This window comes from Phoca vitulina, unplaced genomic scaffold (assembly GCF_004348235.1).
Source record: "Phoca vitulina isolate PV1807 unplaced genomic scaffold, GSC_HSeal_1.0 scaffold46, whole genome shotgun sequence".
Taxonomy (NCBI): Eukaryota; Metazoa; Chordata; class Mammalia; order Carnivora; family Phocidae; genus Phoca; species Phoca vitulina.
In genome coordinates this window covers 495,714-565,739 of record NW_022589749.1, presented here as the reverse complement: position 1 = coordinate 565,739, position 70,026 = coordinate 495,714, and the positions used below count along the sequence as shown (strand labels likewise).

Here is a 70,026-nt window from a genome sequence, read left to right as displayed (position 1 = left end):
AAGCAGGCTTCCCGCAGAGCAGGGAGCCCGATGTAGGGCTCGATCCCAGGGCCCTGGGACCACGACCTGAGCCGAAGGCAGATGCTTAACGACTGAGCCACCCAGGCGCCCCTATTATAAACATATTCTGATACATAAATTATTCTGAAACTTGCTTTGTTATTCAATGCAGTATAAATTTGGGGGCTATCTTTACATGTATGGTATTCTCTTATAATGACTACAAAACATTCTACTCTAATGTCACATGATAATTTATTTAATTAATCCCCTATTGATGACCATCAAGGTTGATGGTGAACATCAACCTTGTTGCTAGCTTATGCTTTTATAAACACTGCTACAATGAACATATTTGTTTATACTATTTACCTTTTCCCACCCCTGTGAATATATCTGTAGAATAGTACAGATGTGGAATTGTTGGGGCCCAAGGGTTTGTGTATTTTTAAATTTCAAGATATTGTCATCCATTAACATAAATATACATAAGACACATGAAAAGACAAATGGGAAAAAACCTCAACGTGTTAAGTTGTGCCAAAAGTGGGCAGTGTAAGTGTGCAAAACAAACACACAAAAATAAAACCGAAAAGCCTGGAGTAGAAATAAATCATCAAAGGCCTTATACTTAAATATTAAAGGTGACTTTCTCTGGGTGCGATCAGAGGTGGTTTTTACACTTCATTTTCTCAGTGTTTTACACTGATTATGAATTTCCTTCCTCATCAGAAAACTGTATCGCAGATATTATGAAAAGTATCTTTTTTAATTACGAAAGGCAACACACAGTCGTTGTAACAAGCCAAAAATAAAGAAATGTGTTATAAGAAAACGTTCATAATGTCCTTCTCCTCATCTCCAGATTGGTTCCCTGAGGTAAGCGACATTCAGGGCCCGGTGAGAATACTTCCAGACTTTTTTTTCTATTGCATGTTATTTTTACACGGGAAAAGAAAGAATGAATAAAAGACCTTTGGGGGAAAAAAATTTTTTTTTTTTAAATGTAAGGCCTCCCCTGGCCCTTTCGCAGACCATCGCTCCCTACCTCCTACTCTGCCAAAGCTGTTTGCCCTCTTTCCGCGTCCAAACGTCTTGGCGTCAAAGAAACCCACTTGGGGCCCTGCTCCCCGGAGGCACCTGCGCCTCTGCCTTGGCCGGGGGTCAGCAGAAATGAAGGCCAGGCCCGGGAAGCGCCCGGCCCCGGCCCCGGCGAGCAGGCGCTCCCCAGCCCGCGGAGCGAGGGGCCCCGGCCGGGCAGGCGCGGGACTCCCGGCGAGGCCTCCCTCGGACGAGGGTGGAGTCTGCTGCGCCGGGGCCCCGCTCCCGCCCGCTTTCTCCAGGAGTAATTAAGAGTGAAATCCTCCTCCCGGTGACCCCGGTGCTCCTGGCCCGGGCTGATTTACACATGAAAGGTCTACGGAGGGCCTGGGCTTTCTCCTTTTCACATTCACAATGAGGCGCGGCCTATAAATAAAACCTCTCTGAGAAACAAGAGGCTTCAAAAATGTCTTTGTGTGTGTGTGTGTGTGTGTGTGTGTGTGCGCACACACGAGCGCGCGCGTTTTAGAGACAGAGACAGAGAGACCCAGAGCGAGGGAGAGCTTGAGAGAGCTAGAGCGGGGACGAAGGAGGACATCCCAGTAACAACGGGTGTTTATTGAGTGCTTACTGTGTGCCCGGCGTCTTCACATCATCCCTGTGGGAGAGACCTGATGATTCCTATTTTACAGATGGTGAAACTGAGGTTCGGGGAGGGGAGGACCTGCCCCGGGTTCCGCGGTGAATCAGGCGGTGATCTTGGACGCAGGAAGTCGGATGAGCGGCGAACGATGTTCTCTTTCTTCATCACGATAGTCGTCCCAGCACCGTCTGTATTTGTTAAAACTCACAAAACAACAGCAACAAAAAAAAAAAAAAGAAAGAAAGAAAGAAAGAAAAACAACTTCACGGGACTCTACAACTGAAAGGGGAGAATTTTACTCTATGTGAAGCATACTGCAATAACCTGACTTTTAAATGATAGAATTAAAAAAAAAAAAAAAAAGAACGAGGGGGCGCTTGGGTGGCTCAGTTGGTTAAGCAACTGTCTTCGGTTCAGGTCATGATCCTGGAGTCCCGGAATCGAGTCCCGCATCGGGCTCCCTGCAGGGAGTCTGCTTCTCCCTCTCCCGCTCCCCCCTCTTGTGCTCTCTCTCTCTCAAATAAATAAATAAAATCTTTAAAAAAAAAAACAAAAAAACGAGTATAAAACCCCCCAAAGACGTTAATGGGCTTTCAGTGGGTGAGGTCCCCTGGGTGTTTGGGGCCTCAAGCAGGGCTGTTTCCTCATTCGCCTCTGTATCTTCGGGCTCAGGGCCTGATACGTGGGAAATATTTGCTTGCTTTAATGAATGAATGAGCCAAATAATTCTCTCTGGACTCATTTCTCCATCTACACAATGAGAAATTGATGAAACACTAAGACGAACACCTCTCAACCAACTCAGAGGTCGCCTCCTCCAGGAAGCCTTCTAGGATTCCCCTCCCACTCCTGAACTGGATCGGGTGCCTGTACTGGGCTCTCACAGAGCCAGGTTGTTTTCCTATGCCTGCAGTGACCCTACTGTATAGTATTTGTCTGCTTCTGTGTGTCCTTCACTTGAATATTCAGGTTCTCTGACGTAGGGCCCATGTCTGTTTTGCTCATCTCTGTACTCCCAGTGCCTGGCACACCGCAGGTGGAATATTTGATGAACTAATGATTGGATGCATTTAGTAGTTCTGGTCTGAGGTCCAAAATGGGATCCTGCTGGTGTTGGCTGAAGCTGGAGGAGGGTCCAAAGCAGCAGAAGTGGGCCAGGTTACTGAACCAGGAAATCCTGGTGCAGCAGAGATTAGTTGAAAGTCCTGACTTCTAGAGCACCTTAGAAAGCAATCCTGCCATGACTCCTGCAGGAAATTCAAGTCTTCTCCTGCATGGGGCAGGGGGGTTGGGAGAGCAGCCAGACTCTAGAGGGCAGGTGGTTTGGGCGTGGGGGGAGGCAGGCCCTGGGAGCCGCCAGTCTGCCTGCATCTGTTTGGGGCAGAGGGTGGGTTGGGACACATGGGGCACATGGATCTGGTCAACTTCCAGCTCTTCTTCTTAGCTGTCATTCAGCCTCACCAAGACCCAGTCTCCACATCTGGGTAGGGGGGAGAGTATAATTATACCTACCTCAACACGTTTATTAGATAAGGCAAAGGGACATAATGAGGTCAAAGTGCTTGCTATCGTGTAGCTGCTCAGAAATATTTAAAAACATCTCACATCTTTTCCCATTTCTCTCAAATGTTTTTAGCCCTAATTAGAGCCGCCACTTGTGAGTCTCTAATATCGACCCTTCCTAACGTTTATTGGGTCCCTGCCGTGGGTCAGGCACTGTACTATGCATTTTACATGTATTATCTCACTTAACCTTCACAATCTCCCTGTAAGGTAGGTTTGTGATCATTCCTATTTTCCAGAGAGGAGACAAGCTCAGAGAGGTGCAGTGACTTGTCTGAGTGAGCCTCTAAGTGATAAACCTGGGATAGGAAACATCTGTTCATTTGAGGGAGCACCATAATCCCCTGGAGGACTTGTTCAAACACAGATTGCTGGGTCCCACCCCTAAATTTCTGATGCAGCAGGTCTGGGGTGGAGCTCGAGAATTTGCATTTCTAACAAGTTCCCAGGTGATATTGCTGTTGCCGGTCCTGGAGTGCACTTTGAGAACCACTGCCTAATACCAGGATCTCTCCACTGTCATTATCCCACTTAGGCATGTTATGTCACGTCCAACCTATCCTATTACAATGGGCTCAATTCAAAGAATTTGAAGTCTAGTATATTCATCTAGCACTTGGCATATGTTACTGTATATTCTTAATTAACTAAAAAAAAAAAAACCTTTCACCCATTTTTAAAGGTGCAGAAAAATAACTAAAAAATATAAGAAGGAAGGACAGAATCTGCTTTGGTCTTGCAAATCACTCAGGGAATGACTTTTTGTTATACGAGGTGGTATAGTAGAAGCTTTCTGGATTAACTAACTCACTGGATTAAGAACTCACTGAAGCTGGTTCACCGGATCAACCAACACTCATCTTGCCTACTGCAAAACCCGGAACGATGCCATGCCCACAGCAGCTGCAGGACTCATTCCCAGTATGACCAGCCACTAACTCCTCCTGATGACTTAACGATGTGACTGTGTGCCTCCCGAGAGTCAGCTGGGTTGGTTCTTCAATCAGTTATTCTTGTTTTTAAATCATGTCATTGTGACAAATTGATAACACAGAAGTTGGAAAAGAAAACTGATGTTTCTATAAACCCAGCTGAGTGCTCTGGAAAGATTCTTTAAAAGTTAGTTGGTACGTGTCATTATACAATTGTCCAAACCTATAGAATGCACTACCTTAAGAATTAAGCCTAATGTAAACTCTGGACTTTGGGTGATGATGATGTGTCAATGTGGGTTCATCAATTCTAACAAATGTACTACTCTGGTGGGGGATGTTGATAGTGGGAGAGGCTATGCATGGGCTGGGGCAGGGAGTATCTGTAACTTTTGCTAATAATTGCTGTGAATCTAAAACTTCTCTCAAAACCAAAATCAACAAGAAAGAAGAGAAAAAAGAAAAGAAAGAAGCAAAGCCCAGGCTTGACCCACTATGGTCATATAGGATGAGCAAAAAATAAACTTTTGTCATAAGCCACTGATTGTGGGGGAAGTGCGTTGCGTTAGGTGTGGTCTAGACAAGGAAAGACTCTCGGATGGGGATGGAGGTGGAATTCTAAAAATCTGGACAACAAGGGCCTTCAGATCTACATCAACTTTTAAGAAGCTCAGGGGAGTGGTTCCTGTAAGAAGGATGTGGGAAAACTCCAACCAGCTGGCTCAGATCAGGCCCAAAGACAAAGCTTTGGCCCTACATCAAAAGATTGGCAAATGAATATATAGCAACAGGTTTTTAATTAAAATAGAATATTTAAGGGTTGTAAGTATTATTTTTACCATTTCCTGTTTCAGTAGGCTTTTCCAATAAACTTACCAACTATTCATCTGATCAGATTACATAAGAGCTCCTACTACAGAATATTTTATTTAAAAAAAAAGAGGGAAGGGGTTGTACAGTTCCTAATTATTTATTGATTTCTATTTCATCTCTCTCCAGCCAGTAATATCTAATATTGGCACAGCGCTTTACAGTTTATAAAACACTTTCAAGTCTATTTATCTCTCACAACTACTCTGGGCAGCAGGCCTTATTACCCTCTTTCTACAGGCTGGGAAAATGAGGTTTAGAGAAGGGAAATAAAGGCTTGGAGTAAAGAAGGGCATTCAAACTGGGGCAAGAACTTAGACTTAATCCAAGTGCCTAACTTACCCCCAGGGCATTGTGTTAACAAAGAAATCAGAATACAAGCACTGAGCTTTTATCAATTGAGGCCAAGAGGCCTTGGGGTGTGAGGTAGGGATTAAGGACTAGAGACTGTGTCTGGTTCACCTCTGGATCCTGGCACATAGTAGGCCCTCGGGAAATATTCAATGCTTGGTTGAAGAAATGAAGGGTGACTAAACGAATGAATGAACGAGTGAATGAAGAAACTTAGAGCAAGGCCCCTTCTCTCTCTGGTCTCAGTCTCTCCATCTTTAACTTGAAAGCTAGGGTTCTCTTAGGAAATATGAACAGACATACACAATTGTGTCCTCTATTTCTGGATGTTCGTAGAACACCCTCCTGAACCCCCACTATAGATTCCCTGGGAAAGGGGGGGATCTATGGAACCTTGAGTAGGAAGCTCTTGAATTTGAGGATCTGAGATCCCTTCTAGCTCTGATGTTAATGGTTGTACTGATGGGGCGCCTGTGTGGCGGGGTCGGTTGAGCAGCTGACTCCTGGTTTTGGCTCAGGTCATGATCTCAGGGTCGTGAGATCCAGCCCTGCATAGGGCTCTGCACTTAGTACGAGAGTCTGCTTGTCCCTCGCCCTCCCCCTTTGCCCCCACCCCATGCATTTTCTCTCTCTCTCTCAAATAAATAAATAAAATATATTTTAAAAAGATTTTATCTATTTATTTGACACACAGAGAGAGACAGCAAGAGAGGGAACACAAGCAGGGGGAGTGGGAGAGGGAGAAGCAGGCTTCCCGCAGAGCAGGGCACCCAATGCGGGGCTCAAACCCAGGACCCTGGGATTATGACCTGAGCTGAAGCAGACGCTTAACCACTGAGCCACCCAGGCGCCCCAATAAATAAAATATTTTTAAAAATAGTTGTAATGATAACAACAACCATAATAATAGGATCCGGAAGTTTTTGGACACTGACTTTGGGCCAGGCACTGTGCTAAGAGCTTTACCTCATTTCATCTCTCCAAAGCCCTATGATGCAGGCATTATTATTATTATTATTATTATTATTATTATTATTATTATCATTATTATGTATTCTGATTCCTTTGTTAACACAATGCCCTGGGAGTAAGTTAGGCACTTGGATTAAGTCTAAGTTCTTGCCCCAGTTTGAATGCCGTTCTTTACTCGAAGCCTTTATTTCCCTTCTCCAAACCTCATTTTCCCTGATATACCAGGCTCAGACTGGCTAATGGGGGTTCACAAAGATGATGGTCCCTGCCCTCAAGCATGCAATTGTTTATTGCATCATTCCTCTGATGCCCCTCATACCAGAATCACCATGTGAGCAGTTACAAGGCAGATTCTCAGACCCTACTCCAGTCTCTGGAATCACTCTCTGAGGTTGGAGCCTGGGAATCTGCATCTTACAAGCTCCCCCAGGTAAGTCATAGGCACTGAGGTGTGGGAACCCCAGCGTGGAGGGAGGGGCAACCTAGATAAGCAAACAAGCAATCATTGCACAGAGAAGTTTTCTATACGGATTGTGGGGGTTGCCAGGGAAGGCTTCTTGGAGGAGGTGACCTTTAAGATGAAATCTGAGGAGCGAGCAAGAGTGAACAAGGCAAGAGGAAAGAGGAACAGCAATGAAGAAGCTGGTCTCTGCCCTCAGGGAGGTCACAGCCAGGGGAACTGGGAGAGAAAGGTACAAGCTAGCGGAATGATGAGGCCAGGAGCCTAGGGGAAGAGGTGCCTGGCTTAGCCTGCACTATCAGGAAGACTTTGCAGAGGAAGGGACTGCCCAATGCTTTCTCAGATAGAAGCATCTGCTTCATCCCATCTTGGGTGAAGAAAATGGGCGTGGAAGAGAATTCGGGCTGGCCGGAGGTGTGGTCTCCCAGGACGTTAGAGGCTTCTCTTATCAGCCTAATGGTGGGCGGAAGCCGATCATCCTCTAATCTGGATGCTGTTTTCACCTCCATTGTCAATGCTAAGCCTTTGTTTGTTTGAACTAAGGCCTTCTATCTAGAGTCCTTAGCATCTAGCAGCAAATGGTGACATTTGAATAAGTGGAGAATTCCTTTGTAAAGGGCCCCGGAGAACACCTGCTCCTTAGATCCACTCTATTACAGAACAATTGCAGGATCTCTTCCCAGTTGGAATGACCCTCCTGGTAACTCATGGAATGAACAATGGAATGACCCATTGATAACTCATACTGAGGTGGGTAGCAGGATTCTGGCCCTGGCTAGCCTGGATTCAAATCTGCCCTTGGCCACTTTCTAGTTACCTGTCCTTGGACACATGTTACTTGACTTTCCAATGCTTCAATTTCCTCCACTGGCAAAGGAGGCTAATAATAATACCTACAATCTCCAAAGAGGTTTGTTTTTCTTTTTTTGTGTGGGTTTCTTTAGGTTTTGTTTTGCTTTGTTTTTAAAGAATAGACTGAATTTTTCTATGAAATGCTTGGAAGAGTGCTTAGCAGACAGTAGGACCACAGAAAATGTTGGGTGTTAGCATTCAGGTGCCAGGAACAGTGCAAAGTGTTGGGCGATACAACAACTAAAGACAAATTAAATGCCTTCATAGAACACACACTCTAGGGGCGCCTGGGTGGCTCAGTCGTTAAGCGTCTGCCTTCGGCTCAGGTCATGATCCCAGGGTCCTGGGATCGAGCCCCACATCTGGCTCCCTGCTCTGCGGGAAGCCTGCTTCTCCCTCTCCCACTCCCCCTGCTTGTGTTCCCTCTCTCGCTGTGTCTCTCTCTGTCAAATAAATAAATAAAATCTTAAAAAAAAAAAAGAAAAGAAAAAAGAACTCACACTCTAGGGGCACCTGGGTGGCTCAGTTGGTTAAGCTCTGCCTTGGGGTCAGGTCATGATCCCAGGGTCCTGGGATTGAGCCCCGACTGGGGCTCCCTGCTCAGCGGGAAGTCTGCTTCTCCCTCTGCCCCTCCCCTCTGCTCATGCTCTCTCTCTCAAATAAATAAATAAAATCTTAAAAAAAAAAAAAAAGAACACTCTAATGGAAGAGATGAAGAGCAAACCAAACTGAAAAACAAAACAGAACAAAAACAGGTTACGATTTGTGCTATTAAAAAAATGATACTTGGGACACCTGGGAGGCGCAGTTGGTTAAGCCTCCAACTCTTGGTTTCAGCTGAAGTCATGATATCAGGATAGTGATATTAATCCCTGTGTCAGGCTCCTCACTCAGCACACAATCTGCTTGAGACTTTCTCTCCCTCTCCCTCTGCCTCTTCCCCCTCAAATAAATAAATAAATCTTTTTAAAAAATGATACTTGCGTGGCACCTGGCTGGCCCAGTCAGAAAAGCTTGTGGCTCTTGACCTCGGGATCGTGACTTTGAGACCCATGTTGGGTGTAGAGATTTTTTTTTTTTTTTAAAGATTTTATTTATTTATTCGAAAGAGAAAGCGTGCATATGTGAGCACAAGCAGGGGGAGCTGCAGAGGGAGATGGAGAAGCAGGCTCCCCACCCGATGCGGGGATAGATCCCAGGACCCCGGGATCATGACCTGAGCTGAAAGCAGACGCTTAATGGACTGAGCCACCCAGATACTCTGGGTGTAGAGATTATTTAATAAATAAACTTAAAAAAATTCTTTTAAAAAATGATACTTGTGATAAAGACAATTATCACCTTTTCACCTTTGGAGAAAGTGACCAAGCAAGGCCTCTTCTGGAAGGCTGATATTTAAGGGGAGGCACACCACAGGACAAGGGGGGGAAGAGGGTTCCAGACAGAGGGCCCAGCAATTGCAAAGGCCCTGAGGTGGGAATGAGGTTGGCTTGTTCAAGGAACAAAGAGGCAAACAGCTAGAGTGCGACACAGGAAGTGATGAAGACAAGATATGAACCTGGGTTCAGTTTGACCAGGAATTTCATCACGTGTTTTAATTGCATCAGTTTGCTGCAGGGTTCCAAGTTCATTCGATGTTCTCAAACTTGAATGGAGACCTAGAGTCTGATTGAAGTGTGAGAGTGGCCTTCATCACAGGTGAGGTTTATCCTTTTATTTTTTATTTTTTAATATTTTATTTATTTATTTGATAGAGAGAGATAGCAAGAGCAGGAACACAAGCAGGGGGAGTGGGAGAGGGAGAAGCAGGCTTCCCGCCAAGCAGGGAGCCTGATGCGGGGCTCGATCCCAGGACCCTGGGATCATGACCTGAGCTGAAGGCAGACACTTAACGACTGAGCCACCATAACCAGGGAGCAGATAGGGCCTAGAAATTAAGGAGAGGAACTGACCATGGGCAGCCCAAGCTCCCTTCTCTTCCTCCGCTGCAAAGTCTACAAATAGAAACAAGGTTAGAGGTGCCATTTAAATCAAACAATAGCTCTATAGGGTGGGCCCACAGAGGACTTTTACCTTCTAATTTATTTCGGTCTCAAGTTTTTACAACAAGCATATTTCCTTTCGTCATTAGAAGAACAACAGGAGCAAAATAATAATAATAAAAATCTTCAAGGTAAAAAAAAAATTTTTTTTTAGGACAATTAGTATTTGTTACTGTGCTGCCTGTCATGGGAAATGCAGACATAGGGGTGTGGTGGTTACCTGGCTGGAGTTTAGGCTCTAGCCATAGAGTGCATGATGCTGTCAGATGAAAACAGATAATATGACGTTATATTGCTTGGTAGAGTCTAAAAGTTGTGTCAAAATTTAAAGAAGAATTTTGGGGCGCTGGGTGGCTCAGTCAGTTGAGCGTCTGACTCTTGATTTTGGCTCAGGTCATGATCTCAGGGTCCTGGGATTGAGCCCCGCATGGGGCTCCCCACTCAGCGGGGAGTCCGTTTCTCCCTCTGCCTCTCCCCCTGCTCATGTTCTTTCTCTCTCTCAAGTAAATAAATAAAATCCTTTAAAAAATAAAGAAGCAGAATCACCTTGTTTAAAAAAATATTGACTAAGCACTGTGTTTGGTGTTGGGATACGAGTAAGCAAGACAGACAAGGTCCCTGCTGTCATGGAGCTGCCAGGCTACTTAGACGTTAGGGGGATGAGGAGCAGAAAGAGCACTCCTGGCAGAGGAAACAGCATGAGCAAAGCCCCTGAGGTTGGAAATAAAAATGGAAACAGAAACAGAAAGAAGGCTAGCTCAGAGGATGCGTCCTTAGTGAAAATAGTGGAGATAGACAGCGATTGTATCCTTCAGGGCGGTGGAGGTCAGAATAAGGGTTTTTTTCCTAAGGGAACAGGAAGCCATTGAAGGGTTGCAAAGTGGAGTGGCGGCATAGTCAGAATTGTGCTTTAGAAGGGTCACCCTGGCTGCTAAATGGAGAATAGACTGGAGGCAGTGAGCTGTAAGGAGAGAGACCAGCCTGGAGACTACTTGCAATAGTCCAGGGGAGACAGAACAGTGGCCATAACTAAAGCAGGGATGGAGAAGATGAGAGAGACATTTCCTTCTTTTCTTTTTTTATGTAGATGGAGCCCAATGTGGGGCTTGAACTCACGACCCTGAGATCGAGACCTGAGCTGAGATCAAGAGTCGGTTGCTTAACGGAATGAACCACCCAGGTGCCCCAAGAGAGACATTTCTAAGGTAAAATCCAGTTGGTGGTTGACTGGATGTAAGAATGAAGGAGGAGGAGACAATGAGAAAGACCGATCCCCAGTTTGTTAGTGTGGGGACTACATGGATGGTGATGCTGTTCTCAGGCCACCTAACCACTGACAAGAGATGCCTAAAATTAATAATCTAGTAGGAGAGCCAGGCAGGGAGACAATCATCCATCACACACAGGAAAATGAAATGTGCAAGAAGAGTGATGCTGGCAGGGCCTCTGGGGGCAAAGAGGGAGGGGGATGGGTTCTGGCTGGGGAGCCTCAAAGGGCAAAGAGATCATAGTAGATGGAACAGTTGGAGAGAAGCTGGAGAAAAGAGGCTGGGAAGATGACACATGATATAGGGCTTGGAGAAGACCTATGTGGTTGAGACATAAAGTGGGTGGAGGTGCTCCCAGGAGGCCCTGCCTGGCTGTCCGAGGAGTCAGTGAAGAGAACTCACACTCAGTTCTAGAAGAGGACTTGGTCTTTCCTGTGTTTTAGAAAATCAGTGGTGAGTGTGTAAGAGGCAGTAAAATAGGTGCTTGTCTATGCACAGAATATCCCTAGAAGATTCGTTAGAAATCTCTAGTATGGTGACCTTCTTTGTAATAAAACTGTGGTTGGAGGGGCGCCTGGGTGGCTCAGCCGTTGGGCATCTGCCTTCGGCTCGGGTCGTGATCCCAGGGTCCTGGGATCGGGCTTCCTGCTCTGCGGGAGGCCTGCTTCTCCCTCTCCCACTCCCCCTGCTTGCGTTCCCTCTCTCACTGTGTCTCTCTCTGTCAAATAGATAAATAAAAAATCTTTAAGAAAAACAAAACAAACAAACAAACAAAAAACAAAACTGTGGTTGGAGGACAGGGATGGGAGGTGACTTTCCCTTTTTTATTTTTAGTTTTTTATTTTTGGTAATTTGAACCATGTAGATGTATTACCTATTCGATACTCCAATACTTAAATAATTATTAAGAAAAAAGTATGTACTGGGGGCACCTGGCTGGCTCAGTCAGTGGGGTGTGCAACTCTTGATCTTGGAGTCATGAGTTCAAGCCCCACATTGGACGTAGAGCCTACTTAAAAAAAAAAAAAAAGCATGTACTGGTTGAATGCAGAGACTGGGGTCAGACAGCTGTGCATTTGATCTTGCCTCAGTCAAGCTTGTCTCTAGTTGTGTCAATTTTTCTTCTCTAAGGCCCAGTTTCCTCATCTGTAAAATGGGGATAATAGTACTTCTTACTTCATGGGTTGTTGGAAGAATTAAATGGGATAATCTATGTCAAGTGCCCGCACTGCAGTGAGGATAGGCTAAATAGATGCTATTAGTAGCAGTAATTTAATGGTAAGTTAGACGGGCGCACACCCGCTCCAAGGGTAATCTCAGTTTGACACACAGGGTCGGGTCGAGGCAAGGCATTTGGAATCAAACACAGCTGAGGTCTCTGTAAGTGAGGACTACCTCTCTAAGCTACAATGGCCCTCCTCTGCAAATGGGGATGCTAACACACCTCCCTCTTAAGATCAAAGAGCTACTGGGTGGGGACAGTTAGTCAATGCCAAGTGCAGGGCCCTGTGAATTATGTTATGAAGATGAAGATTTTCAGGATGATCTCTCTTTCTCTCTCTCTCTCCCTCCCCCAACATCCCTATCCCCAACCCAGGGGGCCCTTCGGTCTCTCCTGTCTAACTCCCACTAAGGGGTGAGTTGGGGGGGTGGGGACATTCTCTAAGAATTGAAGTTTTCTCTTTTTGTTCCAATCTAGGGAAGATGCAGGAAAAATTTCAGAGGCAAGGCCTTAAAGAGTCCTGAGGCAAAGGCCGGGCTCCCTCTATCCCTCTCGCAGGTTCCACCTCCGTCCCTCCTTCAAGGATCCTGAGATGGGACAGCCACGTTGAAGGTCGCAGGCACTATTCATCTCCGTCCAGACTCGTGGGCGGTACCCGCACATGCGGAGCCTGCCACCTACAGGGAGAGAGCGGTACTGCAGGCGCGGGTGCCAGAGACGCCCCATCCAGTCACCCTTGTGTCAATGTTTGTTCAGTGCCTTCTCTGCACCAGTCGAAGGGGTCCCTGTCCTCGTGGGGTTTACAGTCTGATGGGAAGAATACCAGCAACAGAAGTGCTGGTAGCAACTTCATAATCTGCTTTTTGGTGAAAGCTTTTTTTTTTTTTTTTTTAAGATTTGTTTAGTTTAGAGAGATAGGCCGAGCTGGAGGGGCAGATGGAGAGGGAGAGAAAGAATCTCAAGCAGACTCGACGCTGAGCTCGGAGCCCGACGTGGGGGCTCGATCTCATGACTATGAGATCAGGACCTGAGCCTAAACGAAGAGTCGGGCTCTTAACCCACTGCACCACCCAGGTGCGCCTGAAAGCCTTTGTTCTTATAACACAAGTAATATATATTCATTGTAGTAAATTTTAAAAGAAAATTAATACCCAGACATTACTTCTGTTAACATGTGAGTATAATCCTTACAGTATTTCTTTGTGCATTTTACAAAAAGTGGAAACATACATTTCATAACATTTTGTAGCCTGCTTTGTTGTGTTTAACAGCTTTATTGAGATATATTTCACATAATATATGCCAGCTTTCCTCTTAACTTAACAGTGGGAGGTTAATAATAATTTAATGCAAATTGCTATTTGTTGAGCAAGGTGCTGAGATTTTTCACACACATCATCACATTCAGTCCTCCCCAAAACCATAGTAGGTAGGTACTAATATCGTCTTCATTCTGAGATGAAGAAGCTGAGACACAGAAAAGGAAAGTTAGAGGCACCTGGCTGGCTCAATTGGTGGAGCATGCAACTCTTGATCTCGAGGTTGTGAGTTTGAGCCCCATGTTGGACATAGAAATTACATGAATAAAAAAGGTGTGTGTGGGGGGGAGTGATTTGTCCAGTAAAAGTAGCAGAGCCGGGATTTTAATTCAGCCTTGTCTGAGAACATAAGTGTTTTGTTTTTGTTTTTGTTTTTAAGTAATCTCTATACCCAACGTGGGGCTCAAACTCACGACCCTGAGATCGAGTTGCATGCTCTTCTGCCTGAGCCAGCCAGATGCCCTGAGAACATGAGTTCTTTTTTTTTTTTTTTAAGATTTTATTTATTTAGGGGCGACTGGGTGGCTCAATCAGATAAGCGGCTGCCTTTGGCTCAGGTCATGATTCCAGGGTCCTGGGATCGAGCCCCGCATCATCGGGCTTCCTGCTCCATGGGGAGCCTGCTTCTCCCTCTCCCACTCCCCCTGCTTGTGTTTCCTCTCTCGCTGTGTCTCTCTCTGTCAAATAAATAAATAAAATCTATTTATTTATTTGAAAAAGAGAAAGCGCACACACAAGTAGGGGGGCGGGGCAGAGAGAGAGTGAGAAGCGGACTCCCTGCTGAACAGGGAGTCCGACGCGGGATGCAATCCCAGGACCCCAGGATCATGATCTGAGCCAAAGACAGATGCTTAACTGACTGAACCTCCCAGGTGCCCCGAGAACATGAGTTCTTAACCATTTTGTTATGCCTGCTCAGTGCCAAGCTGTATGGAATTCAGAAGAATCAGGAAAGAAAAAGGGGAGAGGCTCTCATGGAGCTCAGAGTGGAAACGAAGACAGAATGGTCTTCATACATGGTACAGTGAGCTTAAACATCACTGGGGGACCAGAGCAAGGAGTCGATGTAATCAGGAAAGGCTGCCTGTAGGAGAGAGGACTCGGTGGGGTGTGTGTAGACATAGATGGGCAACAGAGTGGGAAGGGCACTTCCAGCCAGGAGGGGCCAGCCTCAGCAAAGTTTCAGGTGCAGATATGTGTATAAGCACAAACAGGGACAAGTAAGGGAAAATAATTGAGCACCAAGTTCTATGGGAATAAAGAAATGGATGACACCTGCAGTCCGCCCTCCAAAAACTACGCAGAGGGTTGGGGGAACCATAGAAATAAATAATAGTTACCCTTCACTGTGCACAACCCACATTCCAGGTTCTCTACCTACACTATCACATTTAAGTTCACAATAGCTCTGGAAGATTGGCAGTTGTTGGCCCCATTTATAAATGAAGAAAAGGAGGCTCAGAAAAATAAATGCCTTGCTGTAGGTCCCTGAGTAGGGAGGACTAGGGCCAAGAGAGTCAACCAAGGAGGCTCAGGGTCTGAATCCAGTGCTCTAACCTGCAAGCTACGCTATTCTGCCTGCCCTAACTTTCACAGCCAGCCCCCTGTGCAAACCTCCAGGTGCATTACAGTCAGGGATCTTTGTAAATTGCAAGGCTGATGATCATCTCTCTCCTAGCTTAAAACCAAGCCTTCTCAGTACCCTTCAGATAAAATCTTAACTCAGCACGACCTGCAGGACCCTTTAAGTTCTTGCTCCCTCCCTGCCTTCACACCTCCAGCTTTAAGGCACTGTTTGGAATTCCAGATACAGTACCCTTATCTTTTCTCTGTGGTGATGTCTGCCTGGAAAATTCTTCTTATCTCCCTCCCAATCCAAATTTGTCCCTGACTCATTCATATTTATTTGGGAAGGAGCCATGACTTAGATGTCACCTCCTACAGAAAGACTTCCCAGATTGCCCCACTATAATCCAGGCCCTTCTGCTCTGCTTCCATGACCCTATACCCCTTCTCCTAATCATGGCAATAATAATAGTTAACAATTTTTGAGCATTCACTTTGTGCTAAGGTTACTTGAGTTATTGAAGCAGTATCACACAGTAATTAAACGTGCAAGCTTTAAGACCAGACTTTCTGGATTTGAATCCTGGCTCAATCACTTAAAGGGCTGTAAAACTTAGGCAAATGGCTTGACCTCCCTTTGTACCTCAGATTCCTCATCTGTAAAATGGGGATAAGAATAGCACCTATCTCATAGGACTGTTGTACCTGTGAAGGACCCAGGACATGGTAAGTGGTTTTTTTTAAATATTTTTTAAGATTTTATTTATTTATCTGACACAGGGAGAGAGAGAGAGCACAAGCAGGGGGAGTGGGAGAGGGAGAAGCAGGCTCCCCGTTGAGCAAGGAGCCTGATGCGGGGCTCAATCCCAGGACCTGAGCCGAAGGCAGACTCTTAACCGACTGAGCCACCCAGGCAACCTGATGGTAAGTGCTTAATAAATGTCAGCTAATAACTTTTATTCTGTTAAGTCCTTGTAATGACTCTAATTCACAGGTGGAGAATCTAAGAGGTAACTTGACTTCCCCTTGATTACATAGGTAAGTAGCTCACCTGGGACATGAACTTGACACCAAAGTGCACGCTGCACTGCCTCCCACTGTAGAACCCATCACACTGGTTGTAATAACTGTTTACCTGTCAGTCTCTCCCTCTAGACTGGGTGTTCCATGAGGGTCACTTCTGTCACCCCAGTCCAGGGACACAGTTGAGACCCTAATTAAAGGAACTAATGATGCTGAACAGCTCAGACAAGTTATTCAGAAGATGGAGGTGGTGGTCATAACACCCTGGCTTCCCCTGCAGTGTGCTTTGGAAAAAGTTTCAGTGCCTTCTAGGATTAGTCTGTTAGCAGACAAATATTTATTGGCCCAGGAACTGGAGGTGCTCTTATTAGGAAAAGCCACATTAGGAATAGCAGGCAGGATACCCCCAGATAAGCTTTCCCCTAAGCAAGCCCTGTCCTTGGCTAGGCAGCCTCCCCCAGTCTTACAATACCTCCCCTCATCAGCTGCCCCTGGTATTGGGATGTCCACCTGCCAGCTCCCTGTTTCAAGGAAATAGAGCATCAGAGACCTTAGTGGCTTCAGCATGAGCATAAACATCACCAGCTGCCAGAGAGGATGACGTCAAATCCAGGCCTGGCTGGCCATGGCCTTGGGGAGGCTCCCTGCACAGAGAGGCCTGGTGCCCTGGGGGGTCACTCTGAGAGGCAGCGCAAGCTGGGAACTGCCAGTTCAGTACCCTGAGGATACATCTGATGGTTCTGTCCATTCTCAAGGACCCCACGACTTGAAATATTTTTCTTTCCAAACCCACTGATGTCAGAAATCAAATAGCTATTCCTTTTCTTTTCAGAGCCTCAGATCAGCATGAATGTGACAGGGTGACCTCTTGGGCTTGATATTATTCTACCTAAAGCAAAGCCTGTATGGATTTGAGGTTTAAAAGAACTAGCTTGAGTTCCACACTGCCCGGGTCTAAAGCACTTGTCTAAAGATTTCTGACTTTGGGCAATTTCCTACACCTCCCAGAGTCTCAGTTTCCTTATATGAAAAGTGGGTAGAATAGTATCTGATTCACGGGATCTTGGTTGGGATTAATGTATATTCAGTGAGTGCCTATCATGTGCCAAGTGCGGGGGGTCATACTGGTGAACAAAACATAGTCCGTGCCCCCTGGTGTTTGGTGAAGGAAAGCAGACAATAAACCAATAAATATTTAATCCAGCAGATGGTGGTAAGTGCCATGAAGATAGATAAGGCACAGTAAGGAGGATAGAGTGTCAGGGTGGGGAGGAGTTATTTCACTTCTGGGTGGTCTGGGAAGGCCTTTCTGATAAGAGGACTTCTGAGCCGACCCCTGAGTGAAATGAGGAAGCAATTCATGGAGCCATCTGGGAGAAAACTCTCCCAGGCAGAGAAATGAGCATGTGCAACAGGCAGGAGCATGGGTGGCTCGTCCAAGGAAAGGCAAGAAGGACAATGTAGCTGGAGTGAAATGGGCAAGGGGGCAAGGAGAAATGATGTGAGAGAGGTGGCTAGGGGCAGGGGGTGGAGAACTCGGTAGCCTACTCTAAGGAGTTTGGTATTTACTCTGAGTAAGATGGGAGCCATGGGAGGATTTTGAGCCAAGGAGGAAGATGATTTGACAGATTTTAAAGGATCCTTCTGACTGCCATGTAGAGAATAGACGGTAGGGGGACCAGGTAGCAGGAAGACCAGTCAGGAGACTGTTCCAGTTGTTCAGGTGAGACATGAGAACACCTTTGATCAAATTGGTAGCAGTGGGCAGTAGGAAATGGTCAGATTCTGGATGTGCCTGAAGGAAGAGCTAGCAGGATTTGTTGATGGATTGGATATAAAGTGTGTGTGTGTGTGTGTGTGTGTGAGAGAGAGAGATAGAGAGAGAAGAAGAAAGGAGAGAGAGAGAGAGAGTAGAGTCAAAGATGACTCCAAAGTGTTTAACTTGAGGAATGGAGTAGTCACTTAGTGAGGTGGGGAAGACAATTTGTGTAAAGTGCTTACCATGGATATGGGCACAAAATAAATGCCCAATAAATATTAGCTATTCTTTGTATTGTTGATTTTGGTTTAATGGGCTGTCCAAACTCAGTCACCCAAGGCTTTGGAAACGGTGAGCATACCTGACAATAACATCATAAGCATCATGCCTAAGTATGGGTGCTGTGAGCCAAGCACATGATAGAATCTTTACTTAGCAGTACCACCCTGCAAAGTGTACAAAAGCCCTATGAGAAAATGAATATTTGTTGAATTTTTAATATATTTCAGACATTTTTTCATTTAATCCTTTCTCCAACACTAGAATGTAGGTTACATGAGAGAACTCTTACACCTGATGTACACCACCACACATGCCGGGCACAGAGCGGGCAACTTAATTAATATTTATTAAATGAAATCTCATTATTATAGATGGAGGCTGAGTAAAATCTGAAGGTGGAGCTGGGTTCTGATAAATATTTATTGCATAAAGGGATGAATAAATGGGTATTACATTACCATTTTAGAGAAGAGGAAACAGCTGGTGGCAGACCAAAGAATTGAACCCAGGATATCCTGATCCTTGAGCATGGACCCTTTCTATGGCCACACTATGGAGCCTCGTAGTGTGGCCGTTTCGCTGTGTTTGAGGATGCCTAGGGATTTGATGATCCTGATGTATCATATGGTGTACCATAATATGTAAAAACCCTGACTACTCAGAGAGAGAAAGATCTAATGCGAGATCAGATTGTGATGCTCTAGTAACACAATCCTAAAGTTTTGTCTTCATGAAACTGCATAGCCTTATTGTATCATATTTGCCCAAGGTCACACAGGGTGTAAGGGATGGAAACAAAATGTGAATCCAGTCTTCCCACAACAGCGTCCCTATTTGTTCCCCTACACAGGGGTTTTTAACCTGGGGCACAAGGACTCTTAGAGGGTCTCTGGATATACTTTATGGTACGTTCTTCCCCCAACATTGTGTGCTTAAGAGCAGGTGCATTTTGGGGGGAAGGGGTTCATAGCTTTCATTATACTCTCAAAAGGACCTATGATCCAAAAGTTTCCTTTCATTTTCTCTTATGAACCTTTTTTTTTTTTTTTTTTTTTTTTTTTTTGGCCTAAAAAATCCCAAATTTATTCTCTTACAGTTCTGGAGGCTAGAAATCCAAAATCAAGGTGTTAGTAGGGCCATGCTTTGTGCGAATGGCCTCTAGGGAGAAACCCATCCCATGTCTCTTCTAGCTTCTTTGTCTTGTGGCCATATCACTCCAATCTCTGTCTCAGTCTTCACATTGCCTTCCCCTCTATTATTATTATTTTAATTTTTAAAAAATTTTAGAAGATTTTACTTACTTATTCGAGACAGAGCACAAGCAACAGGGAGGGGCAGAGAGAGAGGGAGAAGCAGACTCCCTACTGAGCAGGAAGCCTGATGGCGGGGCTGGGTACCAGGACGCTGGGATCATGACCTGCGCCGGAGGCATATGCTTAACCGGCTGAGCCACCCAGGCGCCCCTAATTTTTATTTTTAAAACTGTTTTTAGATGAGTAGAAGGAAGAAAAAGGAAGAACTGGGGGAAGGAGATTGAAGAGACAAAACATGCTAATTTTTGTTTACAGAATTTTAATGGAGAGAAGGCTAACGTGACGAAAAAAGCCAAAAGTTAAGGATGTTGAGGCAGGATTAAAATCCAGATCTTCTGGCACCAATTCCGGGGCTCCTTCTGGTTCCCGTTCCTACTCATTCATTCATTCACTCACTCATTCATTTGTACTGAGTACCTGTTACGTGCCAGGGACAATTCCAGGCTCTGGCAATGGTGCCCTGGAAAACTCTGGCATCATAGAGTTTATATTCTAGTAGGGGAGACAGACATAATAATGATGACGACGATTATGTCAAGTGCAAAGAAAAGTGACGTCACAGAACGGGGAGGAACAGGAATGGCATTTCAGATGAGGTGTTCTGAGTTCAGAACCTCCAGTTGCTGTCCGCGCACTCCAACGAAGACAGCGCTTCCGGACGCCAGCGTGCCCTCCATAAACCTCTCTTTCGCGCTTAGCCTCGCCGGGTCTCACCAAGGTGCGGACTGTAAGGAGAGGGGCGTGCACACGGGAGGTGCAGAGCGCATGCTCCTTCAAGATCTGTGGCTCCGGGGATTTTAACTAGACTCCGACGGCCAAGAGCAGAGTACGCAGGCTCGTCGCGTTAAGACAAGTGGGAAGGCTCCGCCCAATAGGAGCTTGCTTTTGAGGTTGTGGTCCCGCCCCCAGCCCATTTTCTACTTCCGCTTCCGGCGCTGAGGTTGTCCAGGTCGAAAATGGCGGCGGCGGGGGCATCTGTGTCCCGGCTGTCTGGGCTGCTAGGTCGTTCCGGGGCACAGCTGGGGCGTTCCATGTCGAGTGGCGCCCACGGCGAGGAGGGCTCAGGTACTGGAGCTGCGGTTGGCGGGGCGGGCCTCAGCCCCACTCGAGCGAGGCGGAACAGGAATGTGACCTTGGCTTGAGGACTTGGGGTTGGGGGGGTGAGACCCGGGCGGGGTCCCCACACCAGGCCTGAGCGGTCGTGCCTCCTTTGCAGCTCGCATGTGGAAGGCTCTCACCTACTTCGTAGCGCTCCCTGGCGTGGGTGTGAGCATGCTGAATGTCTTCCTGAAGTCGCGTCATGGAGAGCACGAGAGACCCGAGTTCGTCGCCTACCCCCATCTCCGCATCAGGTCCAAGGTAGGCCTTTGTAGGCTCTTCGAGCATCCGTTCTCCTTTTATTACAAATGCCTAGTCTGAGTTCTTCATTCTCTAAAATCGTGTAGAATTTGTCATTTAATTCTTACAGATTTTTATTTTCTCCGGTTTCATGGAAATGTAACAGACTTGGGGGGGGGCACATCTGTTTTTCTTTTTCAAGGTCATACAATAAGTGCCCTTCAGTTTTCCTTTTTTTCCTGATCCATCCCACCTCTGCCTTCTGATACTGTTCTGAAACAGTTGTCCGTTGTATGAGACTTGGAGGTGTGGGAATCTCCCTTAGAGTGGCAAAATCGGAAGGTGGTTCGCACTTCTAGGACCTGGGCATCTGGCAGGTACTAGCTGCATGATGAAGAGACTAACAGCTTCTCTTATTCCTACCTCTGCTGGTTATTTTCTCAGCTGTTTTATCCTTTGCTATTGATGTAGATGTAATCATTTGTTTTCCATTGCTTGTTGTAAGTATTCTTAACAAGAGGCCCTGCTGGCTCTTTAATAACTATTATATCACTTAGCCAAGATAGGACTGGCCTTATAGAAACTTAAGCTAGAGTCTTAGATTCAGAAAGAATTTTTGAGTCTGAGCCCCATTCCTGCCCTTGTACAAAGATGTAAAAGCCATATACCATAGTTTTCAACCTCAATACTATTGACATTTGGGGTTGGATAATTCTTGTTGGGGCAAGGGGCTATCCTCTGAGTCCTAGGATATTTAACAGCATCCTTGACCTCTACCCACTAGATGTCCTCTCCCAGATGTCTCCAGATGTTGCCCAGTGTCTTGGGCAAAATCATCCAGGTTTGGAAACCACTGCCCTAGAGCAATGTTTTTCAAAGGCAGCATGCAAAAAATTGAGGAGGGTAGGTTGGTTTCCAATCCAGAGGTTTGTTTTAGATCTGGAATGAAGCCCAAAGTCTGCATTTAAATAAGCATCTTCTCTCATTTACCCACCTCTACCATTCTGATACAGATGATGTGAGGATTACACTTTCATAAACATTGCCCTCATAGACTAGTTGCCAGGGCGAGGCTTATGAATAATGAACTTGAGCTTGCTTTTCCTACTGCCTACTTTAAAGGCTCTCCTGGAAGTTAAAAGAGCTCCTTTAAATTATCGGAAGGCTGAAATACGCCAGTAGTTAAAGGACTAATTACCATTTTGTTTTTATGTATGGTCTGTCACCCTTTGTCTGAAGCAGTTCATGGCAGTGCTGTTTCTGAATTCTCTTCTGGAATTGCCTAACTGACATCTTCACTCCACAGCCCTTTCCCTGGGGAGATGGTAATCATACTCTATTCCATAACTCTCACGTGAATCCACTTCCAACCGGCTATGAAGATGAATAAAGAGAACCTGGACCACCACCCAGTGGGGACCACAGCACTGGTTTGGACCATGACTGCACACGGACCAGAAAAATCTATGGGACCTTAAGCTCACCTTCTTTACTTGTATCAAATGATGACCAGTATACTGATCTTCCATCCCTTTGCTTACGGCAGGAGATGGCTTAAATAAATAACTTAAGATTGGTCCATGATCTGAGAGTTGCATTCTTTGGTGTTTTTCCCTCCAAAATCAGCATTGTTATTTTCGTTTCTATAATGAAGGTTTATGGCTGCCCTGTACAGGCCTCTGGATAACAGTGTTTATAATAGGCTTGTTCTTGGTTTCTTATACCTGGAGTGGGTAAAGCAAAGGGACCGTAAATGGAGCTAATTTAAGTATCAAGATTGAGTCCTGACAGACTTTGGGTGGTAAAGATACTGAGTAGAATACCTGCAATTTACATCTGAAAGAGGTATCTTTGACTCTCCAGAAGAAGTGCTTACTCTGTGTCCTAGCTTTCTCTTGTCCCATTCCACCAGCATTTGCTGAAGAATATTCCCTGTGGTCAGGTAATTGGCTCCAAAGTGTCAAGTTCTCACCTTGTCATCTCTCAGGACCATGAAGGTTAGAAGGGTCAGAAACTTTTGGAGAAATAAAGGCAGTGTGACACATTTCTGCATATAGCAATTAACTTTATTTGTTTCTGGAATTAAAACCTTCCTGTAGCATTAAGAGTTAGAGAGAAACAATAGTAATAGTAACAAAGTCACCCTTACAGAGCATTTAATTTCTCTTCAAAATTTAAAATCTTTGAAGTAGCTGAGATAGTTGGAATCACTTTATGAGCAGGATGAAGTCAAAATAGAATGAAGAACAATTGGGCACCTGGGTGGCTCAGTTGGTTAAGTGTCTGACTCTTGATTGCAGCTCAGGTCATGATCTCAGGGTTGTGAGATCGAGCCCTACATCGGGCTCCACGCTGTGTGGAGCCTGCCTAAGATTCTCTTCTCTCCCTCTCTTAAAAAAAAAATAAAAATAAAGAACAATCAGAAGAAATTATTCCCTCAGTAGCAGTTACAATGAAAGAACATGGTTGGCTTGGAGTGGTTTCATTCTCAAGGCTCAACCAGACAGTTTTGTAGTAAGATTCAAGAAGCTACCAGGTTTTGGTATTGCATAGTAACATACTAGTACTGCAAAGGTGAGGCATATGGACACACAGGGTATAAAAGCCTTTCACAGTAAGGGAGAAAAGGATCCCTGCTCCCTTTTCCATTTTGTGATCTAACCGCAGCCTGTGCTTGTACTTCCAAGTCCCCAAAGAACCATTGTACTTGTGGTCAGTCTGAGTTCAGGACAGATGTACTTTTACTTTGGCTTGCTGCCTGGCCTCCCTCAGCTGGATTTCAAGTATCCAATTTTTAATCCATGTATATAATGGAACGTAACCAGTCAAAATGTAAATGTAGAATGTATTGAAATGACATTAAGGACTGGTCATGTTAAATATGAAGTGGTCACTGGTAAATTGGAGAGAGGCTAATAAAATTTCCATCTTCTGTAAATTGTTTCTTACTACATTGGTATATATAATTGAACCAAATTACTCAAGACATGCAATTTGGTGACTACCTGACATTCCAAAGTGTGTAAGTGCTCACCTGATCCTGACATTTTTTTTGCAGGTATAGAAGCATATTAAGTTATTTGTGTAGCTTACTGTGGGAATAAACTTTAGAAATCAGTGAGGTTTCTAGTTGTTTTAGCACACTATTTACCTTAGATAAATTTTCACTTTTTCTTCACCTTTAAATTATAAAACAAAACTTTCCCCAGTGTACATATGGGATATGTGGGGTTACAGTGTAATACTTGTTCTGTAAAGTGTACTGAGTTCTCCAGGGGCAAATAATGAAACTAAATGTTACAATTTATTCCATCTTCATGATTACAAACATTACAGGCAGGACAGGTACACAAGGCAAATAAAACAAACTTCTCCCATTTAACTAAATGCAGCATTTTGGCAGTTTAATGATAATACAGGTTGGCTTGCTTAATTTGGGCTGAAAGCTGGCAACAGCAAATCTTTGCAATTTAGGATCTTCTTCCATTGTTACTCCAAGGATCTTCATTCCTAAACTACACTATGAGCTCAGAAATGGTGTGTACTGCAACATTCTTCAAGCTTTCACATCTTAATCAGAAATCTGACACCTCTTCTTAAGGCAGAGAACTCTTAAAGCTGTCTTCCTCTTGGCTAACCCAGTCCACCAGCAATCTTAAAAGTTGTTATTATAAAAATAAAACCGTGCTCCCAAGCATTGATTAAAACTGTTGTGCTGGGATCCCTTTTCAGAGCCTTAGCTCCCTGAGAGAAAAGAGAGATCGTAACCAATTGTTTCCATGAATAATAACCCTAGTACAATGTACCTAATGTCCTTTGCAGCAAAGCTCAAGAGGTCAGGCAACCCTGATCATCCTGACAAGTTTATCAGTATTTACATACAAAGGATATTTAAAGCTGATCCCAGACCAAGTATTGCAACCATAATCCCAAGAAGTCATTCAGTTTAAGCACATGGAGTTCCTGCAAGATGCCAGAGCAAGTGAGAAATCATCTCATAGCAAAGAGTGATGGTTCATCATCTTTTACAAGTGAGAGGAAATCAAGGAGGAAAGAAAACTCCTCCCTCCTAAACTCATCAAATCGATGGCTATTTTCACAGCCTTAATTGACGAAATCCAGTGTCCTCAATTTCCTGATTGGAGGAGTCTATTTTCAAGGTGACTGTCAAGGTCAAGAAGAACTTTCAGGCTTTTCTTTGCCATGGCCCATGAATTCCAGTCCTTCAATGGGAATCTCTTTCTCCTTTATTGCTTTCTGATGGAGAAGAAAACACATGACACAGGTCTATGTGAAGCTTAAGGACCAAACTTTGTAACTATGATGGTACAAAAGTAAATCAGATCAGACCAAGGGAACACCCAACCATGACTGGGTTGTACTTTTTTTACTGTACTGTACTTGACTTTTTTTTTAACCTGAGTACCATTACAGAGAAATTAAATGTAAGGCCAGAGAGAGAGATTGGAAAGGAGTTGTGAGGAATTGTCAGTGTTTCAGATGTGGAATTTAAACAGTATCTCCACTCTGTTATGACAGACACAAATTCAAATCTGAGTTCCAGGACTTAGTGGCTATGTGACCTTGAGCAAGCCTCACTTTCCTATCTATAAATGGGATAAAGATAGCAACTTGGAATTACCCTGAGGATGTTTTAACTTAACTAATTGGGAGTGTTGTGTCCAGTGCGGTTCTTACAATCCAAAGCAGTTTCACATTCATTGAACTAGAATGAAAATTTCCTAGCGGGTTGAGAGCTACAGCAAGCCAAAGAAGGAATTATAACAACAAAATGAGACCCTCATGTCTAACACGCCAGAGAGACTAACACCCCTCTTCGCCCCCCAACAATAATAGTGGAATAGTGCACCACCGCAAAAATCATGGAAACTATTCTGGTGAACTTGAACTAATCACTTCCTATTTGGGGAACGTTCCATGTATAAAATACCAACAACTAAGCCCACTTTACGAGTTTAGGAGGGGCACCAAATGAACCAAAGGATGTTTCCGTGCTCGGTAAAATGTAAAGCACTGTAAAAATATTTAACTTTGTCATTCAGAGAGATACCGGGCGGCCTTGGTGGTGATGGTGGGGGGAGAGCTCCGGCCACTGTCCTCACTGAGGCTTTTCTTCACCCTCCCCATCCCAACCTCCGCGAAATACTACGCGTGTGGCGGGGACACCGCAGAGAGAAGCAGGGGCGGGGGGTAGAGACGAAAGGGCCCTGGCCACCTAAGGGCTCACCTGAACACACTGCTGATAGCGCTTGAAGAGGTCGGTGCACGGGTCTCCGGAGCCGTCCCCCTTGAGGAACTTCTCGGCAAACCAGCGATTGAAGCACTGGTCGTACTCGCGCTTCATGTCGGTGCAGGCCTCCCCTACGCTATTCATGGCGGCGGCGGCAGTAGCGGCGCGCTCTGCTGTCGTCACTCTTAAGTGCGTCGTCGGCTTTACGCGAGGACGCACTACGGCGGCTGAAGAGAGAAATGCGGGCGCGGGCGGTGAAGCTGGGCCTTCGGGCCTGGGTAGGCTGGCGCCGGGGCTTCACCTCCAAGGCGGATCCTCAGGTAAAGTCCGGGGGCGTCTAAGCGGGTGGTGAAGCAGGTCAGGAGGCGGAGCAGGCCCCACCCGTGACCCCTCTTCTCCGCCTCATCCCCCCAGCGTAGTGGCAGGGTCACGGCCGAGGTGATCGAACACCTGGAGCGTCTAGCGCTTGTGGACTTCGGCAGCCAAGAGGCCGTGGCACGGTTGGAGAAAGCCATCGCCTTTGCCGACCGGCTCCGCGCCGTGGACACGGATGGGGTGGAGCCCATGGAATCAGTACTGGAGGACAGGTAAACACTCGCGGCTGCGCACCCCCAAGCCTTGCCTGTGGCGCTTTCGCAGCCATTTGAGGTGGCGATGATTAGTGTGTCCTTTCACAGAAGGGAAAAGAGCTTTAGCGAGATACAAGAACTTGCCCACGGTCACCCCGCGGGTAAGTGTTTTCATGCTTTCCTTTGTTCATTATGGATCCTGTCACTCCGTTTAAAGTCCCCTTGGCCTCCCAGTGTAACTAGGAACCGTGTCCGAACTGCTAATCATCGCCTTTGAGGCCCTGCTTCACAGAGTCCCTGCCTACCACTCGGGCATACTGCTCTTTTTGCTCCAGCTACATTAGCTTCCTTACTGTTTCTCCAACATGACAAATTGTTTCTTGTCTAGGATCTTTGCGTTTGCTATTTCCCTTTCCTTGGACAGCCTGTTTCCTTGGCAGGTGTTAGTTTATCTCCTCGGTAAGGCCTCTCCTCCAAATATCTTCTCCCTTAACAGTCACCTACTCCTGATCTTGTTGGATTTTCTTCTATTTCTTGGTTATCTTATTTCTGGTGATTTGTCTCTTGTTAATAGAATGTGAGCTCATGTTTGACTTGCCTACTTGTTGGATTCCTGTCGCAAAATATGGCCTGTACATATCTTATGACCTAGTGGTTCCCTGTGGAAACATCTGTAAAAGTGCATCAAGATGTATGCACGAGTGTTCACGGTATCCAAACCTGTTTATAATACAAAACAAAAAACAACAACAACAAACTCCTAACAAGGGGCGCCTGGCTGGCTCAGTCCATAAAGCATGCTGTGATCTCCAGGTCATGAGTTCCAGCCCCAGTTGGAGGTAGAGTTTACTTAAATTAAAAAAAATTTTTTTGAACCCCAAGAAACAAAAAACAGAAACAGTCTAAGTGTCCTTCATGGCTAAATACATCATCATACAATGGAATATTTGACAGTTGTTTAAAAATAATGAAACAACTGGGGCGCCTGGGTGGCTCAGTTGTTAGGCGTTTGCCTTCATCTCAGGTTGTGATCCCAGGGTCCTGGGATCGAGCCCCGCATCAGACTCCCTGCTCCGTGGGAAGCCTGTTCTCCCTCTCCCACTCCCCCTGCTTGTGTTCCCTCTCTTGCCGTGTCTGTCAAAAAAAAACAAGAAAAACTTAGGATACATTATATCCCCCCCCATTAAAATAAATAAATAAATGTAATGAAACAACTATGCTGATATGAAAAGATATATTTAATAAAAAAGGCAAAGTTCAGAACATTGTGTATGGGATCATCAATACTTTAATGTGTTACTTATTTGACATATTCTGGTATATGCATTAAGTTTTGTTTTGTTCCCTCAGAGCATGCAAGAAACTAACAATAATTAGTTTTAAAAGAAAGTGGAAATGCAGACAGAGGGAAGTTCTAACTTTTCATCTTATACTGAGGGCCAAAACACAAATGCCTAAAGGAGCAGAGTAGTAACACAAGAAGTGACGTAGTGTAGTGCAATAGGGAGGAGCAGGTCTTTGACAAAGCAGTTTGTGAATATTATACTAAAAGGATGCACAGCCTCTCCCCACTTCTACCAATTCTTGCCAAATCTTAATACATTTTAAATTTTTTAAAGATTTTATTTGTCGGAGAGAGAGCGGGCACAAGCAGGGGAAGAGGCAGGCAGAGGGAGAAGCAGGCTCCCCGCTAAGCAGGGAGCCCAATGCGGGTCTCAAACCCAGGACCCTGGGATCATGACCTGAGCCGAAGGCAGATGATTAACCAACTGAGCCACCCAGGCGTCCCGAAATCTTAATACATTTTTATTTTTTATTTATATATATATATTTTTAAAGATTTTATTTATTTATTTGAGAGAGAGAATGAGAGAGAGAGAGAGCACAAGATGGGGGAGGGTCAGAGGGAGAAGCAGACTCCCTGCTAAGCAGGGAGCCCGATGTGGGACTCGATCCTGGGACTCCAGGATCATGACCTGAGCCGAAGGCAGCCGCTTAACCAACTGAGCCACCCAGGCGCCCTCTTAATACATTTTTAAAGAAAATGCTCTTTTTGAAAAGCAGACTTGTTTGCTGGTTAGGACTACAGTTTCTTGGGAAGGATGGGTATGTAGCTCTTAAAGACAGAGGCAGTCTACAACTCTGTCCTACCCTTTTCTTGATGGGGTTTTTTTTAAAAGATTTTTTAGTTTGAGAGAGAGTGCAGCACGGTGTGCAGGGGAAGGATCAGAGAGAGAGGGAGAGGATCTGAGAGAGGGAGACAAGCAGACTCCTCGCTGAGTGGGGAGCCCAATTCTCCGCTCGATCCCAGGACCTGAGATCGTGACCTGAGCCGAAACCAAGAGTCGAACATTCAACTGAGTCACCCAGGTGCCCCCTTGATGGGATTAAAAAAAAAATACACTCTTAGGATGCCTGGGTGGCTCAGTCAGTTAGGTGTCCAACTTTTGACTTTGGCTCAGGTCTTGATCTCAGGGTTGTGAGTTTGAGCCCCACACTGGGCTCCATGCTGGGCGTGGAGCCTACTTAAAAAAAAAAAAACAACTTAAAAACAAAATACTCTTAATATAGATGGGAGCAAAAAAGATTAGCTGCCACTTGCACCAATTAGGAGAACCAGACCTATCTGTGACCATAACCTCTGTGTAAAGTGCTTGCTAGCCTCCCATTCTCACCTCCAGTCTTTGATTCCTTCACATCCTTTCTCTATTTTGTAATCTGATGCTCAAATCTACATAAGTCAATGTTTCCCCAAAATTACGTAGCACTTCAAAATAGAAATTTTTTTAAACGATTTTTTTTTTTTTTTAAGATTTTATTTATTTGACAGAGACACAGCGAGAGAGGGAACACAAGCAGGGGGAGTGGGAGAGGGAGAAGCAGGCTTCCCGCAGAGCAGGGAGCCCGATGTGGGGCTCGATCCCAGGACCCTGGGATCATGACCCGAGCTGAAGGCAGACGCTTAACGACTGAGCCACCCAGGCGCCCCTAAAAGATTTATTTATTTATTCATTTGACAGAGACAGACAGCGAGAAAGGGAACACAAGCAGGGGGAGTGGGAGAGGGAGAAGCATACTCCCCACTGAGCAGGAGCCTGATGTGGGGCTCAATCCCAGGACCCTGGGATCATGACCTGAGCCGAAGACAGACACTTAATGACTGAGCCACCCAGGCACCCCCAAAATAGAAATTTGAGGTTATTCTCCTACCCAGGCTCTTCAGGTGGCTCTCCAGTGTTCTTTAGGATAAAGACAAAAGCTCTACCATAACCTACAAAGCATCATTTAACCTAGCCCCTGCCCACCTCCAGGATAGGGCTGTAACTTTCAATTCCTTGAGCTCTCCATTCTATTTCCTTCTTAGAATCCCCTACCTCATCCCACCCACTACTCTTTTTTGCCTACTTTTTCTTTCTTCAGATTTCAACTGCCTCTTCCTCAGATTCTTCTCTATCAAGTCAGGCTCCGTTTCAGGACCTGTGGCTCTCTCATGGTATTCAATAGAGCTGTAATTTTACATGTGTTTATACATCTATTTGAGTACTATTTATTTATATATTTATTTATTTTCCTAGGTAATCTGTACACCCAATGTAGGGCTTGAATTCATGACCCCAAGATCAAAAGTTGGATGCTCTACTGAGTGAGCCAGCCAGGCATCCCGTATTTGAGTAATATTTAAATAACTCTGTCCCTCTCCTACTGTTCATCCATGTTCCAGGGAGCATATCTGTTATTATTCATCATATGCTCAGTATCTTAACACCTAGCACTCAGTAAATGTTTGTTGAATGTTCTTTAAAGATTTTATTTATTTATTTGAGAGAGAGAAGGGGGGCAGAGCAAGAGGGAGCAAGAGTCTCAAGCAGACTCCGCATTGAACATAGAGCCCAATGGGGGCCTCGATCTCACGAGCCTGAGATTACGACCTGAGCTAAAGCCAATAGTCACTTAGCCAACTGCACTACCCAGGCACCCCACTGAAATGTTCTTCATTAATATCTTTGGGAAAGGAAGGAATACAAGCACAAAGAGGAGACAGAATTTCCCAGATCGTGTGGAGGGAAACTGTAAAGAAATGCAACTATTACTCAGGGAAGAGTTTGTGAAAAAGATGAAGAGGGATTTGGATCTGGTAGCTGGAATAGTGACTTCATATTCAGTGATCTGCAGTCTTGCCATAAACTTGGAAACCAGTTTAATTATTCCATTTTAGAGATGTAGCACTTGTAGGACTTTGTTTTTTGAACATATTGCCTCACTGAATCATGTTTGAAATGGAACCCAGTTAAGACAAGTGTTAAACCGTTTTAGCCCACACTAGGTGTAAAAGCACTGACTGGCTATTAGAAAGCTCTTGGCACATTAATACCCTATCCTTTGGTTTTAGCTAAAAAGCATTTAGTGCCTTTGTCAGGCGCTAAGATTTTATATGCATTGTCTGATTATCACATACAATCCTGGGAGGTAAATACTAGTATCTCCTTTATAGATGAAGAAACTGAGGCACAGAAAGCTTATGTAACATGCCCCAGAGTTTCACATGTGTAGTAAGAGAATCCAGAACTTGAAATTCAGAGCCTCAGTTCTCAAATATACTTCTAGATATGCCGTCCAAGGGACGCCTGGTGGCTCAGTCAGTTAAGTGTCTGCCTTCAGCTCAGGTCATGATCCCAGGGTCCTGGGGTCTAGTTCCACATCGGGCTCCTTGCTCAGCAGAGAGCCTGCTTCTCCCTTTGCCTGCTGCTCCCCCTGCTTGTGTGCGCGTGCTCTCGCTCTCTCTGACAAATAAAAAATAAATTTTAGATACGCCGTCTAAAAGCCAACCCCTAGGGGCGCCTGGGTGGCTCAGTTAAGTGTCTGCCTTAGGCTCAGGTCATGATCCCGGGGTCCTGGGATTGAGCCACGCATTGGGCTCCTTGCTTGGCAGGGAACCCGCTTCTCCCTCTTTGTGCTCTTTCTGTCTCTGTCAGATAAATAAAATCTTTAAAAATAAATAAATAAATGTCAACCCCTAGAACCTTTATTTTCTCCCATCTCCAGAGACTGACTCAGATGATGACATCTCTGACTGCAGCCAAATACTTCTTCAGTGCTTAGGATGTCCCTCAGAATCTTATTTGAACCAAAAATTCTTAGCCGAATTGATTCTCATTCCAGTCTGCATCAAACTAGAAATTAATTAGGAAGGAGGGAAAAGGCTTGTAGATGGAAATAGAGTGGTGCCCAGAGAAATGACTCCTGGCAGCCTGACACCAGCAGCAGAGTGGTCCTATCCGGTCAGTCTAAGGGCCAATAAAGAAAGGCATTTCTTTTCCGGTGCTGCCATAGTGCTTTCCATTAAATTGCTTTTTATTAGCATTTCCCACAGTTACTGGTTAAAGTGCTTTGTGAGCCTTTCTCAACCAGGATTTCATCTGAACCAGAACACATAAAGATTCAAATGATTTTTTTCAGTGCTTCCCAGGATAGTATATAATTAATATTAGCCCATATTTTGTTATCTATCCCATAGTTATATTAGTCCATAGTTGATTTTATTTTTAAGATTTTACTTATTTGAGAGAGAGAGCACGAGAGGGGGGAGGTCAGAGGGAGAAGCAGACTCCTTGCCGAGCAGGGAGCCCGATGCGGGACTCAATCCAGGGACTCTAGGATCATGACCTGAGCCGAAGGCAGTTGCTTAACCAACTGAGCCACCCAGGCGCCCGTCCATAGTTGATTTATTATCAAAATGGGTGTCCTATAGTACTTGGGCTAAATTCTCTTGTAGAACCCTGAGAAAGAGGAAGTGAGATAGACATTTAGTCAATCAGCAACTGATAGGCACCTGGTCCAGTTTGGAGTTTTATGCATGATTCTGAGGTCAAGAAAAGTTAAGCAACTTGCCAAGTGAACCACTGATGTGCCACGCTCACAGAGACGCTGGGTTCAGTAGCCTACGATTATGAAAATAGGAAGGTGTGGGTTTCTTCTGCAAACAACTCCATCATAAACAGTATAACTAGGTGAAAATGTGTGGCATTTAAGGGAGTGAATTTTTTCTGGAAACATTACTTACATAGGAAACCTGATTATCAAATGAGTGAATAAATCATCTGCTATTACATCTGTGGAGAAGCAGTAGCTTTTAACCACCTGTTGGTGGTAGTAGAGTCTCACTTCATCAAACTCTCCAAGCGCCCAGGAACAATCAGCCTCCGGTATGTAGGGGCTAGGCAGGTACTGTGTGCTCACGGCAGGTTAAGCGTGGAGGTATACTCTGAATGAGGAGAGGTGACTGAGGTGTGCCCAGGTGCACTAACTCTTTCTGAAAGGAGCAGGTGCTATTCAGCACCCACCTCTTACTGCAGTGAGAATGCAGGTCCTGAGAATTATCAGATCTTCTTTAACATTTACTCTTCCCAGCAGTTTTAGGAAGCATTCCACAAATAAGGAAACAGGTACATGGAGAGGGTAAGTAACTCGCACACGTGCCATGTGTGGTACTAAGATTTGAATTTATCTGTGACTCAGGAGCCCAAGCTCTTAGCCATTTCATTATACCACCCAACAGAAATACAAACTCCAGAAGGTCCAATGGTCACCTTTACAGAGGATTTTTATTTTGTTCTCCAAGTTCTCATAGGCCCCCATATGGTTAAAAAAAAGAAAAGAAAAAAAAGTGCAACCTTTACTTTTTTGGCAAGAAAGTTAAGGTCTGGGAAGATCCATACTTGTCCAAGGCCACAGAGTTAAGAGTGCCAGATCCTGGAATAGACCGCAGCTCTCTACAGTGCGTACCATGAGTGCTTTTGTGTCTAGCCCTAGGGTGGGTGCCACAAAAGAAACAGAACAAGTCCTTTCCTAAAAGGATCTTATCATGACAGCTTCACCCTCTGCAGCCTTTGCCTGGATGTTCATGTCACATCCTTGCCCTTTTGTCCCATTAGGTTTAGCCCTCAGTCTGTCTGGCTCAAAGCAGAAAGAGCTTGGCTGCTCCCCTATCAGTGATTGAGCAGACTGCTTATTTTTCAGCCCAAGTATCTGGAAGCAGGCTCAGATATCTTGCCATGCACTTTTAAACCTTGAAACAGCAGTGAAGCCCCATAGATATGTTCAACCTCTGTTTGGTTTCACTAGTTTGCCATCTGGACATTTTAATGAAGCCACTAGGCCCCGAGAATAGTGGAATATTCTTCAGCTATGCAAGGGCAGGCACCTCCATGTCCCTGAAGGTGGCTGCTGTGAAAAAACAGCTCATGTTAGGGGCACAAGAACTGTGCCAATTCCAGTCCCGTCACTTGGGACCTACTGTCTAAGTCACTTATCCACTCTTGAGCAAGTTTCTTTCACCTGCCTGGAAGTCCATTTCCCATCCCACCAATCCATCGGTTTCTTGCTCATCCTTTAGCAGTGACATCACCTATTCTGAGTACCTGTTCCTCACCCAGGCTGGTTTAGGTGCCCCTTTCTACTCCCTTGGCAAGCTTTGCTTACCTATTAAACACATCATATTGTAATTGCCTTACCTGTCTCCATCAAAAGCAACTTACCCATAGTAATCATGCAGAAATATTTATTGAACATACCAGTCCTCAGGAATAATTACCACTTACCTCATTGAGTGGTTGAGAATCTATAAACTGTAGATTGTTATTTGGTCGACTATTGACAATAGCTCCTCCATCTTTGAGTAGTGACCATAACTCCAGAATGGAGTTCTGAATATGCCGCTCCATTTTCTCCCATTCTTGACCCTCTCCACCCATGCTATAGAAGCCTGTTCTCTGAGAAGGTAACCTTCAGCTTCTGGTTTTGTAGATGTCTATACTTGAGATCTGACAATGTGGTAGAAGGCAACTGTGCTGAAGAACTACTACAAAATGCCCATCGAGTTGTGGAGGAGTATTTTGTGGCCCCCCCAGGTATGTGTTCCCCAAAGTGGCTTATTAACATATTGTCCCTCAGGTGCACTAAGAATATAGTAGGAGCTGTATGGTCCGAATTTGCTACGTGAAAGTACTTTAAGAAGTATAAAGTGGGAATTAGGTGAAGGTGGTCAAAAGGTACAAACTTCAGCATACAGCAGAATGACTGTAGTTAACAATACTGTATTCTGTATTTGAAAGTTGCTACGAGAGATCTTAAAAGTTCTTATCACAAGGAAAAAGTTGTAACTGTGTGAGATGATGGATGTTAACTAATCTTGTTCTGGTAATCATTTTGCTATAATACATATATATCAAATCATTGGGTTGTACAACTTAAACTTAGACAATGTTGTATCTCAATGATATCTCAATAAAAGTGGAATGAAAAACCCCACATATATTAACAGTGAAAAAAAAGTATAGGTGGTGGCAGTAGACTGGAGGGGTCACATGCACCTCTAGGGGCCAGTCTGTAATAGGAACGTGCAAAACAGGACTGGGGCAGGGAGGTGTGTATATGATGTCAAATCCGGAGCTCAAGCTCTGCCTGAAGGGGCAGCTAACACTCACTGCTTCTCATTCAGTGCCAGGCAGTAATGTGAGCCCATTTTACCCGAGAACCCGGACATCTGGCATTTTCATGTGTGTGTGGTATTTCCCAAATTTTAAGTATGGGAACTAATTCAAAGATTTAAAAAAAAAAAAATACCATGTAAATAAAACATACCTGCAAGCCAGATGCATCCTGTGAGCCATCATTTTGCAACCTTGGTGTTTAGATTTGCATCTTTAAAATTTACTGTGACTATTTTAAATAAAAACTTAAAATAACTCTGGGCTAATACTAAAATCCAGAATCTTGGGTAGGTTGAACTTTTTAATCTCCTCTGCAGACACCTGCTGCACCCTTCTGGATATTTGGGAATGGGACTAGCTTGAGCACTCAGGTAACTGGTTTTCCAAGTACCAGCTTCAGGTTCCGATCATCTCAGAGAACCATTCTAACTAGCCTCACAGACAAACATCAGTCCCCCAGCCCCTTCAGGGGTTACCTCTATGATCAAGACCAGCCAATTAAAGGAAAGCTTTGCTTAAAGTAAGAATGGGAAAGAAAGCTTAGAAAATTGTGGACTCGACTCTAAATCATGCCTCTGATTCACTAAACCACCTCAAATTAACTGTGAAGAGAAAAAAGATTTTATGATCTCTCTCAGAATCTGATAGTTGTCACTATTTTAGCAGACAGCCATTGATCACATATGCTATTTGTCAAAAAGAACTTTGTGTCAGACTTTGCTTCTTGAGACAAAGTGAATTCACAATCATTAGTCTTTCGTTCCACTCCTATATGCATAGAACTGGCTAAACTGTCTCTGCTCCTTATTGAAAAGTGTGCATTTATTAGGCTTCACTTACAACTGTTATTCTTTCAGACACTCAGAAAAACAGGATAGTAGCTACACTTATTTGCACTGCTTATTTTTCATCACAAACCAAGTGATAAGTTAGCTCAGTAGAACCAGCTGGGAAGCAGACTCAGCTATAACATTCTTTTTTGTTACTGTTTTCAAACAGGTAATATCTCTTTGCCAAAGCAGGATGAACAAGAGCCTTTTTCACACAACTGAGTAGCTATTCTGGGAATGGGTACCCTGTGAACACGTGGAAGCCCAAAGATAGTATTTTGTTACTGTGAACAGTAATGTTCCAACTTTCTTCAGTCACCTGAAAAAAACTGATGGTTAAGTATTTTTTAATAACTCTCTGAAGACAAAATTGGGAAATAATCTAGCCAAAACAAGGCAGTGAGTTCCTACTGCTACTGGAAGAGGTATTGTTACTTTCCAGGTATTTATTCACAGACTGTTCAGTATTTAAGATGTCATCCTCCTTTATCTCCTCTAGAGACTATCTACCAAACTGCACTTAAGTGAATTTTTCTATTGATGTAACTATTAGACAGTGCATCTGATCACTCTGTGACAACGTGTGTTGTACTTTTTAGTTGCTGTTTCTGTCAATCCAAGAAACCTTATATCTTTACCAAATTCAGATTTGTTCCTGGGTACCCACTTTGTTCCCAGCAGAAGGCTAACTTTCTCCTAAGGTGTGAAGAGTATTCAAAGTAGACTCTACAGCTTCTGAACTCCTAACCTACAATCATCCACTATCCCACAAAGTGATTACATGCAAAAGGGATGCTAGCCACAGCTACAGTTTTTCTGCAAAGAACCTATGTCAAAAATAGCCCTGGGATAGCTAACAGTACTGTACTGTACACTAAAAATTTGCCAAGAGGGTAGATTTTGTATTAAATGTTCTTACCACAAATAAATCTTAAAGGAGTAGGGAAGCAACTTTGGGAGGTAATGGATGTTTATAGCCTTGATGGTGGTGATTTTTTCATGGATACACACTTAACCCCAAACTCACTGAGTTGTATAGATTAAGTAAGTACAACTTTTTACATGTCAATCATACTTCAATAAAGTGGCTTTTTTAAAAAAGCCCAGGCCTGGAAAAAAAGTAACTTACCCACCCCCACCATGATTACTGAATTGAGTAGAATCCAAGATAGTGGAGTTTTTTGGTTTTGTGTTTTAAGAAAGTTCAGATACCAAGGATAAATGAAACAGATTTACGGATAAAAGTGATAGAACCAAAATTTAAAGAGATTTTTCCCCCGCTCCAAACTGCCACATTTGGTTTTAAAATCTTCCAATGATCTTTATGCTGCTGCCAACTTTAAAAAGTCTGTTTTATTCTTTCCATTTCTTTGCCCTATCTTAAATGCTCCCTTCTTCTTTAAGGCAGCTTTATTTATAAGCTTGGCCTTGAATTATAAGATAATCCTGAAGCAACTCTCGGGATTGAAATTCTCAAACCACCAACATAGCAACTATCTTTGTCCCCAAATAGTTATCCACTTCTGCTCCTTACCAACTGGGTATAAGCTGCTGCTACTACAACTCAATTACTTTTTTCTTTTAATCAGTGTGCCTGTTTGGTGAAATCTATTAACTTAATCAAGGACAACCACACATATCAATTACTAAACGTTTAAAATATATTTCTAAACAGAATGGGCCGACTCAGTCACAGTAACTGCTGATCTCCATAGTAGAGCAACCCACAAAGACACAGCACTGATTTTTTTCCCATAATCAGGGGTGAAAAATATACAACTTATTTCTGAACCAAAACCACAATTTCTGCAGTTTAAAATGCTTCACTGCCAATATGGCCCTGGTAGAAATTATGTATTTTATTTCCTTAAAAAAAAATTAAAAAAATTTCCTAAGACACTAAATCATCAATCTGGAATGTAGATTCTGAGCACAAAGCAGCTCAGTTCACCTAAAAAATAAAGAAAAATTTCCCATCACCTGTCTCAGTAGGGCCTGAAAGGAGAGAAGTAGTGTGGGGAACCCCTGCTTTGGTATGGAGAGTCACGGCCCCTTGACCCAGACCGAGACCGTGAGTAGCCATAGCTGGTGCTTCTCTCTGGATAAACTCGGATGTAGGAAGTTTCACCCTGCAATTCAAACATAAAGAGTACAGGAAAAAATAAGACCCAGAAGAATACAGCACACTAATACCTAACATGGCTACCTAACAATAATAATTAAGTACTGAGCACTTACTGTTTTTCTGGCATGATGTTATCTCATTAAACCCTCACAATAATGCTATGAGGTAGGTATGCTTACCAGCTCATTTCAAGAATGAGGAAAACAATGTTCTTATCTGTTCCAGTGTGACACAATAATAAATGGCAACTTCACATGTGGTAAATGCTCAAATACTAGCCACTACTGTTAACATACCTGAATTACTGCCACTGACCCCTGAATCTAAGAACTAGAAAGGATCTCAGAGGTATACAATTCAATCCTCTACCACTTCATATATGCATCTTTGGATAAATACCTATGGAAGAAGCTAACCTGTATTCAACACTTCTCAGGTGTCAGGATCTGGGTTAGATACTCAGTTATCTTCGTAAGTTAGCTTTTTGGCAAGTCTTACAAGACAGTGCTATTATTGTTCCTATTCTGCATATCGAGGAACCAAGGTTCAGAGCATAGCTCAGCTAAAAAATTATTAAGTGGCAGAGGAGTCATGTCCAGGCTGGCCTGTGCCCTTTGCCCTCAGCCAACACTCTCAGAGGATCTAAAACTGCTAGGATGAAAGAAGTCGGACACAGAAGTCCCTAGGTGAAGTCAGTAATTAGATTTATCCTTGCTGAGGCCCTGCTTTGCAGTATAACTGAGGACCAGATCCTGTTTTGTTTCTGCTCCAAATTCAGTCTGAACAAAAGCACTGTTAAGCTGTGTACTTTCCAAGTCATAAAATTAGGGAGTTATATGAATCCTTAGAGAAAGAAATGGACCCCAGACATACCTAAACCCCATAGTAAGTCAAGACAAGATAACCAGAAAAAGCAATGTCCAGTTGGGTCTGCTGTCTTATCTCAGTGATATCAAAGGGGATAGTCAACATGTGAATCAAATTGAGAGATCTAAAGCAGCGGCTGCCTTCGTGAAAGGAAAGACATCAAGAACTAAGTCCTGAGGATAAGGTGATTACAAGAAAATGCATTACTCTGGGAAAGGAAAAATGAAGTGATAACTTGGCACAACAGCAGTACCTTAGGAGAGCTGAGATGATGAGGTTGGCTTGCAGAGCCCAGACTAGACCCAGAGGAGAGACAACCATAATAATTAGGTTCACAGAAGTACATAACAGATTAAGCCAGTTGTGAAAGGGATGGTATCACAGAATAGCTCACCACATTATGACAGACTGCACCAGTATTCTCTCCAGGTTAAAAACACTATGACTGCAGACTCCTCTCTGTCATGACCCTGAAGGGTTTGGGCATGATGAATTCCTTGGCTTTATCCACTTAAGACAGATCTTTGAATGGTACTGTGAGGTCATCAAATGGCAAACACATGGCCTGTTCCTACTTCTGCTAGGTCAGCTTCAGGTGGAGTGGCTTAGGTGCAAGCTCAAAAGAAGGTGGGAACTCACCTCATGAGAGCGGAATTTGGTGTCATCCAGTTTACGCAGGGCGTATTCCATGTCTTCTTTTCTGAGATATTCAACCATCCCCATTCCATCCTTCTGCACATCTGCATAACAGACGTCCCCAGCTTCTCGCATGTGATCCTTCAGGTCCTGCCAGCTGCCTGATGGCGGAAGTCCTAGGCATGGACAACATAAAAGGCCATATCCTTCAGCCATGTTAACTGACCTGTTAAGAGCCAGCAATACCTAGGTTCCCTTTTTCATCAATCATTGCTTTAAAATCCTGAGGATCCCCAAATCACAAATCGTAAGGGGCATAAAACCAGCGAAGAGTACTAAAGTATGTGTGGTAAATCACCATAAGAAGCTGGTCCTAGGCTAATCTTCCAGAGACCAAGCTCTTCCAACAGAGCAAGAAGTCCACCCCATTACAGATTTAATATCTCTGAGAATTCACAGCCTTTCTTTAGCCTTCGTATTTAATATCAAACTCCCAAGACTTTGAGTTCTAATTTTCTCCATTATGAAATTTATCAGTACCAATTATCTCTTGCTTGACTGGGTTCTCAGGACATGGGAATTTTGAAACTATCCAATGAAAGTAACCAAGGCGTAGCTGAAGGTGACAACACAACAAAAATCTAAAGTTTGTTTTCTTGTAGGTGTGAATGACTAACAAACTAAACAAAGTACCTTTCAAAAGATCACCAACATTCTTCAATACAGTGGGGGAAAAGGTAAGACTCAGACGCTACAACTAGTCGGGAATTATACAACCCTACCTGATGTCATGAAAGGGAAATGTGCTCCTGCTCTCAAAGGCTGTGTTTACCGCTCACAGCTCAGGATTGCAGCCATTTCCTAATAGTTTTCTAAGCAGGATTTCAGAGCAGCATGGAGAGAAAAAAAGATATGTATGACATCCTGAAGGAGGGAATAGAGTTCTGGGGTTAAAAAATTACAAAGGGACACAAGATAGGCAGATACTGAGAGGATCACTCTTAAGTACCATGGAGGTCTGCTGTAACTGTGTGACATTCACATCTAAGAAAGTGCCAGGTTTCTCAATACATTTCACTCCACCATGGTCCTAAAATGCCCCTGCAATGTGCAGAAGGCCTCAGGTCTTTACCACTGTTTTAGTATTTTGAAAAGATGCATAAACCTCTGAGCTTGGCATTTCATCACTTGTCAACACTAGACATTTCATTCTGTATTCTGCAGTACAACCCCTAAAACTCCAAGTTCTTTTGTTTTCTTTTTTATATAATTCCAAAGCCACCACCAAAATCTGGCCTTTTCCAGCATCCAAGGCTAGGCAGTAGTTCAAATCTGGTTCCTGGAATGTCTACCAAGTCTGATACCGAGTACATTACAAAAGAAAACATCTCTACAGAATTCTAGCTCACAGGGTTTTGCCCTCATCTTCCCTCTCAACACTAGAAAACTTTATAAGAAGCAAGTTGATGTTCTACCAAGGCTACACTACCAGTGCAGTTTCATTTGCAAGATACCTGCCTCAGTGGCAAGACGGCAGGTCTTCAGACTGCACAGGCTATTGAAAAGAAAGCCCCACATGTCCCATGCACTGAAGAGTAACAACTAACATTTCTTGGAGGCCAGACTGTGTGCTAAGTATTTTACATGCATCATCTCATTCAGTTTTTTTTTTTTAATTTTTTTATTGTTATGTTAATCCCCATACATTACATCATTAGTTTTAGATATAGTGTTCCATGATTCATTGTTTGTGCATAACACCCAGTGCTCCATGCAGAACGTGCCCTCCTCAATACCCATCACCAGGCTAACCCATCCTCCCAACCCCCTCCCCTCTAGAACCCTCAGTTTGTTTTTCAGAGTCCATCGTCTCTCATGGTTCTTCTCCCCCTCCGATTTCCCCCCCTTCATTCTTCCCCTCCTGCTATCTCATTCAGTTTTAAAGGAACATACCTGAAACAAGAACTCGGAAATCAGATCTTCTTGTAGGAGGACCATTCCTCCCACCGCGGGGCCACCCACCCCGACCGCCATAAGTCCTGGGGAACTCCACACGAAGCCGACACTGGCCATAATCATAACCATTCCTTCCATAAATTGCATCTTCAGCATCTCTGCAAAGAAAGGTTTGGAGTTAGTGCTGCTCAGGAGGCTGACTTCCCAGTGAGGGACCTGAGGAACAAGTATAAAAGGGAAACCTGGAGTCAGAAAAATAAAACAGTCTTGATACACTACTGCTTTTGTGTGAAGACCTTTCATGATATTAGAATTAAACTTTACAACTGTCACATGGTTTTCTAGGTATGGAATGATAATAAAGGGGTAAATAGATGACTTATAAGAGGACTAATTTAGAAAAAAAAAAAATGTTGACAGAGGATTTGATTTCACCAGTATATTTATTTCTCTAACCCTGTGAGCAGTTTCTCAAAATGCCCAGCACACACTAGTCCTTTAATATTCTTCAACAAGGCCTAGTACCATTAAGTCTCTAGAAAGAAAAATTCATTTAAAAAGAAATCAGAGGCGCCTGGGTGGCTCAGTCGTTAAGTGTCCGCCTTCAGCTCAGGTCATGATCCCAGGGTCCTGGGATTGAGCCCCACATCAGGCTCCCTGTTTGGCGGGAAGCCTGCTTCTCACTCTCCCGCTCCCCCTGCTTGTGTTCCCTTTCTTGCTGTGTCTGTCAAATAAATGAATAAAATCTTCAAAAAAACAAAAAATTAACTCTTCAAAAGAAAAAAAAATCAGGCTCAAAAGACAGATGCTTTGTGTTTGTGAGAAATACGCAACTCTCATGTGTACCTTTTCATCACAGTTTGGAAAACTTAAGTTGTGAAGACCACTCTCTGGGTACAGTTCTGCCAAAAGAGGAAATATTCCATGAAGTTACTTTCAGTCTTCCCTAGGGCTCTAGGAGAACCAAGCTGGTTCTCCAGTATTGGATTGGAGAAAGAATGGCCTCAGAGCTTGGATGGACAAGCAGAGCCAAAGATGTACTAATGAAGGCATCATTCAGTTGTCACAGGCACATAATTGCTTATCAAGATTCTAGTCACAAGGTTAAAAGCAATGAGGGCCATGACCAGTGCAACCCTGGCTATATTTACAATGAAGTGAAGCAGAGGCAGAACTGCTAGGGTTGAAGTGCAGATTTTGAATACTGATTGACAAGTTCAAACCCTTTTTCTGCTACTGACTAGTAGCCATCTTTGGATAAATGCTTATATAATTTTCACATCTCTTAAATGTGAGTAATATGCCTATCTCACAGGGTTATTGTAAGGATTAAATATGATACTATGTGTGCAGTGCTTTGCTAGAAACTTGGCATCTAGTGATATCAAAAGACAGCTTTTCTATTAAGGAAGAAAGGAGGGAAGAGATGACAATGTAGCATATCATACATTGTGTTTTAAAGAGCAGCATAGGGGGTTCAAATCCTACCTTGATCCATTACTAGCATTCTCTTTTATCAGCAACTCTAAATCCTCAGTTTCTTCATTTGTAAAATGTGGCTAACACTACCTCTTTTGTAGGTTGTTGAAAATACTGAAGTGGTACTTGACACATGGTGAATGTTCAAAAAACACACTGGAAGTGTTACAGAAGGTTACAGTGCAACCTTCTCCAGTTTAGGTGTGAAAATACCTACTTCCGTTTTTGAGGCAAATGGCAAGGCGCTAAGAATGAGCTTTGTCAGTCATCAAAGCCTCAGAGTGCTTCCTACCTCCCTGTCCTCAGATGCCCTCCTTGGCCTATACCAACACACCAGGTAGGCAAGACACCCCATGGACAGTCCTTGTAGTGAAGCCTGCGGGGCGCAGACTAGGTAAAGCATTCCCTGGGTCACTGCTAGGAAAGAGAGTGGGCTCTTATTTACCCCAAGTGCAGTGACTAGTCCATGCGGCGGCTTCTAAGAACCACCAACCGCAGTTTTGAAAGTTCCCAGGCCTTTTCTGGCTGCAAGGTCGACAAAGTTTGCAAAATCACAAAGAGCCCTTTGAGCCAGTTTAGGGATCGAGAGCTTCCAAATGCTTGGGGCCCTAAGCATCTAGCGGTACCTCCCTCGTTAGAGGAGTGGCGTGAAATCAGAGACCCCCTCAGACCGTTTTAGAAGTTTTTCCATATCCCCGGGGCTTTTATAAGGACGAGGTCGTGGCCTTGCAGGGCGGGGCGCGCGCGGATAGAGATCTGTTCCATCACAGAGACCCCTTTACGACCTCCAAAGGCGACCACATCCCCGCAGTGTGTTCCCCCCTAACGGCGAGTTCTGACTGGGGGGAGGGGTGGGCAGGAAGGGGCGAATGGCCACTTCTGCTCTTCACCGAGTCCTCTCCCGGCTGGTTCCGGGCCGCTTCCCCTGAAGGGTGCCTCTCCAGCCGTGAGGAAGAGGATGATCGTATGGACCATCCCCGAGGCCGGTCTGGGCGGGCCGGAGCCCTCCAAACGCCCAGCTTTTGTGTTTTTAAGTAAAGTAAAAAAAAAGAAATAATCCTAGAGGAAGTGACGACGGAGCAAGGAACGGCCGGAGCCTGCGGTGAGAGGAGGCCTCATCCTCCACCCGGGGGCGCCGTGAGGGGTCTGCGCGGAGGGGGGGAGGGGAGGCCCCGGAGGGGAGAGGGAGGAGGGAAGGCCGGGACCCGCGGCCTGAGGCGGGCGGGCGGAGCGGGGCCTCACCGGGGGTCCTCGAAGCGCACGAAGGCGAAGGGCACGAGGCCGTGCCGGTTCTTGAGCTCGATCTCGCGGATGCGGCCGTACTTGTAGAACAGGTCCTCCAGGTCCTTCTCGCGCACGTCGGTCGGAAGGTTCCCCACGTAGATGCGCCCGTCTCCCTCGCCGCCGCGCTCGTCCGCCCAGCCCGACATCCGCACCGCCCGACGCCGCGGGCCCGCCGCAGCCCACGTCGCCGCCGCCGCCTCAGCCGGGGTCCCCCCGCAGCGTCCCCGCGGGCTCCGAGGCGCTCAGCCGCACTGCATTGTGGGAACGGCGGAGCGGAAGTGAAGGGGTCGGAGGAAGCAAAAGGAATCGTCTTAAAGGGGACGCGGCTGCGATGACTGCGCGTGCGTGCCGGCCGGCGCCCCCTATAGGTGCGTGCGGGCCCGGGGGCAAAGAGAGGGAGAACTTGGAGTCGGGCGAATTGGGTTCGATTTCTAGAATTCTCTGAAGGCAGTTCCTTCGCCGGCTTCATGGACAAGTGGCCGGGACATGGGAAAGTGACTCGGGCCTCCTGGGCCTCAGTTTTCTGCCTTTTGTGAGCACGCCCTGAGGTGACGCGGGGAGTGGCCAGTGTGGGCCCCGCGGGCTGTAACTCTGCGTGCGGGGCGCGGGAGGGAGGGAGCCAGGCCCGGGCCGCAGGCTGACCCGGCTGCGGCCTGAAGGAGTCCCGGACGGTGGGCTGGGTGGGGCTGTCGCGGCCCTCAGACTCAGGTCAGTAGCCCTCTGGGCGACCCTGCCCCCATTTTACAATCGCTTAGAACTGAGGGTCTCAGGTGGACTAAAGATGGGCGTGAGGGGCCTGAGATGGCCTCCAGAACTTGGGCTTGGCATTCAGGGGAGACTAGGAGGGAGTAAAAGTCTCAGCTATCTCAGCTGTCGCTATAGAGTGCCTCCCACTATTTGTGCTTTTAATCCTCACCAAAGATGATGGGATTCCGATATTACAGGTGAGAAAACTGAGGTCTTACAGTGGGGTCAGGATTAGAACCTGCAGCCGTGCTCCCAGCCTGTGGGCCGAGGCTCTCAGGAGCTCAGGGAGACTGCCATCTTGGCACTTCTTCACATTTACCTCCCACAGTTCAGGGCACTGAACCTGGGGACGTGACAAAAATAGACATCTAAAAAGAGCTTGTATATTAAAAATGAAATCTCTGGAAAAAAAAAAGGAACCTCTGTGGATTGATGCGTGGGCAGATACGCAAAAGCAAACACAGCGGAATGTCAACTGTAGAATCTAGACGGTGCATTCGGTATGTTCAGTGTACCATTCTTTCAGCCTTTTTGTATATCTGAAAATGTTTATAATAAATGTTGGGGGGCAGGTCTGAAACTTGTGAAAAACAAACTCTAGGGGCGCCTGGCTGGCTCAGTCACGGGTGACTCTTAGATCTCTGGGTTGTGAGTTTGGACCCCACGTTGGGTGCAGCGATTACTAAAACAAATAAACTTTAAACAAACAAACAAGCAAGAACTCCATTAATGCTAGCAATAGCAAGAGAATAAAACTAAACATTTAATCTGAAGGTACAGTAGTTGATTTGTAGTTTTACCACCTCTGAGGCCTTTTTTTTTTTTTTTTTTTTTAAGTAGTCTCAAGCCCAGCGTGGAGTCCAAGGTGGGGCTTGAACTCAGGACCCTGGGATCAAGACCTGAGCTGAGATCAAGTCTCAAGCTCAACAGACTAAGCCACCCAGGCGCCCCCACCTCTGAGCCTTTTAAAATTAAAAAATATATAAAAATAAAAAAATTGGGCATCCTCCAGGCGCCTGGGTGGCTCAGTTGTTAAGCATCTGCCTTAGGCTCAGGTCATGATCCCAGGGTCCTGGGAGCGAGCCCCCCCTTGTCCGGCTCCCTGCTCAGCAGGGAGCCTGCTTCTCCCTCTCCTGCTCCCCCCTGCTTGTGTTCTCTCTCTCGCTCTCTGTCTCAAATAAATAAAACCTTAAAAAAAAAAAAAAAAGGCACCCATGCATAACTACTGAGTGTATAACCTTTTTGGAAGGTAGATTGATGTTATACATCAGGTCCTGATAATATACATACAACTCTTGGTCCAGTAATTTCACTTGTAGGATTTTATCAGGAAATAGGAAATCCTTACAATAAATTATGTATGTTCATTGCATTCTGTGCAATTAAAAAATTGAACCCCTGGTAATAAGGGAGTGGTTCAACGTAATAATTTTGAATGTTACATAGTTATAAAATGATATTTTGAAGGATATTAAGGTCATGGTAATTTAGTTATAATTAAAATGAATTTAAAATGTTGTTTAAGGACCACCTGCATGGCTTCAGTCAGTTGAGTGGCTGACTCCATCTTGGCTTGGGTCTTGATCTCACAGTTGTGAGTTTGAGCCTGCATTGGGCTCTGCGCTGGGTATGGAGCCTACTTTAAAAAAAAAAAATGTTGTTTAATAAATACATTAGACCCATGTAAGTATATGTTCTCAAGGAATCCATTAAATTGGTTGATGCCAGTTGTGTCCAAAGAATGCAGTTGTGGGAACTTTCACTTTAGACCTCATACATCTCTGTAAAGTTAAAAATAGTTACTGCAACTGTGTTTCATTTTTATATTCTGAAAAAAAACAAAATTTAAGCAGTACTATCCAGTTCTGTTCAAGGGAATACACACACACACACACACACACACACACTCATTGGAGGTTCCTTAAAAAAAAAAAAAAAATATATATATATATACACACACACACACACTTATATATACATATTCATTGCTTGTAACGAGAAAGCATAGAAGAAAATAACTTTCCAAATGTTTGTGGAGATATCTCTTGTTGGAAATGATTTCTATATTTTTATTTATGCTGTTCTGTATTTATCAAATTGTCTGTAATTAGCATGTACTACTTTTATAATTGGAATAAAGCACAATAAATTATTTCTAAAATAAAACAGAACCATCTGTTGTATTCTGGATTATGTAAAGTTTCTATTTGTTCTTTGCTAGCCTTCAGAAGTCAAGCAGGAAAGAGCCTTGGCCAAATATGATCTTGAGTCAAAGTACAAAACCTTATAGGAGCTTACACATCCTAAAGGCATCCAGAAGTCCAGATGCTTCCCCATTTGGGGGGTGTGTTTAGGTGTGTTGATAGCACTATCTGACTCCTACCACTTCTACATAATTGTTGCCTGGAAAGACCCCCCCCCCTCCTCCGCACCCACCCCCCCCCCCCCCCCCCCCCCCCCGCAGAAAAAAAAATGCTGGTTGGAGACAATTTGGTTTTCTCCTAGGGAGAGAAGTGAACTAAGTAGCCTACTAGGACTCAAGGTGGAAGATTGCTTATAAATAGTAATGATTCAGCTTATATTGTGCAGTCTCGCAGCATGCAATCACCAGAGGGGTTCATGTCTAGCTTAGAAAATGTTGTGCCCTGATGTGGAGATAGGACCAAGTAAAGCCTTCCAGAATTAGAAGGAACACAGCTAGGGGGCATTTATGATCATCCATGGAACCCTAAAGGTGGATTTTTTTTTTTTTCTGTGAACCCAGGTACTAACCTTTGCAGGTTAGAACACAAACGAGGCCAGAATTATGGGCTTAATGCTTAAGGGGCTCATGGGTTCCATTCTCTACTAAGGCCACAGACCCTAGGCGGGAACATGCTTTTGAGCTTTTGTTTATCTAGTTATTCAGCATCATTGAGAACAACGCTATAATTGAGGCCCTGTAAGAGGCCCAAGGCATGCAGTAATACAATTCTGTCCTCGAAGTGTATATTCAAGCTGCTATTCAAACAGCCGTTGAGAGCACATTTGTGATAAGGGTAAACTGCTGTGAGACCACCTAACACAGTCTTAGAGATTATAAGGCAGGCTTCCAGGAGGAGATGTTTAGGTTGAGCCCTGAAAGACCAGTAGGAATTAATCATAGGGAAAAAGGGGAGCATGACAGATCGCCCACATAGAAGAGAGCACAGCAGACCAGGGGCGATCCCCACTACCCTACGGTATGGCTGGGGCAGAGGGTTCAAGTGGGGAAGATGGAGGAGAAGGAGCTGGGGCTGGGGCTTGCAAAGCCTAGTAGACCATGTTATGGAGTGTGGACTCTACTGAGTGCAGTGAGTAGCCATGAAGGGCTTTAAGGAGTTCTGTTGGGATGAGATAGTTTCAGAAGGAAATGGCAGCTGAAAGGATTAGAGAGAAGGAGTAGGAGATAGGGAGGAGGAGACAGAGAGCTAATTTGACTAGAGGGCAGCTGCGGGATAATAGGGGAAGAAAGGGAGTGAGGGAGAGGTGTGGCAATACCTGCCATAATGAGGTGGGGAGAGAGGAGAGACGAGGGGTCTGTGTAGGAAGTATTGCTGTGTAATTGCAGTGTAAGCCCCTTCCTGGGACTTCACAGATCCCTTCATTTAAAACTACATTATCCATTAGTGATTTTGCAGTTGGATTCTTACGGTTCTGGGAAGATATGACAGTGTAGTCAGATTGGCCTAAAGGTGAGTAAAGGTAAGAACAGGGATAGCCCCAAATGGCCCACTGGCTAGCAGGGTACAGGGGGAGGTAACATGGGAGCCAGTGCAGGGAGACCCCAGCTGGGAGACCACTGCAGTCCTCCAAGCAAGAGATGCCAGTGGCCTGATGTAAGGTGATAGAGATACATACTAAGGAGGTGAGTTATCCCAAGGAGACAGTATCATAGGACATGGAGATACACCGGGTGTGGGGGGCTGGGTGAGGAGGAGTTCAGGTTGATTTCCAAGTTCTTGGCTTGAGGAACTGGTTATGCAGCGGTAGCATTCTGAGATGGGGAATAAAGCAGAAGGAAGTGATCTACATGGAATGGACAATGATGACGAGTTCAGATGCGTGTGAAGAACATAAGGAAGGATAAGAAATGTGACGGCTCTAGGCTCTATGTGCCTTCTCCACTAATTCCGGGTGCATGACCTGATGATGGTGGATTGGCATCAGAGTTCTGAGATAGGACTGCTCTTTCTTTCTTTCTTTTTAAGATTTTATTTATTTATTTGACAGAGAGAGATACAGTGAGAGAGGGAACACAAGCAGGGGGAGCGGGAGAGGGAGAAGCAGGCTCTCCGTTGAGCAGGGAGCCCGACGTGGGGCTCGATCCCAGAACCCTGGGATCATGACCTGAGCCGAAGGCAGATGCTTAAGGACTGAGCCACCCAGGCGCCCCAGGACTGCTCTTTCTACAGGGATAAGCTTTCACCTGAAATACATGGGAGCTCAATCCTAATATGAAGATAAGAATGGCACTGTTGGGCTTATCTTCAGATTGAAAAGAAGACTTTGACCTTGGCAGAGTGTTAAGAGTTAATGTATTTCCCACAGCAAGCCATTCACTAGGGAGTAGGGCAGTGCCCAATAAAAAGTAATAATAAAACAATTATCAGTGGGGGATAAAACATTCTATGAACTGGCCCATCTGGTTTTCTCCCTTTCCCTATGACATCAGTTCCCTCTGGCATCCCAGCAAAATGTTTTCTTCTGGGTCAGGCTCAGTCATGAGTTTCTCCCAGACTCTGGTCCTTGGGAGCAGAGGACAGAAGAGGAAGTGATGTGGGGAGTAAACCATCAGTGGGAAAATGAGTCACCTCAGAGAAACTGGTCCAGACTGCCAGGGAGAGCTGTGGGTTGGGTCACTGGAATATGTGCCTGGTCACATCACCCTGGAAGCTTTCTCTTTGTTATTCTTTGCCACTGTATTTGTGTGACAGAATAAAATAAAACATATTCTGCAGAGCTACATAACAGAGAACTTCGCCGTGCAGGGGAGGAAGGGGAGAAGCAGCAGCAGACTAGGTTTGGAGAGGGTTTGGATGCAGAGAGCTTTCAGGAAGCGAGTGCCATGTGTGGGAGGATGAGAAGAGGAAAAAGATAGGAAAGATAATTCAAGAAGATTTGCAGTGTGTTGTGAATATTATTCCCCTTTGGTGTCTTCTTAAGAGATTGCAGAAGATCCTTAACATTGTTTTTCAGTTATTTTTGGATAATAAGCTGATGTTGTTGTGGTGGTGGTTTTAAGATTTTATTTATTTGTTTGAGAGAGAGAGCTAGAGAGTGGCAGAGGGAGGGGGAGAAGCAGACTCCCCGCTGAGCAGGGAGCCCGATGTGGGGCTCCATCCCAGCACCTTGGGATCATTACCTGAGCTGAAGGCAGACACTTAACCAACTGAGCCACGCAGGCACCCCTAAGCTGATGTTTTCTTTACATGTGGCTGGATAGGTAAGAATCCCCCTTTACATGAGGAGGTACAATTAAAGCAGTGAGCATACTGAATTTGTAGCAGCTTTGTTGCTTTATTTTTGTCAACTTGCTGTTTTCTGAGATGGAGTCCTCACATTGCTTATCATATCAGGGCTTCTTTTTCTTGGATTCTGCGGCCTCAGCGACCAGTGAATGACTGACTACCTCCCCACCTAACCCCCACCCCAACCCTTCAAAACTGTAAAAGTTGTAAAGTTGGATGCAAAGTATTGCATGTGAACAGAAAAGTCTTTATTCTGGGGAGAATATTGCATGCAGTGCTGTCCAATAGAACTTTGTATGATGATGGAAACATTCTATATCTGAGTTCTGTGTGGTAGCTATTAGCATCATGTGGCTGTTGAGCTCTTGAAATGTGACTACTGCAACTGAGATACTGAACTTTTAGTTGTATTTAATTGTAATTAGTTAATATTACTTTATTCCTTTATAAAGATATATTTACCTTAGAGAGAGAGAGAAGCAAGAGGAGTTGGGGGAGGGGCAAATGGAGAGGGAAAGAGAGAATCTCAAGCAGACTCCCTGATGAGCACGGAGCCCCACGACATGGGGCTGGATCTCACAGCCAGGCCGGAGTGGGTATTCAGGGAGATCCGTGAGATCCGTGAGATCATGAACTGAGCCGAAATCAAGAGTCAGATGCTTACCCGACTGAGCCACCCAGGCGCCCTTGTTTATATTAACTTAAATAGCCAAATGTGGCTAGTGGCTACCATATAGGGTGGTGCAATTCATCATTCTCAAAGATCTGTAAATCTACATCCCCCCAGAAAAGGTTAAGAACCACTGAAACCAATCATTTCCCTTTATAGCAGCCATGTTACCTTGGCACATAGTAGGTGCTGTTAAATAACAATAAAAAATTTAAATTTTAAGATCTAATTGGCTTTTTTTTTTTTAGTTTATTTATTTATTTATTTTTAGTAATCTCTACACCATTGTGGGTTGAACTCAGGACCCTGAGGTCAAGAGTCACATGCTCCTCCGACTGAGCCAGCCAGGCGCCCCTCTAATTGGCTTTATTAATTGATTCATGAATCAGGCAGCATCCAGTCTAGCAAGTAAATGAGAGCTCCAAAGGGCTACAGAAAAGGAGAGGTTTTTATTTTTTTATTTTATTTTTTTTTAGATTTTATTTATTTATTTGACAGAGAGAGACACAGCAAGAGAGGGAACACAAGCAGGGGGAGTGGGGGAGAGAGAAGCAGGCTTCCCGCAGAGCAAGGAGCCCGATGCGGGGCTCGATCCCAGGACCCTGAGATCATGACCTGAGCCGAAGGCAGACGCTTAACGACTGAGCCACCCAGGCGCCCCAAAGGAAAGGTTTTTAAAGGTAGAGAGGGAATGGAAAGAAGCAGATGATTAGCAAAGAATCCATTGTTTTAGGCAAAGTCACCCTCCCGAGGGGAACTGAAGGGGCCTATCAGTAAATTTCCTAGTGTTAACCAGAAAATTCTCATGTTGACTGGTTAAAGATTACATTTCTGGGGGGTTGAGACTATAGTTAGGTTAGCTATTAAGTCCTGCTTTACTGACTTGGGGTCTTAACCTCAGTGACACCATTTTGGGCCTGTGGTTTTCTTTTTAACAGTGCTTAATAAACACCTGTTGACTTTATTAACTAGTACTTAAAAAAGAATTATTCTGGCTCCAGAAAAGGGGAACTGAGGTACAAAATGACAGATGGGCTCCTGCAGTTCACCAAGTTTTATTTTCTCAGCCCCAAATTCCTTACCCTCAACCCAGAACTATTCCCTAAACATGCTCCACCCTATCACATACCTTTGAAACTCATTTTACGGCACAGCAAACCAGCAACACAAGCAAAGGGTTGAAGGGGTGCGAAATGATTAATGACGGTGCTAATGATATATTTTTTTTTGATGCAGCGAGAAGATGCATTTATTTAATAGAATTCTAGGGCGCCTGGGTGGCTCAGTTGGTTAAGCGACTGCCTTCGGCTCAGGTCATGATCCTGGAGTCCCTGGATCGAGTCCCGCATCAGGCTCCCTGCTCGGCAGGGAGTCTGCTTCTCCCTCTGACCCTCCCCCCTCTCATGTGCTTGCTCTCTCTCATTCTCTCTCTCTCAAATAAATAAATAAAAAATCTTTAAAAAATATATATATATATTTAATAGAATTCTAATGTTTTTGGACTCAAATCAGTTTTGTACTAAGCAGATTTTTAATGAACTCTGTCCATATAATTTGGTAACAGCACCTCAAAAATAAAAACATTCTTTAAAGGTAAAAAAAAAGGTATATATATATGAAATACCTGGAGGTTTTTTAAAAGTAAAAAAAAAAAAAAAAATGAACGCAGAGCCAAGAAGCTTCTAAGCCACACATCGCTTAGTGCTAACACATGCACAGTAGCTGAACTCCCTTCTGTCTGGCTGAGGCTGGCTCTCCCCCTCAGTCAGCCCGTGTGCAGGACTTCTGTGAATGTCACACTGACAAACATTCCCTGGAGCAAGGCAGCTGGAGACCAGTTTCTTTTGTTACCCCATCCTTTCCTTTGGGTTGCCAGTTGTCTTGTGACAGACTCCTTGAAGGTCCCTGCAGGAAACCAAGATTTTGTCCCTTATGGAATGCTTCTTCCCCAGCTCTAAGAGCCCACGGTGCTGTATGTGGCATCTGGGACTTTGGTGGCTCCCCCACTCCTTGTGCACTTGACATTTGTTCATTCATTCAACTGATATGGGTTGAACCACAGAACGGCCTGGCTCTGTGGTGGGCGCCAGGGACAAAACAGTGAACAAGACCCAAAGTCTGCCCTCACACTGTTCATGGACAACAAAAAGGAAATTGTAACAAAGTAGGATATGTGCCACAAGAAATAACGGGGTGCTTCTGCGGCTCTTAACCCAGGCCGGAGTGGGTATTCAGGGAAGGCTTCCTAGAAGGAGTGGCTTGTGAGACCTGAAGAATTAGCTGGTGTTAGCCAAGTACTGAGGAGAGGAGAAGGAAGAGCTTGTGCAAAGAATTAGCTGGGAGGGCCAAAAAGAGCTTGGTGCTCTGGGGGAAGCTCAGTAGCTCAGCACAATAATGGCATGAGTTGGGGGTGAGGTGTGTTCTTTCTACCTCTAGAACCATAGGTGACTTCTGGTGAGAAGCCCTAATGTAAATCAGAGCCTGGCTGGGTTAGGGTATATATGTAAGTCCTGAGTATTTCAGCTGCTCAGTAGAAATCATTGTGAGTTGCTTTACCATACAAATGTTTATTGTATATCCCTGAATAAGATGATTGTAAATGGGAGTAGGCTGGGGGGAGGGGAAGGCCTGAGGGGACTATAGTCTCACAGTCTCTGAGGGGACCATGAATAGCAAAAGGGTGCTTGTTTGGGAACCAAGAGAGCAGAACTGGACCAAGCAAAAATCCAAGGGATCCCTCCTGGCCCTTGGGAAGAAGGGCCACAGGGGGAGCTGTATTCTAAATGCTAGGATGTTTATTAATAATAACTATGATTCCCTAATAACTGGAAGCAACTTCCAGGTCCATCCAGTGAGATGGACCTGTCACAGGGGAAATGTGGAGACCTGAACACTATGCAGATGTTACAAAATCCAAGTCCATATATGCAGGTATGGAAAGATCTCCATGATATTTATAGAACATCTACTGTGTGCACTGGGCTAGATACTAGGGACTCAGCAGTGGAGGAGACAAAGTGTCTGGCCCCTGGAGAGAGCCCCATCTCCACACCCTTATCTTGGCTCTTCATCATGTGCCTCCCCCAGCTTCTCCTCATCTCCCACTACTCCTCAGCCAACTTCTCTGTGTCTGAAAGCCTGCACTTGATCTTCACAGGGGCTACTACTTCTTGGAACATTGATTTCTCCACCTCTGCTTCCCCAGTCTTTTGCTTGGCCAAGCCTTCCGTGGCCTCCAGATCCCTGACTTGGTGAGTTTTGGTGTTCAGTGGTAGCAAGAACTGTATGACCCCAGTCTAGAACTTTCCTCCTAATTTGTACCTCTGAAAGGCTTAGTTGTGTTGCTGATTTGCAAACTCTTTTGGGGGAAAGGGGGCAGAGGGAGAGGGAGAGAGAGAATCTCAAGCAGACCGCCCACTGAGCACAGAGCCCCACGCAGGGGCCTGATCATAACCTGAGCCAAGGTCATGAGTCGGATGCCTAACTAACTGAGCCACTCAGGTGCCCCAGGAGAGAGAGAATCTTAAGCAGGCTCCATGACCAGCGCAAAGCCCTACCTGGGGCTCGATCTCACAACCCTGAGATCATGACCTGAGCTGAAATCAAGAGTTGGACGCTTAGCCAACTGAGCCAACCAGGCACCCCATGATTTATCTAAGCATAATCTAGCATCTTTCTGTCAACATCTTGTTGGTATTTTAATTGGGATGGTGTTAAATCTATAAATTTACATGTGGAAAATTATTTCATTCTTGCTATATTTGGCCTTCCCATCCAGAACCTTGATGTTACTTTCCATTTATTCACATCTTTTCTTTTCTCCTATTTGTGGCTTATTTATATATTTTAAAGATTTTATTTATTTATTTGACAGAGAGAGAGCGCACAAGCAGGGGAAGCAGCAGGCAGAGGGAGAGGGAGAAGCAGACTCGCAGCTGAGTAGGGAGCCTGATGTGCGACTCGGTCCCAGGACCCTGGGAACATGACCTGAGCTGAAGGCAGACGCTTAATGACTGAGCCACCCAGGCGCCCGTGGCTTATAATTTTTATATCTGTTGAAATCTGTATATCTAGCACTGTGCCTAATACCCAGTGACTTCCTCTGGTGTCTTTTTTTTTTTTTTTTTAACATATAATGTGTCATTTTTCCATATCAATTCTCCAACACCAACTTTGTGTCCAACAATTCAATTCAATTCTTTTTCTAAAAGATTTTCTTTTTTTTTAATTTTTAATTTAATTTTATTATTTTTATTTGACAGAGAGAGACATAGTGAGAGCCGGAACACAAGCAGGGGGAGTAGGAGAGGGAGAAGCAGGCTTCCCGCGGAGCAGGGAGCCCGATGTGGGACTCGATCCCAGGACCCCGGGATCACGACCTGAGCCGAAGGCAGACGCTTAACGACTGAGCCACCCAGGCGCCCTAAAAGATTTTCTTTATTTGAGAGAGAGAAAGCATGAGTGGTGGGAGGGCGGCAAAGGGAGAGGGAGAGGGACAAGCAGGCTCCCTGCTGAGTGCAGAGCCCAATCTCAGGGCCCTGAGATCATGACCTGAGCCAAAGTCAGACGCTTAACCGACTGGGCCACCCAGGCACCCCAATTCAATTTAATTCTGACACTACCCAGAGTTAGTGCAGAACCCCACAGGTTAAGGGCTCAGTCCTGCAAAACTTATCCTTACTTTAGGCAAGGGCCACAAATGGGGTTCCAGTGTACCCAGTTTTTTTCTGGCTGACTACAAATTTGGGGCTTCCTGCAGACTGAATGTTTATGCCCCCCCAGTGTGATAGGATTAGGAGGAAGGGCTTTGAGGAAGTATTAGGCCATAAGGGTAGAACTCTTAAGAATAGGACTGGGGCCCTTATAAAAGAGACCTCAGAAAGTCCCTTTCTCCTTCCACCATGTGAGGACACAGGGAGAAGACAGCCGGCTATAAACCAGGAAGAGGGCTCTCACCAGAACCCAACCATGTCAGCACCCTGATCTTGGATTTGCAGCCTCCAGAACTGTGGAAATGAATTTTGGTTGTTTCTAAGCCCCCAAGTCTATAGTGTTCTCTTATAGTAGCCCAAGCAGACTAAAACAGGAGTTCTGGGCATGGAGCTGGTTTTTAGATCCATGAAAGTAGAGACTATGAGAAGTGGCCCAAAGAGTGAGGCCTGGGACACTCCTTCCTTCAGAGGTCAGGGAGAAGAGGCGGGCAAGCAGCTGAAGCTGAGGAGGAGCACCCAGGGAGAGAGGAGAACTGTGAGAGTCCCGGGGATCCTGAAACCCAAGCAAATAATGAGCTTCAGAAGGGAAGAAAGCAAATTGTGACACAAGTACATCAATGTAAGTGCTGAGAACTGGTCACTGGATTTGTGGCAGTCACTGGTCACCTTGATAAGCTGTTTTGGTGCGGTGACTTGAGGAGACAATGGGCAAAAGTCCGTTTGGGCTGCCGTAACAAAGTATCACCGACTGGGTGGCTTATAAGCGAGCAAAATTCATTTCTCATAGTTCTGAATCAGAGACATTGAGATAGTAGTTTCCCTCCCCTCTCCCCATCCACGGTTTCACTTTCCCCAGCTCCAGCTTCAGTCTGGAAGCAGATGATCCTCCTCTGACTATCCTCAGAAGGTCAATAGGAGCCCAACGCTACATCACAATGCCTGCCATTCACCTCAATTCATCTCATCACACAGGCATTTTATCATCTCACATCAAAAGAAGGGGGAGTTCAGCACAATAGGATATTTTGAGAGAGAGATCATATTCACACAACTTTTAGGACAGTTCTATAATTGTCCTACAGTTATAATTGTTCCATTTTATTGTTAATTGTTACTAATTGTTAATTATTGATTGTTAGTGTAGCTATTGCTGTTCATCTCTTACAATGCCTGATTCATAAACTTTACCATAGGTATGTCTGTATATGAAAAACAGAGTATATATCTAGGATTCTGTACTGTCTGTGGTTTCAGGCATCCACTGGGTGTCTTGGAACGCATCCTCCATGGGTGAGGGGGCATTAACTGTGTAGGCAACTCTTTGGAGGAGAGCTGAATGGGGTGGTAGCTAGAGAAGAATGTAGAGTTAAGGAAGGCATTTATTGAAGATAGAGAGTGTTGCAGGATGTTTGTACACTAATGGGAATAATCCAGTAGATGGGGGAAATTAATGATGCAGGGTTTGACGTGGTTCATGCCCGGTACCTGGAGGGGAGGCAGTGTGTGCATTCAGATGTGCGTGGGCAGGTAGCGATCGTGGGGATTGCAATGTAGGGAAGATTATTGTAGAATGAAGCAGATTTATATGTCGTGACATGGACAACTCAGAATCATCTCATTTTGGTAAAAAGAAAGAAAAAAACCTATTCTATTCATTTAAAAAATCTAATTTTAACAGTTGTTATCTTTGAGTTGTAAGATTACCAGGAATGTTCTTTTCCAGAGTCTACATTGCTGCAGCGCTTGACTTTTATACAATGAGTACCTATTACTTCTGAAAGTAGAATAAAACAAAGATTATTTTTAACTTTGAAGGATGTTCATCAGAACAAAGTGTTGTTATAGTACTGAAAAACTGGAAGCAACCCAAGTGTCCAATGATAAGGGATTGTTTCAAAAAGTGATTGATGGAAAATAATTATGGATGGACTATTAAGAAGCTATTGAAAAATTATGTTGGGGGCACCTGGGTGGCTCAGTTGGTTAAGTGTCTGCCTTCAGCTCAGGTCATGATCCCGGGGTCCTGGGATCAAGCCCCGCATCGGGCTCCCTGCTCAGTGGGCAGTCTGCCTCTGCCTCTCTCCCTGCTTGTGCTCTCTCTCTCAGATAAATAAATAAAATCTTTTAAAAAAAGAAAAATTATGTTGTAGAACGCTTTTAAGGACATGGAATAGCGTGTAACAAAAATTATATTTACAGGGGCACCTGGGTGGCTCAGTCAGTTAAGTGTCTGCCTTTGGCTCATGTCAAGATCCCAGGGTCCTGGGATCAAGCCCCACATCGGGCTCCCTGCTCAGTGGGGAGTCTGCTTCTCCCTGTCCCTCTGCTGCCCCCCAACTCTGCTTGTGCTGTCTCTCTCTCTTAAATAAATAAATAAAATCTTTTAAAAAATGATATTTACAGTGTGATAGGTATCACGTGAGTATGGATATATATACATATGCATTGAAAACTGATGATTTTTTTTTAAGATTTTATTTATTTATTTGACAGAAAGAGAGAGACAGTGAGAGAGGGAACACAAGCAGGGGGAGTGGGAGAGGGAGAAGCAGTCTTCCCTCGGAGCAGGGAGCCTGATGCGGGGCTCAATCCCAGGACCCTGGGATCATGGCCTGAGCCAAAGGCAGACGCTTAACAACTGAGTCACCCAGCCGCCCCGAAAAATGATGATTTTTTAGGGCAAAATATTAACAATGGTCCTCTCTGTACAGTTAATCATTATAATTTAATTCTTTGTGTTCTTCTCTTTTACTTTGCACATTTATTATTATCATTTTTTAAAGATTTTATTTATTTATTTGACAGAGAGAGACACAGCAAGAGAGGGAACACAAGCAGGGGGAGTGGGAGAGGGAGAAGCAGGCTCCCCGCTGAGCAGGGAGCCCGATGCGGGGCTCGATCCCAGGACCCCGGGATCATGACCTGAGCCGAAGGCAGACGCTTAACGACTGAGCCACCCAGGCGCCCCGCACATTTATTATTTTTATAATCTTTAATAAAAAATGGATGTCAGGAAAGAAAACTGGTTCTCTAAATGTTTCACACCTGTGATGGCTGTGACATTGGCACTGAGACTGAGAACGGTTGCAATTAACTGCATTAATTATTTATTTTACTTTATAGCCTGATGGTAAAGGGCCTGTAAATCCAGGAATCTAATTTATATGAACTCGGATAGAAAATAATCATAGAGAAGAGAGTCACAGAGGCTCTGGCTGGAACAACCTGGCCCCTCTGCTTAATGAAATACAGATATTCTTTGACTTTCGATGGGGTTTATTCCAATAAACCCATCATAAGTTGAAAATATCCTAAGTCAGAAATGCATTTAATACACCTTACTGAACATCATAGCTTAGCCTTGCCTACCTTAAAAGTACTTGGGGGGTGCCTGGGTGGCTCAGTCGTTAAGCAGCTGCCTTCGGCTCAGGTCAGGATCCCAGGGTCCTGGGATCGAGCCCCGCATCGGGCTCCCTGCTCGGCGGGAAGCCTGCTTCTCCCTCTCCCACTCCCCCTGCTTGTGTTCCCTCTCTCACTATGTCTCTCTCTGTCAAATAAATGAAAAAAAAAATACTCAGAACACTTACATTAGCTTATAGTTGGTCAAAATCATCTAACACAAATCCTATTTTATAATAAAATGTTGACTAGCTCATTTAATTTATTAAACACTGTACTGAAAGTGAGAAGCAGAATGGCTGTACGTGCATCATCAGTCTTTTACCCTTGCGATTGCACGGCTGACAGGAAGCTGTGGGCGAGAGCATATAGTACCGTATATCGCCAGCCTAGGAAAAGATCCAAAATCAAAATTCAAAGTATGGTTTCAACTGAATGTGTATCACTTTTGCACCATTGTAAAGTCAAAAAATCTTAAGTCTAACCATCTTCTAAACCAGGGACTATCTGTAATATCTCTGGAGTGGCTCCTGGAAGAAACAGACTTTTATGTCCAGCCTTAAATCTGGCTTTGAGATCCCCAGATGCCAATTTTGGGGGCACCAAGGATTCTACTCTTCTGAGAGAGCACATCCCTCCTGCCCTGGAGGGAACTGGGGCTCTACAAACAGATGTCTAAAATGGAGCAACCTAGAGACTGAGGCAAAGGGGCAATAGTCAAATACTTCTTCAGTGGTGACTTGGCTGCCACATTGGCTCCCCTGCCCTGGCCTACCCTTCTTAGTGACCCTATGATCACGTGAAGCCCAACCTATAGCCTTTCAGGGCCAATGATGGCCCCAGGACAGAGTCCATGTGTCTTAGCTAGGCTCACAAGACCCTGAAGGTGTGGCTGTTGCCCGCTCCCACCCCCCCACCCAGCTTCATCTCTCCCACTCCCCCAGATCACTTCTCTGTAGCCAAGTTGGCCTTTCTGAGCTCTCAACCTCCTTTGAGCCTTCAGGTCTTTGATTGTGCTATTCCTTTCACCTGAGAAGCTTCTGCATGTCCCCTCTGCAAGCTCCTCTTCCTTTAGATTGCTCCTCGAATGTGACTTCCCAGGCAAGCCTTCCTACCTCCCAGGCTAGGGCACAGCCCTCGTTAACAGCTCTCATACTAGCCTACATTCTCTGTCATTGCATTTGTCACAACTGTAATCACATCATCATATGCATCTTGTTCAATGCCCACCTCTTCCACATACAAAATGTAAATACCATTAGTATGGAGCCGTATCTGACTTACTTCCTTTCATGATCCTAGTGCCTAAACAGGGGCCTTGTACAAGTAGGTGCTCAATAAGTATCTGTTGAAAAAAATAAGTGACTAAGAGGCAGGGCGGGAACTCCCAATGTTTATCCTCTAAGTGGCCAAAGCACTTAGACAGGAAAAATTAAATAAGTAATGGAGCGTCTCTTGGGTAGGTGCCTAGGGGTATACATCTCTGTACCTAGCACCTACCTTAGGGCCTGGCCCATGTTAAAAGCTCAGAGAATGTTGTTAGCTGAATAAGCATTACCTCTTCCATCTTCATGTACTCCTCCCTCCGTGATGACCTCATCCAGTCTCATGGCTTTAAATGTCACTTATAAACTGATGACTCCCCAAATTATAGCACTGGCCTGGACCTCTTCCCAGAACTCATATATCTAACTACTTATTTGACACCTCCACTTGGAATGTCTAATAGGCATCTTAAACTTAACATGGCCAAAACAACTTTTTGTTTCTCTTTTGTCCAGCCTCCCTCAACCCAATCTATTCTTCTCATTGTTCAGGCCACAAGATTTGGAGTCATGCTTGACTCCTCTCTTTCCTCACACCTTGCATTCAATTAATCAGCAAATCTGTCAGCTCCACGCTCAGAATATATCTAAAATCCAACCACCTCTATTCCTACCTCTGTCTGGTTCAAGCCATCTGATGCAATAGCCTCTACCTGGCCTCTCTGCCCCCACTGGCTTCTCCACACTCTATCCTCCACCCGGTCATCAAATCTTGGCTCAAATGGCACCTTCTTGGAGAGTCCTTCCCAGACACCTCTATTTAAAACAAGACTCCTCATCCTGTCACCCTTGGTTCTCTTCTACTTTATTTTTATCCATTGCACTTATCAGGGTATGACATATTTTTGCTTGTTTATTATCTTTATTCTCCTGTTAGAATATAGGTTCCATGAAGACAGGACATTGCACATTTTGTTCTCCTGTACATTCCTTAAAAAAAAATTTTTTTTTATTAGAGAGAGAGCACGCGTGTGGGTGAGCAGGGTCGGGGGTCGGGGGGTGAGCAGCAGAGGGAGAGAAAGAATCTTAAGCAGGCCCCACGCCCAGTGTGGGGCCCGATGCAAGGGCTCCATCTCATGACCCTGAGATCATGACCTGAGCGGAAATCAAGGGATGCTTAACTGACAGCCACCCAGGCAACCCTCTTGTACATTCCTAATAGGGTTTTGGTCACCAATTACTATATATGGGTGGGGGGTTTTCCCTCACACCAACAAGCAATTCACTGAACACCAGCTGGGTATCCTACAATTCACCTCAATTCTGACACTCTATGTGGAGATAGCATTAGAATCCACAGGTTAAGGGCCCAGCCCTGCAAGACTGCCCCACCCATCCCACAGCAGAAGCCGGTCACAAGCCCGGGTTGTTACCAGTACCACTACTACCACTTCTTCTTTCTCTTCTTCGTGTGTGTGTGTGTGTGTGTGTTTGTTACCTATACTTCTAACTGGCTATAAATCAGAGGTTTCCATGACCCTCTCCTTGGGTTTGATTAATTTGCTAGAGCAACTCACAGAACTCAGAGAAACATTTTATCTACTGGATCACCAGTTTATTGTGAAAGGATGTAACTCAGGAACAGCCAGATGGAAGAGACACACGTAAGGCAAAGTATGGGGAAAGGGCTCAGAGCTTCCACACCCTTTCCTGGCATGCCACTCTCCCTGCATCTCCACATGTTCACCAACCCAGAAGCTTTCCAAACCCTGTCCTTTTGGGTTTTTATGGAGGCCTAAAAACATAGGCATGATTGACTAAATCATTGGCATTAGTTATTATTGAACTCAACCTTCAGCCCCTCACCCCTCCCTTGGAGGTCAGAGGTGGGGCTGAAAATTCCAACCTTCTAACGGTTGGCTCCACTGGCAATCAGCTCCAATCCTTAGGTACTTTCCAAAAGTCACTTTATTAACATAAACCTTATTAACATAAACATAGTAGAGAAAGACTTGTTATGATAACAAGACACCCAATTCACCCATTTCACCCATTTCAGGAACTGAAACTAGAGACCAAATGTTATGACAAAAGATGCTGCCACAGAGACACAAACTGATTACAAATAAAGTGATACGATAGCTGAGTTGTGTTTAAAAAGGAAAGAAAGGGGGGGGGCGCCTGGATGGCTCAGTTGGTAAAGTGTCTGCCTTCGGCTCAAGTCATGGTCTCGGGGTCCTGAGATCAAGCCCTGCATTGGGCTCCCTGCTCAGTAGGGAGCCTGCTTCTCCCTCTCCCTCTGCTGCTCCCTCTGCTTGTGCTCTCTCTCTCTCTCTGTCAAATAAATAAATAAAATATTAAAAGAAAAGAAAAGAAAAGAAAAAGAAAAAAAGGATGCTGCCATTTCTAGTGACCTCAGTGCCACTCTTTAATTATATGCAAAATGGCCACCAGTTAACTCTCAATTAACTGCTCAGGAAATTCCAAGGTTTTGGGAGCTCTGAGCCAGGAACCTGGATGAAGATCAAATATATATTTCTCATTATAAGTCACAATATCACAATCCTCCACACCCAGAACAATGACTGACACCTAGTTCTCTCTCAAAAATCTCTCAGCAGTCCCTAAAATCTTTTTTTTTTTAAAGATTTTATGTATTTGAGAGAGAGAGTGAGAGAGAAAGAGAGAGAGCACAAGCTGGGTGAGGGCAGAGAGAGAAGCAGATTCCCCGCTGAGCAGAGAGCCCGATGTGGGACTTGATCCCAGGACTCTGAGATCATGACCTGAGCCGAAGGCAGACTGAGCCACTCAGGTGCCCAGGTCCCTAAAATCTTAAAAAAAAAAAAAATCTTTCAGCAGTCATGAATGAAAGTCTGAATGAACTCTTGAGTTCTGGAGAGTCAGGTTTCTCCCTGTCAGTGAAAAAGAATGCAGATGCCAGAAATCAGATACCCACAACTTGTCCCTTTGTCTGGGCCCTAGAATAATTGAGAGTTAACTGGTGGCCATTTTGCATATAATTAAAGAGTGGCACTGAGGTCACTAGTGAGTCAGAGGGGGCTGTTAGCTCCCAGAGCAAGTACAGGTCCTGCTTCTTAGCTCACACTGGAGGGAACCTGTTCTGTAATTGTTGGATATCCCATCCCTTCATCTATAGTAGGCTTGCCTGCTTTGTGGTCTTTACATGGGGCTGTGAGTTTGGCATTCATGAAATTTGGACTCAGTCTAGATTGTTTACAGCAGTAGTTCTCAACTGGGGCCATTTCACCCTGCAGGGGACATTTGGTGTTGTCTGCAGACATTTTTCGTTGACAATTGGGCATGAAATGCAATTGGCGTCTAGTAGGTAGAGGCTTTGGATGCTGAGAACATCCTCCAAAGCACAGGATGGCCCCCCAACAAAAAACTCTCTGGTCCAAAATGTTAGTGCCAAGGTGGAAAAATCCTGGTTTAGGGTAACATTAATAATAATTGGTAGCTGGCATCGTTGACTTTTCCCATGTGCCAAGTCTTGCACTATATACTTTATATGCACCATCTCAATCTTCAAATTGTCCCCGAGAAACAAGGACTATTGCAATCCCCATTTTACAAATAAGAGAACTGAGGCTCAGAGAGGTGGACTCACTCACCTAAGGTTACACACTTTAGTTGGGGTAGAGTCGGGATGCATACCCAAGCCCACGTGGCCTTTTAGCCTCTGCTCTGGGTTGCTCTGCCCACTAGTTGGAAGCCGAGGGGGGTGAACTAGGCCTCTCTGGATGTGCCTGAATTCATCTGCTGCCCCCCATGGACAGAAGGCTGAGCAGTGAGCCTTCAGAGGGGTCTGTCCACTCAGGCAAGGCTTGGCTATTGGCCAGGGAGGAGATTTTTCTTCCCTGAGTTGTCCTAGCCTGTCTGGCCTCACTCTCCCTGCACTGCAGTACAGTACTTGGCTCTAAAGCTCAGTTCCCCTGCCAGCCCCAGGCTAGTGCCAGCCCTTCTCCATGGGGAGGAAGTTTCTGGATTCAGACCTAGGCCTTATGCACTCTCCCATGGAGCCCATCCTTTCTGGGCAGGAGTCCTTGAATCAATTCTGGGAGTTTGCAAGGTCACATCTCACATGTCCTTTCAGGTAAGAGAGGGCTAGGGCTGCTAGGTTGATGACAGAACTGGTCCAAGAAAGGGCTTGAGGTCCCAGAAAACCTTGAAAAATGATTGCTAGGCATGGCTGGGAACAGTGTAATCCCGGACCAGTGGCAAGCAGAGGTGGAGCAGGCTGTGGTCTTTTCTAGCCTGTTTGTGGGAGGGTAGAGCTCCAAGCCCTGCAAGGGATCCCTCAGCCTGCTTATGAATAATCTCAAAGGGCTTTCTGAAGGCCCTGGGAAAGTGTGGTGGCTAAAATACAAAGGTAGTTTGTCCAGGGAAGATCAAGACAGTCAAGGGCCAATCTAGGGTCAAGTGTGAAAGGAAGCAATATTGAATTAGAAATATCCATCCTTCCATCCATCCATCCATCCATCCACCCATCCAACATATATGTAGGGGGCTTTGGCCAGGAGCCAGGGATACCTACAGTCTCCAGGAACTGGAGCATCACCTCTCTTTGTCTGGGGAGGTGGGGCAGCTCAGAGTTTCCCCCTACCATATGTGACTGTAGAGTCAGACCCAGCTCTGCCATTTCTGGGCAGGGTGACTTTAGGCAAGGGACTTCACCTCTCTGAACCTTATTTTCCTCATCTGTGTAACGGAGAGACCAGCATCTGTGTAACGGAGAGATTCTTGATATCCACCCCGTAGAGTTGTGAGAAGTCAATGAGACAACTAAGTTCTCTTAGTATAAGTATATAAGCATATACTAAGTATATAAGTATATAAGCATATACTAAGTTCTCAATACCTAACAGCAATAGCTACCATTTTTTTGGACCTTGGTTAGGTCTTAGATGCATTATTTAATATAATCCTTCCCACCACCTTATAATAAATATACACCTTATACATTTGCCATTTAAAAATCAGGAACCTGGGGCACCTGGGTGGCTCAGTTGGTTGGGCGACTGCCTTCAGCTCAGGTCATGATCCTGGAGTCCCGGGATCGAGTCCCACATCGGGCTCCCTGCTCAGCAGGGAGTCTGCTTCTCCCTCTGACCCTCTTCCCTCTCGTGCTCTCTATCTCTCATTCTCTCTCTCTCAAATAAATAAATAAAAAATCTTAAAAAAAATAAAAATAAAAATAAAAAAAATAAAAATCAGGAACCTGGGGCAACTGGGTGGCTCAGTTGGTTGAGTGTCTGACTCTTGATTTTGGCTCAGGTCATGATCTCAGGGTTGTGGGATTGAGCCCCTCAGCCACCCAGGCTCTACGCTCAGTGGGGAGTCTGTTTCTCTCCTCTTTCTCCCTCTGCACCTCCCCCCCCCCCGCATGCACGTGCTCTCCCTCTCTCTAAAATAAATGGATAAATCTTTAAAAAAAAAGAAAGAAAGAAAATGCTTATTTTCAGGTTTAGAAGATTTTTCAAGCAAGTTTTTTTTTTTAATATTTTATTTATTTATTTGAGAGAGAGAATGAGAGAGAGAGAGCATGAGAGGGGCGAGGGTCAGAGGGAGAAGCAGACTCCCTGCTGAGCAGGGAGCCCGATGTGGGACTCAATCCCGGGACTCCAGGATCATGACCTGAGCCGAAGGCAGTCGCTTAACCAACTGAGCCACCCAGGCGCCCCTCAAGCAGGTTTAGTAGCTAGGGTGGAATAGAGTGAGTTGCCCAGATATGTGATGCTATGGAATCCCAGGTGGGCCAATTCAGTGGACTCTGGGAGGGAATCTAAACATTCATTTCAGGAGTTTGGGTTATTGTAGGGCAATTGTTCTTTATGCTCTTTGGGTTCTAAAGCCCTTCGTACATCTGCTGGAAGTTATAGATCCTCTCCCTGGAAAAATGCCTTTGAGCACAACACATATTTTATGCATAATTCTAGGGGGCTTGTAAAACCCAACCATGGACCCCCTTTAAGAACCCTCCTCTTAGGGCAGCATTTCCCAAGTGTGGGACCATATCACTAGTGGTCTCCAAGATCAGTTTAACAATATGAGGACAAAATGTTTTATATTCTAATATTTATTCATGTTTTATAGTTACTTTCCATTTATGACAAATGAGACTGGTTTTCCATTTATGGTAATAATATACATTTGCCTTTTAAAAATATACTTATTTTAGGGGCACCTGGGTGGCTCAGTTGGTTAACCTCTGCCTTCAGCTCAGATCATGATCCCAGGATTCTGGGATCGAGCCCCGCATTGGTCTCCTTGCTCCGCAGGGAGCCTGCTTCTCCCTCTCCCTCTGCCTGCTGCTCCCCATGCTTGTGCTGTCTCTCTCTCTCTGTCAAATAAATAAATAAATAAAATCTTTTTAAAAGTTTAATAAAATTAAAAAATAAAGGGAGTTTAATTAAAGAAAAATATTGAATAAATAGTAGTAGAGGTAGGGTGCAGGTATGGCAAAAATCATGAGAATGATTTAGGAAACTTCTCTGGGGTTTCTACTTGGTGGAGTTATAGTGGGTTTACTCTAGTGTCGTCTGAACTTCCAGTGGACCCTGGAAATGACCTATTCTCAGGCTTTCTAAATCTGATCAGATGGTTCTCATCAACTAAGAATGAGGTTGAGTCTCCACTTTCTCCCCTCCGCAGGGAATCTCCTAGTGCCTATGATGAGTCGTCCCCTCCCTGCTGCCAATCAGAACTACACCAGATATTGTCTTCGTGCAGCTCTAAGTGTAGGCATTTTGGTGCTATATCCATTCATTTATTCAGCACTCATTCTGCAAACATTATGTGCCATTTAGCAAGCATAGACCACACTCCATTCACTCCTAGAAAGTATCAAATCCCCGGCACCCAAGGAGAAGCCAGCCTGTCTGATGTGACAGAGTACCAGGTTTGGAGTCAGACCAGGCTCCATAACCAACTTGCTGTGTAATCACAAGCAGGTCCTTTTCCTTCTGTAGTGTCTTTTTTCTGACACCGCTTCCATCACTGTTTTTTGCCCCCCTAACACCAAGCACTTATTTTTCCATACAGCTTCTTCAATTCTCCAACATCAACAATTCAATTCAGTTCTGACACTGACTTGATCTCGGGGTCCTGAGATCGAGCCCACGTGGGCTCCGCACCCAGTGAGGAGTCTGCTTGGGACGCTCTTGCCCTCTGCCCCTCCCCCAAGCCTCTCTCAAAATAAATAAATAAATAAATAAATCCTTAAAAAAAAAAAAAAAAAAGACTCCCCCCACTTCAGATGTCCCTGCAAGTGAGGTTCCCACTTTGCCCAGCTGACTAAAAATTTTGGGGTTCCCATGACAGCCTCCTCAGTTTTGATAATTCTGTAGAACAACTCACAGAACTCAAGAAAGTACTCTACTTACTATTACAGATTTATTATAAAGGACAACTGAGGAACAGCCAAATGGAAGAGATGCATATGGGGGGGGGTGCAGAGTTTCCATGCCCTCTCCAGGGGCATCACCCTCACAGTACTTCATGGTTTGGGAGTTTTTATGGAGATCTCATTACCTAGGCATGGCCACTGGAGATTGGATTTAATCTCCAGCCCCTCTCTGTTCCCAAAAGGTGAGGAAGTGCGGAGGGTCAGGGAAGGGGACATGACTGGGGAAGGGGATTGGAAAGTTTTAAACCTCTAATCACAAGATTGATTCCTCTGGGGACTAGCTATCTGGATATCTGAAGCTGGGGCACCTGGGTGGCTCAGTTGGTTAATCGACTGCCTTCAGCTGAGGTCATGATCCCAGAGTCCTGGAATCGAGTCCCACATTGGGCTCTCTGCTCACTGGGGAGCCTGCTTCTCCCTCTGACCCTCTTCCCTGTCATGCTGTTTCTCTCTCTCTCTCTCAAATAAATAAATAGAGTCTTAAAAAAAAAAAAAAAGATATCTGAAGCTATCCAGCCCCCCTCCTGCAAAAAGTCACCTCATTGGCATAAACTCAGGTATCAGTAGTTAATAGGGGCTCATTATGAATAACAAAAGCAGACTCCAGATAATTCCAAGGGCATTTAGGGCTCTGTGTCAGGAACTCTAGACAAAGACCAAATATATATATATATATATATTATTATAGTATGCCTTCTCTGATTTTGTCTTCTGGTTGCAAAAAGAGAGTATTCAGCTAGATGAGAGGACCATAGGCTGTATCGAGACTGCACTGTATTTTAAAAAATCAATTTGCGACCAACATTTAAAAATGATATTTCTCGGGGCGCCTGGGTGGCTCAGTCGTTAAGCGTCTGCCTTCGGCTCAAGTCATGATCCCAGGGTCCTGGGATCGAGCCCCACATCGGGCTCCCTGCTCGGCGGGAGGCCTGCTTCTCTCTCTCCCACTTCCCCTGCTTGTGTTCCCTCTCTCACTGTGTCTCTCTCTGTCAAATAAATAAATAAAATCTTTAAAAAAAAAAAAAAATAAAATAAAAATGATATTTCTCTCAAAAATAATCCAGATGTCTCATCACTCTTGAAAAATCAAAAGATTTAGCAACACTGGGTCAGCATTCCCAAATGGCAATATCTGCCTGGCACTTTTAAAGAGGTTTTTCTGGGTGCCTGAGTGGCTCAGTTGGTTGGGCGACTGCCTTTGGCTCAGGTCATGATCCTGGAGTCCCTGGATTGAGTCCCGCATCAGGCTCCCTGCTCAGTGGGGAGCCTGCTTCTCCCTCTAACCCTCCCCCCTCTCTTGTACTCTCTTTCTCACTCTCTCAAATAAATAAATAAATCTTTAAAAAAAAAATAAAGAGGCTTTTCTAGGGGCACTGGGTGGCACAGTTGGTTAAGCATCCAACTCTTCGTTTCAGCTCAGGTCGTGATCTCAGGGTCCCGGGATCGAGCCCTATGTTGGGTTCAGTGTGAGTCTGCTTGAGATTCTCTTCTCTCCCTCTGCCCCTCCCCGCTGCACACTCTCTCTCTAAAATAAATAAGAATTTTTTTTAATTAAAGGGCTTTTCTATTTGCCATAGTTCCTACCACTCCCACCTACCTCACCTCACTCACCAGCTGGGCCCCTTGTATTTCAAACCCTCAAACCTATGATACTAGAAGGATTAGGTTCCCGTTGACTGGAAGCTCCTTGAGGTTGGGACAGTAACTGATTCTAGGTACATATTTCAAGCATCTGTGCTGCACAGTATATTTCTCTGATAATTAGGGGATGCCTCACTATGGGATGAATAGATAGGAAATGAGAAATAATTCTGCAAAAATAAGTGATAAAGGAATGAAAAAGACAGGTATTTGGTTCCTAGAAACAATACCCCCCCCCCAACAGGTCTTTGGGGGTTAGGCACAGACCAGGAAGGCATGGATTTCTGGTAGTGCCCTTCTTTCACATTTATAGAAAATAATTATACCGTCAAGAGCTGATTGAGATGAGCAGTACAAGCACAGAGATGCTAGGGA

General features: G+C 44.8%; 4 protein-coding genes across 7 annotated transcripts; 2 read left to right on the top strand and 2 right to left on the bottom strand.

Moving 5' to 3' along the window:
* The first annotated feature begins 20,395 nt into the window (after positions 1–20,395).
* Positions 20,396–22,400, top strand: LOC116648965 (cytochrome c oxidase subunit 6A1, mitochondrial). Its single transcript, XM_032431340.1, has 3 exons — positions 20,396–20,543; positions 20,695–20,837; positions 22,123–22,400. Exons 1-3 carry the CDS (start codon positions 20,435–20,437, stop codon positions 22,204–22,206), a joined length of 336 nt encoding a protein of 111 aa, XP_032287231.1. The 5' UTR covers positions 20,396–20,434; the 3' UTR covers positions 22,207–22,400.
* A 517-nt stretch (positions 22,401–22,917) lies between these two features.
* On the bottom strand, positions 22,918–26,261 carry TRIAP1 (TP53 regulated inhibitor of apoptosis 1). The gene is made up of 2 exons (XM_032431341.1): positions 26,065–26,261; positions 22,918–25,073 (listed from the first exon to the last, which is right to left on the bottom strand). The coding sequence occupies exons 1-2, from the start codon at positions 26,209–26,211 to the stop codon at positions 24,990–24,992; spliced, it is 231 nt and encodes a 76-aa protein (XP_032287232.1). The 5' UTR covers positions 26,212–26,261; the 3' UTR covers positions 22,918–24,989.
* On the top strand, positions 26,257–41,599 carry GATC (glutamyl-tRNA amidotransferase subunit C). 4 transcript variants are annotated; one of them, XR_004302597.1, is made up of 5 exons: positions 26,258–26,387; positions 26,482–26,654; positions 34,440–34,543; positions 40,246–40,320; positions 41,521–41,599. XR_004302597.1 is itself a non-coding variant. In XM_032431338.1 (4 exons), the coding sequence occupies exons 1-4, from the start codon at positions 26,307–26,309 to the stop codon at positions 40,257–40,259; spliced, it is 372 nt and encodes a 123-aa protein (XP_032287229.1). In that variant the 5' UTR covers positions 26,258–26,306; the 3' UTR covers positions 40,260–41,279. The 4 variants fall into 4 exon arrangements, 3 of the variants coding, with proteins under 3 accessions (XP_032287227.1, XP_032287229.1, XP_032287228.1); XM_032431338.1 differs by lacking the exon at positions 41,521–41,599 and having other exon boundaries at positions 40,246–41,279; XM_032431337.1 differs by lacking the exons at positions 40,246–40,320; positions 41,521–41,599 and adding an exon at positions 36,125–37,231 and having other exon boundaries at positions 26,259–26,387.
* On the bottom strand, positions 37,595–44,530 carry SRSF9 (serine and arginine rich splicing factor 9). The gene is made up of 4 exons (XM_032431335.1): positions 44,261–44,530; positions 41,537–41,697; positions 39,587–39,759; positions 37,595–38,084 (listed from the first exon to the last, which is right to left on the bottom strand). Exons 1-4 carry the CDS (start codon positions 44,446–44,448, stop codon positions 37,941–37,943), a joined length of 666 nt encoding a protein of 221 aa, XP_032287226.1. The 5' UTR covers positions 44,449–44,530; the 3' UTR covers positions 37,595–37,940.
* Between the last annotated feature and the right edge of the window lie 25,496 nt (positions 44,531–70,026).

Coding starts and splice junctions, on each gene's coding strand:
- LOC116648965 (XM_032431340.1), top strand. CDS start 20,435: ATGGCGGCGGCGGGGGCATCTGTGTCCCGGCTGTCTGGGCTGCTAGGT. Junction 20,544..20,694: donor CCACGGCGAGGAGGGCTCAG/GTACTGGAGCTG, acceptor CCTCCTTTGCAG/CTCGCATGTGGAAGGCTCTC. Junction 20,838..22,122: donor ATCTCCGCATCAGGTCCAAG/GTAGGCCTTTGT, acceptor TTCACTCCACAG/CCCTTTCCCTGGGGAGATGG.
- TRIAP1 (XM_032431341.1), bottom strand. CDS start 26,211: ATGAATAGCGTAGGGGAGGCCTGCACCGACATGAAGCGCGAGTACGAC. Junction 25,074..26,064: donor GCTATCAGCAGTGTGTTCAG/GTGAGCCCTTAG, acceptor CTTCTCCATCAG/AAAGCAATAAAGGAGAAAGA.
- GATC (XM_032431336.1), top strand. CDS start 26,307: ATGCGGGCGCGGGCGGTGAAGCTGGGCCTTCGGGCCTGGGTAGGCTGG. Junction 26,388..26,481: donor CCTCCAAGGCGGATCCTCAG/GTAAAGTCCGGG, acceptor TCATCCCCCCAG/CGTAGTGGCAGGGTCACGGC. Junction 26,655..34,439: donor GAATCAGTACTGGAGGACAG/GTAAACACTCGC, acceptor CTGGTTTTGTAG/ATGTCTATACTTGAGATCTG.
- SRSF9 (XM_032431335.1), bottom strand. CDS start 44,448: ATGTCGGGCTGGGCGGACGAGCGCGGCGGCGAGGGAGACGGGCGCATC. Junction 41,698..44,260: donor GTGCGCTTCGAGGACCCCCG/GTGAGGCCCCGC, acceptor CTTTCTTTGCAG/AGATGCTGAAGATGCAATTT. Junction 39,760..41,536: donor TTTCCGAGTTCTTGTTTCAG/GTATGTTCCTTT, acceptor GTCCATGCCTAG/GACTTCCGCCATCAGGCAGC.